At 31.0% G+C, this 72,089-nt stretch overlaps 2 protein-coding genes across 2 annotated transcripts; both read left to right on the forward strand.

Moving 5' to 3' along the window:
* The first annotated feature begins 4,365 nt into the window (after positions 1–4,365).
* Positions 4,366–33,653, forward strand: LOC117925976 (diacylglycerol kinase 5-like). The gene is made up of 4 exons (XM_034845070.1): positions 4,366–4,456; positions 23,311–23,398; positions 23,539–23,655; positions 33,441–33,653. Exons 1-4 carry the CDS (start codon positions 4,428–4,430, stop codon positions 33,651–33,653), a joined length of 447 nt encoding a protein of 148 aa, XP_034700961.1. The 5' UTR covers positions 4,366–4,427.
* Positions 33,654–52,474: 18,821 nt separating this feature from the next.
* LOC117925977 lies at positions 52,475–53,701 on the forward strand. The gene has a single exon (XM_034845071.1). It carries the CDS (start codon positions 52,475–52,477, stop codon positions 53,699–53,701), a length of 1,227 nt encoding a protein of 408 aa, XP_034700962.1.
* The last annotated feature ends 18,388 nt before the right edge of the window (positions 53,702–72,089 follow it).

Genomic DNA, 72,089 nt, shown 5'->3' on the forward strand with positions numbered 1-72,089 from the left:
AGTAATTTATCATTAAGTTAGGACATTACTAAAATGATTTAAGGAAACTTAGTAATTTGATGAAAATAAATTTCTTTGAAAAAAATTCCAAGATAAGATATTTATCAAATTGGAATTATGTAAATGACAATTTTATGAAAATAGATTTTAGAATTTGAGAGCATATTTCTAATCAAATTAAATTTTCAATAAAATACTCTGATGAAAAATTTAAAAGTTCACATTGCCCTATTACAAAATGTTTCTAATTTATGAAATAAAAATTTTCAAAATTTTTTAGACATAGAAGATAATTTATTCATCATCATAATTACAAAAGCCCTAAAGCTCTTAATCAATTCAAATGATCAAGTAAGAGTAGTTCATAGGCAAGCCTATAGCCTCCAATATTAAGCCCATCAAGGGTATGGACTTTCATCATCATCTTAAAGTCCATCTCAATTCTCGGTCATTGCCAATTTCAACAGTGGTTTGGGCAAAGGAATTAAGGAATGAGGATTTTCTTAAACATAAGACTAGATATTTTAATAGTAAGAGTGGTCAATCCTAAAATTGGAACTCTTCACATGATAATATTGATATTGAGGATCTTTGTTAATTTAGATATAAAATAGTTGAATCACCTAAAGTGGTCCTACTTGCGTAGTCTGAGAGTTGAACTTAAAAGGTATGCTAATATTATCTTAGGATTTTTTCATGTTTATGTTAAAATCTTAGATTTAAGCAATGAAAACAATATCAAATTTTCAAAAATGATTTTTTAGGGTTAAAGTATTAACCTTTAGGTTTAGATGTTCTTAAACCTTAAATTCCAAGTATTGAAGATGACCTTGAAGTTGCTGGCAATCTCACAAACCCACGAGCTTCTACCTAATGACTCAACCTTGTTTTTAGCACACTTTGAGTGGAGAGGAAAGGAGTGTGGAGGTTATGACTCTCTTTCTCTCTGGATGGTGGAAGACAAAAGGTTATGGAAACCTAACCTCTATGGGGTATTTATAAAGTTCCGAACTAAGCTTAGGTGACTTGAGCACACATGGGCTTAGGTCACTTAATTTAGCCTAAATTGGGTCCTAATTAATTAACCAACCAATAAGGCCTACTAACTAATTAATTAGCCTAATCCAAAGACCTTGTTCATTTACCCCTATGCAACCATGCGTAATTACCAAAACGCCTTTATTCACAAAAGTGAACCTAGAGTCAATCCAACCCTCATAACCCATGCCAACAAGGTATATGAGCTCAGAGCGGGGACCATTGGGACCTATAGGAGTATTGGCTCACTTATAATTCAATTCTAAAGTTGATTCAACATCCCACTATAAAGAATCAACTAAACTCCAGTATCCTATGTAATTAACAACAAGACTATGTACTCAGGTTCGTGACCTACTATCCATTGTGTTTAGTCTCCCCATGAACTAGTGTCCATAGTTTAACAAGGTGAAAGCTATCAGCCTTTCAAGACTACGTTTACTATTCTTGAGTTATAGATCCTCATATTGTGTGTTCAATTGACATATCTTAGCTCTCAAAGAGCTTATGTCAAGTTCCACTTAAGGAACTACTATGACCATAGTTTCCGTGAAAACACCTCCTTTTGATCACCCAAGGGGACACATTGTCTCAATCCCATGAGATATCATGGTGCCTCCATTGAGAATACCTATTGCTACCGGTTTCCAACAACAGTGGCCCAATCCATAAGGAATACAACAAATTGGGTTTTACAAGCATTTTGTGATATGGAACTCCATCCGACACCGCCAATTGGTGTGATGCCTTTGGCAACACAAGTTAACATTTCAATTTCTCTTAGATGGGTAATACAATAATTATCATTTTTTTTCATAAAAGTTGGTAGCCTCATCTTATTTATATTACATAAAGAGATAAAAGAGATGGTTTTTTTTTTTTTTTTTTTTTTTTTTTTTTTTTTTTTTTAACGCATAATTTAACTGCTTGACAGGGAAATCAAATTTTTGATACAGATTCTAAGCCTTTTTTTTTCTTGACTAAATTAAGGGATGCTGAAGAGACATCGATAGACAGGTAATAAGTTTGAATGTTACTAACATAATGCATAATATATATAAGCCTTACCAATTGCCTCACCATAGTCCTATACATTTGAGCTTCAAGCTTCAATGTGATTAACAATTAACAAATAGCATTACTCCCTTGGCTGAGCACTTGGTACATATTCAAATTATATTATGGGATAGAACCAATCTATTCCCCTAATTATGATTCAATTATTCTTAATCCACCACTCATGGTCTTAGAAAAGAAAAGAAAAAAAAAGACTAAAAAAAAGCCTTCCATTGGTTACTATTATGTAAAAAGATATGCCTTCTTAATTCCTTCCATTGTGGTTGGTGACATGCTCCATATGCGGGCCCAAAGGGATTACTATTTAAACCTTGACGACCCAGTTGCTTGATCTTCGATAACATCTATCTATCTCCGCATTAATGTGGTTAGATATTTGCTACATTAACCAAATTTTAGTTGGTTCTAAGCTCAGAAAATTATAGTTCTTTGCACTCGAGCTGCAATTAATCTATTAGTCTATTGAATTCTTAGCTAGAAATGGAAGTTTAGTTTGTAACTTAATTTCAAGTCCTAATTAATTGCAACTTAGGAACAAATAAACCTTTTAAAGTCAATAAAATAATGAATATTTCTACTTGAACAAAACCTTAGGCAATTCGCTTCATTTATATATATAATTGTTTGTTTTTGACTAAATAATTCCATATTAATCATCCTTCAAATTGGAGGACCATTTTGGTGCAACTTTTGGGCTGCCCAAAAGCTCTTTTTGATTGTTGAAGTGCTCTATAGTGTTCTCTATTGCACTCAAACTCCAAAACACTTTCAAGTACAAGATTTTGGAATTGAAAAGTTCTTTCTAGTGGGAGCTGGTGTAGGATACTTTTGTGGTTTTTAATGAGCTAAGTTTATTTTATTTATTAAATACTACTCTCTTATTTAGATAGATCACTTCACTATAAGTTACTAAAATTTATAGTCGTATACATTATAAATGCTTTTGCCTTGATATGAAATTGTGGATTTGTCTAGAAATTTCTTAACCAAAGAGCATTAAAATCATGTAAAGAGTGTGCTAATGTTCTTTTTTTTTTTTTTTTTTTTTTTTCATTTGATGCAATGTAAAAAGCATATTGGCTTTCTTTTAATTAACTCAAACACTAATCTAGTACTAACTAGAACCATCTTAAAAGGAAATCTGAACTCTTTATCATCTTGATCAAATTCTATCAAGTTTATCTTTTATCTACTTTGATACACACTTTAATAAACATATGTGAATCAAATCCTTACTATATATCATAACTTCCATTGTGCGCTACACTCCTAAAATATCACTGTTACCCTTGTGCATCATAGTCTTGTCATGTGCCATGATCCCGTCATGTGCTATGGATTTAAATCATTCAAACACTTCATCATTTCTACCTTTGAAGATGGAATAAGTGTGCAGGAGAAGCTATGCTTATCTTGGATAACGAAAACACATTTCTTGTATCACATTTTGATGAGAGAACAACTAACTCTACCTTCAACTAAAATCCCTTTGTAATCTTCTTTTCTATTTTGTTCTCTTTGCTTCTTCTAGAATTCTCAATTTGAGCTTTGACACCAATTTGTCATACTAGTGAAAGCTTTAGTGCTGATATATTAGTGTTAGAATATAAAGATAAAATAAACAACACACAAAGGAATAAAAGGTTTTAGCATAGTTTAAAAATAATTCCTATATATACTAATAAAAGAAATCATTCTACTATATTATATAGAATATTACAGATCTTGAACCTTTGTTCCTTATATACCAATGTTAAGTCCTAAAAAATCTCATATTTCTTTATTTCTTATATCTACATCTTGAACTTTGAGTCTTCATTTCATTAGGTGTCTTCTACTCTTTCTCATATCTCTATCTAGCATGTAGACAAACCCATTTCATCTTATTTCTTTTTTCCCCCTTATGACCTAGAATATTTATAGAGACGTTCCAAATAACTTTCCTTATCCTATAAAAAAAAACTATAATATTGTAATAACATAGCAACATAGGAGATCTTCTCTATAATATTCTTCATAGAAGTGAGTATATATTAATTAGAAATTTGAGTTACTTTCCAACACTGACTAATGTATACATTTCATAATAGAAGATTACCGTTATTACGCATTCTTAAATAATTGATATTTGATTAGTCTGAGTACTTTGTTTTATGGTAATTAAGAATTCACATTCTTGTTCTAATTATTGTTGGAAGTTTCCAAGGGCCAAATTTAAATGATTTTAGTTTGAATCTATTCGAGTTGGAATTTTGTAATGAGGACATCAATTCCAGATTGTCTTGAGATACCAAAGACTCTTCGCGTTCAACATGTTTCTGAAGACGACTTATTGCTCATGGTAACGTTTTGTCATATAACATTTTTTTAATTTACAAGAGAACAAATATTTTGCTCGCAAATTGAGAACTTTGCTTTTGCATAAATCATTAATGCATTAGTTTTTTACAATGCATATGTTTTGGGATCATGATTGTTTTTGTAGTTGTATCAATATTTTATAGTAAATTTATTAATTTATAGCATAAACTTTGTCATTTCCATATTCAAGTTTCTATAATCAAAGTAAAAAAGCCAAGTAAAAATGTGCTTGGACCATCAATCAATGGAGTTAAAGTCACATTAAAAAGTTTAATATATATTATAGTATTTGTCTCCACAATTAATATAAAAATCAATTAGCACAATGCACTTACTAAATATTCATACTTTTACGAATATGTCAAAAATTTAATCATGAGTACCAAGGTTCTTCAATTCCACTTACTTCTTCATTATGCATTTTTTTAAGAAAGGATATCTTTTGTCAATGTTTTTGTTTTGATCATGGAACATCATATTTTTTGCCAATGTAGATGCTAATTTATGGTCCATTTGGATCTCAATTGGTTTTTCTTATAGCATGTTAAGCTTTTTTTTTTTTTTTTTTTTTTATTAAAATTTTGTCAAATTACCTAACAAACACATTGATTGATGTCAAATATTGTTGGGACAGTAAAGTAGAAATCAAATTCTGTGTGATATTTGCATCAATTGTATTGTCCAATCAGTCAAATTTGTGCTACCTTGCATATGCTCTAAGTTTCTTACATTTTTTCTCTATTTTTTCTCTATTTTTTAATGTCTTGCAACTATTTTGAGTGAATAAGTGCATGTAAGGGAGCTTAGTCAAAGTATTGAAATGGAGTGAGAAGAGTACAAGGACATGAAATAGGAAGGGGAAGGAAGGAGGGAGGAGGGTGGAGGGAGGAGGGAGGGGGGAGGGGGGAGGGGAAAAGGAAAGGAAGAATGCACAATGCCATTTTCCATTTTGGGATGATGACCCATGGTGCCCAAATTTGCAACCTCCCCTTTGCTTATTACCACTTTGGGTGCAATGCTTTCCTAAGGGTGACACCATCTCTATTCAAATAATTGTTTATTCTTGGACACATTTTTTTTTTTTTTTGGAATTTTTATCCTATCTTTTAGATCTTTAGGATTAAAATTCATCAACATCTCTCCACGTTAAGGCAACCTTGGAATGGTATAAATATCCCATTTTGCAGTTGGAGAGGGGTTTGTCTTAAGGTCGCTTTGATATATTTTTAGGGTTTAGATTTCTTCATGTTTTAGTTTAGATTAGTGTAGACCCCTTTTGATGTAATCTTGATTTGGATGTTTTCCTCTATCTCGCACTTCCGTGCTTAGATAATTTTTGGTAAAAATTAAGTATTTCATATTTTTATTTTCTTCGTGTAAAGCACATGGTCACAGGATATTTAGTAAGAATACTATATTGAAAATATCTATCAAAATACTATTCCATGATCTTGACCCGTTACTACTTGAAGTTATACAAAGCTTTTGTACAATTCAAAACTTTATTTTTGTTTCCTTTTACTTTATAACCCATGATTTGTTTCATATATAATTTTTCTTTATGACATTCATTTAAAAAATTGATTTTGATCACACTTTTAGTAAAATTTCCATGTATTTTAAGCTATGAAAGAAATTATAATCTTATGGTTTCTATAGATTGTAACTAAAGAAAATTATGACATCATGATCAAAGATTAAAATATCATAAATTATGAAAATATCAATAGTTAAATTTTATAGAAATATTAGGAAATATAAAAAAATTGAACAAAAAATTGGAAAAAAATATTTTTAAGACAAAAAATTATGAAAATTACATAAATATGAAAAAAAAATGGTAAAATAGATAATAATAATACACATTGAAGTTGGTTTAATACATACATACATACATACATACATATATATATATATATATATATATATATATATATATATATATATATATATATATATATATGTGTGTGTGTGTGTGTGTGTGTGTGTGTGTGTGTGTGTGTGTGTGTGTGTGTTTCTCTTGATTTTAATTTAGAATTTCACATGGTATCAAAGCTTTCTCTGGTTTCTTTGTATGCTTGATGAAAATTTGAGTGCTACCTATCCTTATTTGAAGTTTTTTGTGGTGTTTTGATTTCTTGAGTTTCATTGTTGATTTATTTATTATTCGTTTTGTCTCCATTCATCACTACTATTATGTTTGAAATATTGAACCATACTCCTACTACCAGAGTTCTATTAAGGCGACATTCAAAGCGCTGCTAAGCTAAACCACGAGGGAATTATAGAACTTCCAAGCTACTTAGCACCTTATTGAGAAGAATTATCTTCAATATTCTTAGTTAGTGTGAACCTCCCTAAAGGGTAAAGGAAAATTGAACCATTTAATTGGCATAAGACTAAAACCTGGAAATCTAAAATTTTAGGGTTGGGATGAAAAGGATTCTATGATCATGTCTTGGTTATGGAATTCAATGTCCCCTAAAATTAGTGGAACATGTATGTTTTTTACAACAACTAGGGAGGTTTACAAAGCCATTCGACAAACCTATTCAAAGATATGAGATTCTACTCAAAATTTCAAATCAATGTGAAGATTTCAAGTATAAAATAAGGAACTAGATTTGTAATTAAACTTGCCAATATTATGAAGAATTTGTGATAGGAAATTGACTACTACCATAACATTCAAATTAAATGCCGTGAAGATGCAATAGTGCCAAAAAAAAATTATAGAAAAAGAATGAATTTTTGAATTTCTTGCTAGGCCCAATTTATAGTTTAACCAAGTATGGGTCTAAGTTCTAGGAAAAGAGGAGCCTCTAGCCATGAATGAAATCATCTCCATCATTTGTGCTAAAGAAAATCAGAGAGGTGTGATGCTTGAACCGTATTTTATTCATGGTTTTTCCATGGTTGCTATAATGCCAAACAAATTCAACTTAAATCTTGTTAGAGAAACTGGGCGTCTTGATAAGTTGAAAATTCTCAATCGTGAAGGACTTTAGTGTACTTACTACTAGAAGCCCTAAAACACCAAAGAGAAGTGTAGGAAACTTAATGGAAAACCTTAAAACTTGGATTAGAATAGGGAAAATAAAGCATGAAAAAAACACAATCAAGAAATTATGGCAAATTTTGAAGGAGGCCCTCAAGAAAAACATAGTTTCAATAGTGAAGAATTGGGAGAACTAAACAAAGAAAAGATAGAAAGGCTAAGATATTTTTTGGTACTCTGAATAAATAATTATGTGTTCTTTGGCACAAACAAGTAAGTCTTCTATTTCTCATACTTTAAGGCAATCTTTTATTTCTCATACTTCAAGGGCCTCATATTTGTCCTTCATTAGCTCTTGGGTAATTGAATCAGGAGACATAGACTACATGATCTAATCTTTTCCTAATGGCACAATACTTGAATTAAACCAGTTTTAAAAAGAAATGAATTGGATCCTTCTACTAACATTAGTCTAGAAACTATTGTTATAAAACTATTGCAAGTTTACTCAACAAGAAGAACAATTATCATTGGACCCATGTATACTCAAGAGTCTGAACTAAGGCTAGGTAATAGCTCTATCTCTCCTAGTACTTCAAATGTTGACAATGATCTTGATTTAACCATTACCATTAAGAACATCTGTTGTCATTATTTATGTCTTTTGATAACTTCTTCCACTCCCACAAAAATGTTCTCACTCATTTGTACACCATCATCACTCCACAAAACCTTTTCGAGGCACTAAATAATGAGAACTAGAGACAAGGCATGAGGGTTAAGATGGAGACCTTAGAGAAAAATAGAACATGGGAAATAGCAGAGGTGTCTAAGAGGAAGAAACCATTTGGGTGTAAATGGGTATATAGAATCAAGTATAACTAGAAAGATATAAGGCTAGGTTAGTAATAAAAGGCTAACACAAACCTATGAGGTTGATTACTGAGCAACCTTTGCTCTCATAGCTATTATGAATATCATAAGGATGTTATTATCATTAGTAGCTAATTTTGGTTGGAGCTTACAACAATTTGATGTAAAAAAAAAAAAGTATTTTTGCATGAGGACTTAGAAGAAGACATCTATATGGAAATTTCTCTAGAATTTTGCAAAAGTCTTGGTGGAACCAATGCTTGAAAATTAAAGAAATCCTTGTATGACTTAGAACAATCTCTAAGAACATGGTTTAGGAGATTTTCTAAAGTGATGTTTGCCATGAAATACAAACGAAGTCAAGGTGATCATACTTTGTTCATTAAACATTTGACTTTAAAGAGAGTGATAACTTTGTCGGTGTATATGGATGATATTATTATGATTAGTAATGATCCAGAGAAAATGAGGCTCTTTGATAGTATTTAACTAGAGAATTTGAGATTAAAGAACTTGTTAGATTAAAGTATTTCCTAAGAGTCAATGTGGCTCATTCCAAGGAGGGTATCTTTATTTCACAACCAAAATATGTTATTGATCTTCTTAAAGAAACCAAGAAACTTGGATGCAAGCTAGTGGACAACCCCAAACCATAAATTAGCAGAGGCCTTGGAGGATAGGATTGTAGATTGTGCCATGTATTAATGACAAGTGGGCAAATTAATTTACTCAACACATATTAGACTAGACATTGCATATGTTTTGAGCATTGTTAGTCAATTTATGCACAATCCCAAATACACTCATCTTTAAGCTATTTATTGAATCATGTACTACCTTAAATGAATATTCGATAAAGGTTGTTATTGAAACAAGCTATGAAGTTGTACCTGAAAGCTTACATGGATTCAGATTATGTTGTATTAATTTTAAATAGAAGATCAACCTTAGGGGACTATACTTTTCTTAAGGGATATCTTGATACTAGGCAAAGTAAAAAACAACTAGAGGTCACAAGATCTAGTGTTGAGGTGGAGTTTCAAGTAATGGCTCATGGAATTTGTGAACTATTATGGCCTAATATTATTTTAGATGATCTTAAAATCAAGTAGAGACACCTTATGAGACTTTACTGTGATAACAAGTTTGCATTCAACATTACTCATAATCTGGTATAGTATGATCAAATAAAACATGTGGAAGTAGATTGACATTTCATAAAGAATAAGCTTGATAGTGGTCTTATTTGCATTCTAGGTATTGAGACACGTGGCTAACTTGTATATGTTGTAACTAAAGATTGGCTAATACCACATTATAAGGAATTATAGGCAAGTTGGGAATAAAGAATCTCCATTCACCAACTTGAGGGGAAGTTTTGCAAGTTTGGGTCTTATAATTTAGGATTTTTCTCTTTTTAGGACCCTTTTTATACAATTGTAAATTAGTTAGGACTTTTTCTCCTTTTAGGACTTCTCTTGTACAATTATAAATTAGTTAGGGCTTTTCTCCTTTTAAAACATTTCATGTACAACTATAAATTAGTTAGTAGGAGATTTGAAATTGATTTGAATTACTATGTATAGAAGGAATTTTCCTATAATAGAGAAGGATAAATGTGTGTGTATATGTATATATATGACAATAATATATGGAACTTGCCAATATATTTTATACTAAAATAGTAAACTATATAAAACATGATGTTATAAGTGTAATAATGTTTTATTAAAAAAAAAATATTTGTAGTTATATCATAAATTTATATTTAGTTTATATTGAATTATTTTTAATATCATGTATTTTATATTTTTAATAATGGATAATGAGTTCAATGAAATTTGAAAATTGTATAGGTATAATTATATACATAATTACAAAAAATGTAATAAGGCTAGTCTATCTTTTGAGCTAGATGCTTGCCATTCTTGCCCTTTGAATTCTTACCAAACATGGCACTAAGGAATTCATGCCAAACATGGAGCACAAACGGTGAGAACACGACACACAATGAGCTAATTTCATGTGCAGTAGTGAGTTATTTGAAGAATTTCCAAAATATCAAGAAATAGGAAAAAAATAAATCATGAAAAATGATGAAAAAGTAAAAAAAAAAAAAAAAAAAGGTCCATTGGATGACATTTCTCCACTAATTTGTTAAAGCTGTCTGATGCATGATTTGTAATTTTTTAATCAATTATCATATGAATATTTTGTTATTATTTGTAACCTTTAGCCACTAATATTGCTTTGTAATGGTTTTAACTCCCATATATCATTTGTTGATAGCATCTCTCCATCTCTTTGTTTTTCATTCCTTCTTCAAACCTTATTGATTGGTCATAATAAGAAAATAGATAAAAAAAAAACAATAGATTTTTTATTTATTTCTTTTTACCTCAAAACATTTTTATAGGCTCTTGTAATATTATGCACTTTTATTTGTACTTTTCAATAAAGACGATGGAGATGAGTCTTCATAAGTGGATGGTGGTGATAGAAGAGGAGTAATGATCTCTTACAACTCTTTATTCGCTTGTCTTCTTCTTAAAAAAAAGGAAGAAATTCATAGTCATCTTCTTTGACATACGAATCCCACATTTCATCAAACTTGCAATCTCTACTAGTCTTGTAATATTTAGAGTATGAGTCATACAAATAAAAATAAAGTTCACTCTTGATATCTAACTTTTACTAGTTTCTTTCGGCACATGGGCACATTCAATACTTTAAAAAGAATTCTCAAGCGAGAAACACAATATTCTTTCACTAAGACAATCCTATGTTATGTAGACTACATGTAATCAACCTCTTTGGTTTAAAATTCATTAGATATTTTCTTATATTTTATCATACTTCAAGTCATGTCAATAATAGATTTATTTTTTCTTACTCTTTATCATGCTTCAACTCATGTCAGGAATAGATCTATCTATTTCATTTTATTGTGAAGAAATGATACACTACTTTAAAGGTTATAGGTTAGTAAAGATACCAAGTTTAATGAAACATAAATTAGGCTTTTGAAGAAGATAACTATGAATTTTTTCTATTATTTGAATGAAAAGATTAGATGAATAAAGCATTGCAAGAGCTCTCTACTCTATCTCTATCACGACCACAATTTTCTTAGGAAGACCTATGCTTTTAGTAGATTTTACAACAAGGTTTTTACATGAATAAATGAAACCAACTTAGTTGTTGAAACTCTTAGTCCTTGAACCAAAAATAAAAAGAACTAATAGCTTGTATAGTAGTTAGCTTGTCTCCATAGGGACTTCTACTTGAGAGTAGCAAAGATAAAGAGCAAGAGGTATGAATGTAGTTTAGGAGCTCAAATAGAATTGCTTCTCTTGAAGTCATGGGATAAAACATGAAATTTAAAAACAAAAAACTAATAGAAAACAGACTTTAAGAGTGGAGATCCATTGAAATCACCATTTCTATCTATAATTCTCTTACAAGGCACTAGATTAGTGTTTGTGACTCTAAGTCTAAGCCAAGGGTTTATACCAAGAAGTACATATTTAAGAGGAATGGGAACCATCTTAAAAAGGCTTAACTCACTCTAGTTGCTCTTGTTTAGGTCCTTGCAACTAGATGCTTTTGTTGGGTTTCATTTCAACTTGGTAGGTTTGTGCTCTACTCAAGGAAATCAATACTATGATCCCTTAGGCATTCTCCTAAGGCTTCTTAACTTGTAACCCTCACAACCATGACAACATACACTTGTTTTGCATGGTTACTCCTTTTGGTCATTATAACCACTACAAAAGGCTAGCTTTACTTGAGTCTTACACAAATCAAACCACTAGAGATTTGAACTGGGATATGGAAAAATCTTGGCTTTACTTACCCCTTGAAGTGTAAAACTAGCTAAGTGTGATGAAAATTAAATGAAAAGCAAGAACTATATAGGCATCCTTTACTCTTAGTTATACTGAGTTCCTTAGGTTGGATTGTGGGCAAACTTCATTATTCTAGATTTAACTCATTGCTTTAATGTTCCAACATTTTTTTCAACATAAAGGAATAGAAACATTCTCATATCCTTGTTACTTAGCCTATGAATCCCATACTAGTCTGTCTAAGGAATTGAGTGATAAAGCACCCCTGAGGACCTACAACTAAGCTTCAAGTGGTGGAAATGGATTTATCAAGTTTTTTGCTTCTCTAAATCCTCATATGGGATGCAAGTGGCATTAGATCTTTTTATTAATCTTCATCTCCTTTCTGCAATATATCAGTCTTTTCCTCAATTTGCCACAACTTCCCTTCCTTGGGAACTCTAGTATTTTAACACTAATGGATGTAGTGAGCAGTGTGTGAGAATGATTTAAGGAAAAATTCTCAATGGGAATACTTTTTTTTTTTTTGTTTCTCCAAGTACCTTGAGATTCTTTACTATCTATCTAAATGCCTCTTTTTGTTTCTCCAAGGACCTTGAGATTCTTTATTGTCTATCTAAAGGCATCTAATTAGTCATTTGAGCAAATAAGTCCATAAGTGGAATTAAAGCAAGAAGGTTAAAGCTTAACTTGCTTTACTTAATCTAATTATTTCCCAAAATTAAACTAAAAGAAATAAAAGATATGAGGTAAAAAGTTATTCCTACTAAGGACCTTTGAAAAACTCAATTGATTTGACACTCCAAGCTCCCTAAGGTATTTCTCTACTATTTCTTCTTTTCATTGTTACACATTTGAATTCTTCATTGAGTAAGAATCATCAACAAATTCAATATCTCCATTTTAGTTTAGATTCTATTATATGTTAATATTGACCATGATTTATGCAATAAGAGTTGGAAATGAGGTTAAGATATATATATATATAATAATGTTGTAAGTCTTTTCTGCTTAGATGTTCCTCTAATTGAACACTATGTTGGGTTGTTATGATATTACGACTAGCATGGTGACTGGTTCAACCACCTTGGCTTTCATAGATTGGCTTGGTCATTCATCTGCAGCTCGCTTTCTTCTCTACCTTGTGCTTGACACTTAGTTATCACCATTTTCAAAGTTGCATGCTATGCTCTTGTGTATTCTTTGGGGTGCATACAATGGTAGTAAAAATTCTTCCACCATCTTGTCTAGTGAATATCCCTGAAGTGCGCCATCATTGTTCTTCAAGGTGCGCCAATTGGTGAAGATGACTAGAAGCATGCATAGGATGTTGGAGAAGATGGTGTGCAAAGGTGGTAGTTGGAGGAGTTCCAAGTGTGAAGAAGGATGCAAGGTTGGTTTTAATGAGAGTGAGTTGCTTAGTTGGAGGAAAGTGGTGCATAATTTAAGTGAGTTGGGGTGCATAAGTTAAGTGAGTTGGAGGTAGTGCATAATTTAAATGAACTTGGAGATGTGAAACTTGAGTCATCTAAGTGATGAACAATTTACCTAACATATTTGAGAGGTGTGTGGCCTCAGTTTGACGCGCCTCTTAAATGCGTCAACTACTTTAGATAGCTCTTCTCCAATTCTTAAGTTTTCTTACTCTTTAAGCTTCATTCAAGTCCTCCCAAAAAATTCTAACACACTTTAAAATACCTTAAAGACCTACATAATTCTCACAAAAACATCAAATATAAAAGACTAAGGTATTAAAAACAAAAGTAAGTAGTGGATCAATTATAAGTCCCTCGAACATACTAAAATAAGCCTTTTAGAGCCATTAGAGTGTTGAGTTTGAGTTCTAATCACATATCTCTATCATTTTCTTTGAAAAGTTCAAATGAAATGAGACAATGCTATAAAACTTACAAGAACATTTCGAGGTAACAAAAAATCCAAATAATTAATCTAATTCTTTTTATCTATTCTTTTATTGTTATCAACAAATAGGATTTGAAGAATCCACAAAAATAAAGAAAAATAGAGAAATATTATCTATTATGACATTTAATTTAATATTTTTCATACCTTGCCCTCTCATTTCATTTTCCATTGCTCCATATTTTGTCCTTCTATAGAATTACAATATTGACTTTTTTCATTGTTGAATGAATTGTAATTATGTGTTCCACATTTTCCATGTCTACCATCAAGATTACTTTGACTTATTTCATTACCATAAAGTAAGATTGATTTGAAGGAGTTGCTCCAATTTTCTTTCTTCTTTCATTTTAATATTATTCATGGACTTGTAAAGATCCCATGAGTTGATCAATGGTCATGGGATCATGATTTTTGGACTTCTGAATAATGATAACAACATAATAACTTCTTGGATTAAAAGATGAAAGGATCTTTTCAATCACTTGAATACCATTCAAACTTTCAATATTTCTTTTAATTGATCCAAAATTACTAATACTCTTGAAAAAGTAATTGGAAATTGACTTAGATTTCTTCATTTGTAAAACTTCAAAATTCTCCTCAAAAAGTATAAAGCTAAAACTTTTCTTATCCTTTTAACTTTTTTAAGAGGTTTCCATTATCTCCAATGCATCCTTCACGGCCTCACATATTTCTTGAGTAAGGATTAAATTTTATCATTTATTGTAAAAATTATTGTCATTTATTGTCACAAGTTTTTGGATTAATTGTCGATCAATGGCTAAAAAAGTTTTAGCCATTGGTATTTTTTTTACGTGTCACAACATCAATAGTGCCCTAAATATAAAAATCCCTCTTGTATGGAAGCACCTTACTGTGGGCAACTTTGCCTTGTTATAATATTTATGACTTAATATATAATATCTATTTGTGATATATCAATGATATTTCTCATTTGAGTGATTATTGAAAATATAAAAACTTAAATACAAAATAAACACAAATATATATTACCAATTTTATCATACATATATTATATTTTCAATAAATAATTTATATGTTATTATTACTTGTTTGATGATTTCTTGGAATTTTTAAATATTTTTTTGAGTCTTAATTAATTCCTTCCTATTGAGATTTTTTTTATTACTGTCAATATTATCTTCCTTTAAAAAAAAATCCAACCATTAATATTTCATTAATTCCTGAATTTTGATCCTTGATTTTAAGAACCAAGCAAAGCCTTCATTTTGTTTATTCAGTTCTTGATTTTTTTTTTCTTTAGTTGAGACTTCAAATGGAAAAATACCTATGCAACATCTTTGCCTTTTATTCATATATATATATATATTGTGTGGTGTTGTGGTGTGTGTGTGTGTGTGTGTAGAATCAAATTTCTAAAATTCTATGATGTGCCTATTATACAAAGTCTATGGTCTTTCATAACTAAATATTCCTAAGTGTTTGATAGCATTTAACTTTCTAATATTACAACACAAGTTTTAAATTTGACTCCATTATTAATAAAATACATTAAATCTATTATGGCTAAACAATCACATTTAATTCCAATAGCCTATGCTATGGATAGATATATTATAATTACTAATATTGACATTTTTTTTAAAGTAATTCCATTAAACTAGTAAATTGGATCAAAACATTGACTTTTTTTTTTTAGCAAATATATTAGGGACACTATAAGATTATCCATGCTTATCATGAGTAGCTTGATAATGGAATAAGGAAATTAACATCAAATGTGGACTTTATTTGTGGATTGCAAACTTATTGGTACATTTGTTGATCAATTATGAGATTATATAGGGATTAGATACCAATTCAAGCAAGAAGACAATAATGATTGGTTAATGAATTGATTGATATACTTCAAACTCTAGTACTCACTATGACTTTCATGTAGTTTTTCATGCATACTTTAGAGGGAATTAATTCTAACATAATTTAAGTTTGCCTAAATATTAATTGGTTAGTCTTTAGGGTTATAGACATGAAAATTCCTACATAAGTAGATTGGGAAAAAGTTGTAGTGCATAGCAAAATTACATTAAAATATCACACCTTTAGAGAAGTGGCCCATTTAAGAGTGGAGGCATATCCTAGAATCTATAAGGTGCGCAAAATAAAACCATAGTTAGTAGTGATGAAATGCTGACATAGTTAATCAATATATTGGAGCTATATATAGAAATTCTTTAAAGACCAAATTGTCATGCCAATAATTAGGCATGACCTAACCAAGTTGCTTCTACAAAGGTTCTTCTTCGCTACACTCTGTGCACAACAAAACTATCTTATATTTTCCATTCAACTTGTTTAGCTTACCTCAACAATTGATAAGGTTTTATGAACTTCTCTAAAATACTACTTTAAGGTTAAAGAAAATTTATTTTAGTAGATGAAACACAGATTTAGTGAGCGAAGACATTTATGCTACTCTCTGCTATTTCTTATGGTACTTTTACTATAAAATATATTTGTGTGTCATAGGTACATACTCTTATTTTCATAGTAATCATATAAGTACAAATAGTTTATCGAGCATTATTTTGAGCAAACACCCATAAAGGTGGAACATATATTTCAATGGGTGAAGACACTTTCTCCTACTTTTTGCTATCTACCATTGTGCTTCAAAATATATCTACATATCATACATGTGTACTCCTATTTTTATAGTAGTCACATTAGTATAAATAGTTGATTGGGCATCATTTTCAGTTGACTTATGAGGGTTTAAACTTGCTCCACCTCTTTTAATTAAATAAGTTTAGATATACAAATTATGTATATGGGAGAGAGATTGTGATCTATATCATATTAGTTAAGTAAAAAATGTATAGTTCACATTTTCTTTACTAGCTACATGGTAGCATTTTCTTTTATTGGTAAACTTTTTTTTCCTTTGTCTATTTTTTCCTGGTGGGACTCCAACCTATAATCATTTGGCTTTGCTAAGTGAGCAACTCTCCTAAAACATCCATAAGATTTAATTTCTTCTAAGACAATCTTAAATTTAGAAGAATTAATTAATTAATTAATAATTCATTATTTGAATTAATGCTTGAAGTGGATAAGACTTTTAACTTATTAATTGTACTTTATGATGATATCTTACCAGGAAGGTGACAAAGATCTTTGTGGGAGATTTTGGAACTATCTTATAATAGGTAATGGATTTAGCTTGCTTGTACTTTTTTTTTCATAAATATTATGCAATTCATTATAATATGAATGTTCTTAGGAAACATAAGTTGAAAGAAACAAATCTATACTCAAGAAACCTAAACCCTAAATATGAAGAGTTTCCAATTTTTATATCTCTTTAAAATCAAGGCTTTTGTAATTCAAAATGTAATTGAAACTTTAAAAAATAACAAACCATTTGAATGCCCCTCTTATCTATTTGAACTTCCACTAAGTACATTATCCAATTTCACAAGTTTCAAGCTATTTTCAATTGCCTTTTCAACACTTTTGCATATAATTACCATTTAAAAAAACTTTACCATACCAAAAATACATCATTTCCTCAAATTTGATGACTTTTTACCTTCCTAAACTCAGTTCTATGGTACCTCAAAGTTTTTTTAGTTGTTAAGACCTATAAAGATAAGTTCATCGTAATTAATAAGAAATGGAAGAAAATTGTCAATTTACATCTCGTAGGATCTCCTTCCCCAAGATATGCTTTGCAATACCCTAATCCTTCATGTCAATTGTCTTTGATAATTCCCTTTTTAGTTTCCAAATCATATCTGCATCTTGTCCTACAATCATCATATCATCAACTTATAATAAGAGAATGATGAATTTATCGTCAAGGAATCTCCTAACATATACACATGGATCTGCAACTGTTCTCTTGTACTCTGACTCATCATGAAAGAATCAAATTTATTGTACCATTGTTATGGTGCTTGTTTTAATCCACATAAGCTTTTCTTTAACCTATAAACCATGTTCTCCTGCCTTTTAACCTTGAAGCTTTCTGCTTGCTCCATAAAGATCTCCTCATCAAGATCACCATGCAAAAATGTAGTATTTACGTCTAGTTGCTCCAATTGGAGATTCATACTTGCTGCTAATCCCAGTATAACTCAAATTGAACACATTTTCACAACAGATGAAAATATTTCATCAAAATTAATACCTTGCTTTTGACCGAATCCTTTTACCACTAATCGAGCCTTGTACTTTAACAACTTCTCGTTGTCTTTCTTTGGTTTGAACACCTATTTGTTCTTGAGTGCTTTCCTCCCCTTTGGTAGTTCTGTAAACTTGTATGTATGGTTCTTCCACAAGGAATTCATCTTTTCTTGCATGAATTTTATCCAATAGTCTTTGTCTTTGTGAGATTGCACTTCCTAGAAGCTTTTAGGTTCTCCCTCATCGGTAATTAAAATATACTTAGAATTGGGATACCTTGTAGATGATTGAAGTTCTCCGATAGTTTATCTTAATTGAGGTTCTTTTTCTGGTGGAAGGGTTTGCTCCCCTGGTTAGCACCTCTTGTATTATTGTTGTCTACATTTTTCTCATCCCCAATGGTTGGTTTTTCCATTTTTGTTCCTTGTTCTGATCATTACATCTCTGTTTCATTTGTAGTACCCTCTAATGAAGTCTTCCCTGGTGTTAAATTTGCAACACCTTCATATGTGAGTTTTGCACTACCCATGTTTTTCTCCATATCTTCAATGGTCTCATGTTTGTGAAACACATTGTCCTTACTTTTGACTATCTTTTACTTTTCTAAATCCCATAGCTTGTAGTAGAATTTCTCATCCCTATATCCAACGAAAATACAAGGAATTGTTTTATCATCAAGCTTTGATCTTTGCTCCCTAGGTACATGTAAAAATGCTTTGCATCCAAACACCTTCAAGTGAGAGTATGAAACATCATTTCCAGTCCAAACTCTCTCAGGAATATCAAAGTCCAAAGGAGCTTATGGTTATCTATTAATTAGGTAAATAGCGGTGTTGACAGCTTCACCCAAAAATAACTTAGGAAGTTTAGCTATTTTCAAAATACACTAGACTTTTTCCATAATAGTTCGATTCATCTGTTCAACAACGCTATTGTCCTGTGGCATACCAAGAACCATCTCCTCATGCCTGATTCCATGCTTTGAGCAATATTCTTTAAATTCTTTAAAGATGTACTATCCACCATTATCTATTTGAAGAAGCTTTAGTGGATTTCTCGTCTCTCTCTACCATGGCATGAAATTGTTGAAAATACTGGAATACCTGATTTTTTTGTACACTTTAGGTATACCCACGTTTTCCGTGAAGCGTCATCAATAAAACTAACAAAGTATTTGTTACCTCCCAATGAGTCTATTTCCATGGGTTCACAAACATTAGAATACATTAATTCCAATTTCTTCAATTTTTGATTGGAATTCTTCTGGAATGAAACTCTGTGATGCTTTCCAAATATACAATAGTCATAGGGGTTTGATTGCCTTTGGCCATAGGAATGAGGGACTGTTTGGCCAAAAGTTGTAACCCTTTCTCACTCATATGCACCAGCTGTTTTGGCCATAAATCTGGAGAAGCATCATCTTCAATTGCATTTAGTTGACTTCCACACACTTTCACGTGTGTTTTGTACAACAAGCAACATAATTTGCCTCGCACCACCACCAAAGATCCTTTGGTGAGTTTCAAATTTTTTTTTACCAATAAAGTGGCTATATCCATCATTATCTAGCATACATATAGAAATTAGGTTCAAACGTAGACATAGAAAGTGTCACACATCTTTTAATGTTAATGTGTACCTCGTACTTGTTTGTGTGCAGATGTCGCCAATCTCCATGATCTGAGAAACACGAGTGTTTCTCATTTTCACAACATCAAAGTCTCTCACTTTGTATATGGAAAAATATTTTATTTTTAAGATAGTGGTATGATGCCGCTAAGCCACTATCCACTCGTCATCTTGATCTGCTACATGAAAACAATCTTCTTGGTTATAGAGTAAGGTCACCTTGTTGTCACTGGTAGAGGTGGTAGTAGTGGTATTCCTATAGTCTACCTGTTTTTAGTTCTTGTCTATTCCCTGTTTTAGAAATTTACATTTCCTTTTCATGTAGCCTATTTTACCACAATGATAACATTTTATCTTCTCTTTAGACTTTGATCTACCTCTTGATTTTTTTTGCCCATAACATCCTTTGCTTCTACTTCCACCCTTGTTCTCCGTGACAAGGGCATGTGTGTCATTGCCCATCAAATCCTTCTTTTGAATTTCCTCATTGAATATGCTATTTCTAACCATACCTAATGTGACTTTTCCTTCTAGGGCTAAATTTCCCATAGTACCACCAAAGTATTCTAGCTGTCAGGTAATGAATTGAGTAGCAAGCATGCCTGGGTCTCATCATCAAGAGAAAGGCATGCAATAGGTAATTGAGTGATCAAACCTTCAAAATAATTCAAATGTTCAACAAATGATCATCCCTTCTTTAGCTTTAAATTTATCAGCTTTTGCATTAATAAAATTTTTGTTTGTGCGTTTTTTGTCTCATACATGCTCTCCAAATTCTTCCAAAGAGTTTGGGGATCCGTCTCTTTGGCAACATGGTTGTAAAGACTAATATCCACCCATTAGCAAATAACACCCAATGTTTTCTTCTTTAATTTCATTCTATCTGCGTCTGGCATTTCACTTGGCTTAGCATTATCTCCCTCAATATGATCATATAAATCGAGGAAATCCTCCATCGTGGATTTCCAAAATGAGTAATTTGTAGTTGTAAATTTAATCATGGTACCCAAATAATTTTCGGCCATGATTCTACCCAAACTTGAACTTCCTAATCACGCTCTAATACCAGTTGTTGGGAATGAGTGTGACCTATTAAACATTACAACAAGTAATATTTGAGTGGCTTTGCCAATCCACCATAATTGTCAACCTTTAGAAATTTAAGTAAGCAGTTGGGTGGCTATGTCAACCTTCAGAAATTTAAATTAGTAAATGGGTGGCAGTGCCAATCCACAGAAAATAAAAGTGACAAAGAAAAAGGAACACCTAATTTACGTGCTAAAACCCTCATAATGAGGGAAACCTCCACTGGGCAAAGATGAGAAAAGAATTCACTATGTGATAAAATTGGTACAAAATATTACTCAAGTATTATCCTTACTTGAGTTTAACACACCCCAGGATATGCTCGTAATCCTCAAAATTTTATCACTTAGTGCTCTCTTTGTCTCACTTTTCTACACAACTGTCAATGGTTGGAATTTTTTGTCTCACCAAATGATCACTAGAAGTTTGTTATTTATATGCAATAATTGAAGGCCAAAGATTGCTTCCATTAGTTGAAATATAGGTAGGCTCTTATTGGAAGAAAAAATGCAAGATTTTATTAGTGTAAAAATGGGGATTTGGCAATGGCAGCATGGAGGAAATAAAAACCAAAATAAAATTTGGTTTCTTAAGATGGAAAATTAAATGGCTACCTACCGTCTTCGTAATAAGGATGGACCCTACCAATTATCTTCACTTTTAGTTGATTCTATAGACTCATTATCATTAGACTCAAAATCACTCTAACTCATTTGCAATGTTTTCTTTTTCTTTTTAGGTATAGGGAAATCTAAATGAAAGTGCCCTTTACCTCTATAGTTAAAAAACTCAACTTGAGATAATTTTATTGAGTACTTTTTATTTATTTTTATTTTCTTAGAGAAAGATTTTTTTTTTCTTTCTTTGGGCCATCTCATGTGTTTGTCTCATTTTGTATTCTCATGTACAATGATAGTGAATGCGAAACCAAAATCATCTTTAAATAATATTGAAATCCATTTATTATTACATCATGTCATTTTTTAAGGGATTTATCCTAATAGGAGGCAAGTAAATATGTCATCATGATTAAAGTTCTATATGAAGAAATATGTTATCAATCCTCTTAAAAGGAGATAAGAATGTTATACTATCATAAAGCTATTGATGCCTCCATTAATATAAAGATAGTGATGACTTCCAGATTGATACCAAACATATTAGAGGCTTCTAAGGAAAGTTTATTAGCATTTTGCATAGTAGGCTCACACATTGCTTATACTCAGGAGGGTTAGCCAATTTATATATGCACATGGAAGGAGATCTATGGATGATATATACTTGATTGTGAATGAAAAGTTTAACCAATTATAAAGACTAATGAGAAGTTAGATATGCACATATGTGTGTATACATATATACAAAATGTGGAGTTGTCAATAACAAGGATAATTTTGGATATGGTACTTTTGTTGAGAGAGACTAAGTTGCTTAAAAGAGAAATTTAATTAGGTTTCCCTTAATCCCAAGTAGATTATATATATATATATATATATATATATATATATATATATATATATATATATATATATATAAAACACTCATAAAGTATGTAAGACATTTTTTTTGAGAATATTTTGTGGTGGAAGAGCTTCTCAACTAAAAAGTATGATGTTTTTGTGGTATTGAGTTTGTCTTACACATAATATAATCTAGAATGGTTGAAATAAGCATATATATATATACTAATAATTTGTGACCTCATCTAGAATAAGTTAAAACTTGATTTGATTTGGTTTTCATTTTTTCACGTTAGAATCAACTTATTGGTGTCTTAGTAAAAAAGGCAAGAAATTTTTATAGAAAAGCGTAGATAAATTAGTGGAGCTTAATGAAGATTTGACAACAATTATTAAAAATCAGCTAAAAGACTAAAGTTGAGTGAGGATAAGGAAGACCAAAGTTATTTATAGAAAAGCAAGACCTAAAATTGTTTAATTCATCAATAAAATTTTAACTCAAAAACTAAAATGGATTATGACCATCCTTAAGAAAATCCACACAACAAAGTTGATCTCATTGTGGATCATTTTTCATGGTCAATAATAAAAGCAAATGATGAAATGATTTTCAAATGCTTTTTGTTGTATACTAATTCTTCAATACATCAATACTAGATAGCCTCCTTAACATGAATAAGAAATATATTTTCAGGTTTATATATTTTACAACAACATTCATTGAAAATGTCATTCTCCTTGACATGACCATAAAAAATTTAATTATATTATATCTTGTTAGCATTTAGTTCTCGTTTGAATGAACATTAATAATATTTCTAATTGTTTTTTTTTTCATTTGTAGCATAAGATCAATTGTTTGTCTTAACATGCCTAGTTTCCCTGGTGGACTAGACCCTTGGGGCAAACCAAATTTTAGGAGAAAAAAAGAGGTAAGCTTTTGAATGTTTTGTTTTACATCAAAAGAGATGAAAAATAGAAAGTTATATATATATAGTTTCATTCAAGCTAACTTTATCTTTCTTTGTTTAACAGTTTTATTAAAAAATTCTAATGGGATTGTAATTTGTAGAGAAACTTTACATCATCTTTTGTGGATGATGGACTTCTTGAGATTATAGGATTTAGAGATTCATGGCATGCGGAAAAGTTTCTTCCTTTGAATTGCCATGGGACTCGTCTTGCACAGGTTAGTTCTATGCATGTATATTTTCCTCAATCAAACCAAGCTTAAAACATGTTTAAACATTGATCATATAATTTTTGTTACAACTATATGTTATGCTAAATGTTGATAAGTATTTGAAGTTTTAGTTTTGATTTACAATAGTGGTAGTGATGATGAAACCAACATGTTAATAATATCCATCTTCAAATGTCCAAGTATTGACTAACTTCTACTTTTTGTTGTTGTTCTTCTTGTTTACTTCTCAATTTAGGTACACCAAATTCGCTTTGAGCTTTGCAAAGGGATAGCTAAGCATATTTACATGAGTTTTGATGGGACGAAATGGAAACAACATACCCCTATTGATGATGACAACTACATGATCGAAATCTCTTATTCATCTAAAACTAGAATGCTTGCAACTTCAACTTTAAAATGCAAACACAAAGCTAGAAGTCCTACATCTATTGAATATTCTCAATAGGGTTGAAATCTTCATTGAGGATTTCCTAATAAACCTTTATATGTGGATAACATGATAAAATCTTTATATGTATATATATACAAACAAAAAGATTTGATGGAGGATATTGATGAAATCATATTTCACAAATTTATAAACTATAAACCCATTTAGGTTTCTTTATATAAACTTCTTTGTTATGGTATTGATTTAGATATTCGATTGTACAACCTTATGATGGATATTTTAGTGATTACATAAAAATCGAAGCAATTACCAAAATGAGAGAAACTCTGATAGTCAAGGTGAAACTACTATTGTACAAATTTATAGAAAGGCCAACTTCATAACCATATGATTGACAAATTAAATTATAAGAAATCTTGAATATGGGAGAACTCTACATAACCAAGATGTTATTCACATAACCATTTGTCATTGACTTCGATTTCTTATATTCAATTTCATTTGTCACATAACCAAAGCAATTACTAAGTTTGAAAATCCATTTCACATCATTGATTTTATATTCTTTTGTAATATCAATCACTTTTCATAAGCCATTTTAATAAGGTTTTATATAAAATTGTAGATTTGGTTACTAAGTTCAAGTTTTTATTATTGAATTTCATGCATTTAATTTGGTAGATTATCAATTGTGGAGATAGAGTCCTTCAAAGTATGACATGACATATTTATTAGTTTTTAGATTCACTTTACTGTCTTACTTTACATTATGGTTTATTTTATCATTCAAGACTACATGATTGTAATATATATAACTTGGGTGTATTAGGAGTTGCACAAAAGATTGAAGTTATGAATTCTTTGTATTTTGACGAGTGGCTTATAGCTAGTTCATGGACATAGGTAATTCATTTAAGGTTATAGCACACTACTTCCTAATAAGAGAGATGACTTACCTTTATCATTAGATAGGTTTTCCATGTTGAGTGCACTAGTGTGTATGATTACACATTAGATAAGATCTATGGTGAATTGTGACATTGACTATCATGTGATCATGATTTCATCATGCTACTATATCATATAGTCTCTAGACCATCACAAAATATTGTGCTAGTGTTAAGGTATTTATATTCCCTAAGGATTAGGTCACTATTAATTAGTAGGTAGCAATAGGTATTCTTAAGACATGTACCATGATATCTCATAGATTTTATTTTAGATAGTGTGTCCTCTTAGGTTATCTTAAAGACTTGTTAGCCTAAAATTTGGGACCATAGTAATTCCTTTAGTAGAGCTTGACTCATACTCTTTGTGAGATATATTATGTCAATTTGATCATATAATAGGAGGATTTGAAACTCAAGGATGGTAGACGTAATCTTAAGAATGTAATAGCTTTCACTATGTTAGATTATGGACCCTAGTTCAAACTCGAATAGATAAAGGTCACAAACTTGAGAAATTTATTAAATTGGATTTAATCAATTTTCATCTTAGTGTAATGTCATAGGTTATGAAAGTTTTAAAGTTTTATGGAGAATTGATCATTTATGTGCATAAGGACATTTTGATAAAAGTGAAAGATTTCTTAAGAATTGTAATTAATTATTTTAAGTTTTTCTAGATTGAATTAATTAATTAAGTAGAGTTCATTAAGGGATGGATTAAGACCTAAGCCCAAGTTGGGTCAAAGTCACTTGAGCTCACAAGAGAGTATATATAAACCCCTTGGGTTTTAAGGTTAGACTCTAACTTTCATACTAGTGGTCTTTCAAAAAACCCAACCCTCCTCTCTCGATCTCTCTTTCGCTCTCACTCATTCTCTCACTCAAACACTCCTTTGAACAACGACCAATACTATCTTGTTTTCTAGATTTTAAGGGTTTTTGTTTTTACTAACCGTAATTTTTGTTATAAGGGTATCTTGGTAAATTTGGATTTTAAAATCCCAAGAAATCTTACCAAGTATGTGATAGGATCCCTAAGGCTGAGGAAAATTATTTGAATTTTCTTTTTTATATTTTTTATGCCTAATATGTATATTTTTCCTATCATATATGTCTTGCAAAAAAAAAAAAAAACAAACTTAGTAATCTGATGGAAATAAGTTTTTGAGAAAATTGGAGTCCAAAAAGATATCACTTATTAAATTTATGAATACTATATATTAAGGAAATAAATTTTTTAAAATAAAATTTAAATAAAAAAAGCAAATTTTTCTTTTTTAAGATTATTCTCAAGGATTTTAAATATTTTTATTAAAGTTTTCCTTATTGGATAAAACGTTGTCTGGATTTTTATTTTTTATTTTCAAATTTTAGAAATTTTCTTATTGCACTAATCCTCAATTAAAAAAAAAATTGAAACTTTGTTTAAAATGCATAATTTATCTTTAAGAATATTATTAGAATTTATAGTTATAATCATTTTAATGAAATAAATTGGTATGAAAATTAGATTCCAAATGTAACAGTATTTATTAAATTGAAAAGGTATAGAAATAAGGAAAGTATGTTTTATGAGGAATTTTTAATCGTGAGAGCTAAAGTTTATTTTTTTATTATTCTTAATGATTTTCAAATTTCTTAAAATATTTTTTTTAGAATCTTCCAAAATTACATATTTCCTTATCGAAGATGCTCTCAAATTTTCATAAATTGAAGTTTCTTATTATATTAGAGTTCCCAATTTGGAGAATAAATATTTTGGAAAATTTCAGACGAAGTAATTTATCATTAAAGGACATTACTAAAATGATTTAAGGAAACTTAGTAATTTGATGAAAATAAATTTCTTTGAAAAAATTTCCAAGATAAGATATTTATCAAATTGGAATTATGTAAATGACAATTTTATGAAAATAGATTTTAGAATTTGAGAGCATATTTCTTATCAAATTAAATTTTCAATAAAACACTCTGATGAAAATTTTAAAAGTTCACATTGCCCTATTACAAAATGTTTCTAATTTATGAAATAAAAATTTTCGAAATTTTTTAGACATAGAAGATAATTTATTCATCATCGTAATTACAAAAGCCTTAAAGCTCTTAATCAATTCAAATGATCAAGTAAGAGTAGTTCATAGGCAAGCCTATAACCTCCAATATTAAGCCCATCAAGGGTATGGACTTTCAACATCATCTTAAAGTCCATCTCAATTCTCGGTCATTGCCAATTTCAACAGTGGTTTGGGCAAAGGAATTAAGGAATGAGGATTTTCTTAAACATAAGACTAGATATTTTAATAGTAAGAGTGGTCAATCCTAAAATTGGAACTCTTCACATGATAATATTGATATTAAGGATCTTTATTAATTTAGATATAAAATAGTTGAATCACCTAAAGTGGTCCTACTTGCGTAGTCTGAGAGTTGAACTTAAAAAGTATGCTAATATTGTCTTAGGAATTTTTCATGTTTATGTTAAAATCTTATATTTAAGCAATGAAAACAATATCAAATTTTCAAAAATGATTTTTTAGGGTTAAAGTACTAACCTTTAGGTTTAGATGTTCCTAAACCTTAAATTCCAAGTATTGAAGATGACCTTGAAGTTGTTGGCAATCTCATAAACCCACGAGCTTCTACCTAATGACTCAACCTTGTTTTTAGCACACTTTGAGTGGAGAGGAAAGGAAGGTGGAGGTTATGACTCTCTTTCTCTCTGGATGGTGGAAGACAAAAGGTTATGGAAACCTAACCTCTATGGGGTATTTATAAAGTTCCGAACTAGGCTTAGGTGGCTTGAGCACACATAGGCTTAGGTCACTTAATTTAGCCTAAATTGGGTCCTAATTAATTAACCAACCCAATAAGGCCTACTAACTAATTAATTAGCCTAATCCAAAGACCTTGTTCATTTACCCCTATGCAACCATGAATAATTACCAAAACGCCTTTATTAACAAAAGTGAACCTAGAGTCAATCCAACCCTCATAACCCATGCCAACAAGGTATATGAGCTCAGAACGAGGACCATTGGGACCTATAGGAGTATTGGCTCCCTTATAATTCAATTCTAAATTTGATTCAACATCCTACTATAAAGAATCAACTAAACTCCAGTATCTTATGTAATTAACAACAAAACTATGTACTCAGGTTCATGACCTACTATCCATTGTGTTTAGTCTCCCCATGAACTAGCGTCCATAGTTTAACAAGGTGAAAGCTATCAGCCTTTCAAGACTACCTTTATATTCTTAAGTTATAGATCCTCATATTGTGTGTTCAATTGACATATCTTAGCTCTCAAAGAGCTTATGTCAAGTTCCACTTAAGGAACTACTATGACCATAGTTTTCGTGAAAACACCTCATTTTGATCACTCAAGGGGACACATTGTCTCAATCCCATGAGATATCATGGTGCCTCCATTGAGAATACCTATTGCTACCGGTTTCCAACAACAGTGGCCCAATCCATAAGGAATATATGATTAGCTTACGATCTCATTTGTAGGTCAAAACTACTGCTAACTTTAACACAAGTTTAATATTCTCTCAAGATTGAGAGATGACACAATGAGGCAACTTAGTGAGGTCAAGACTACTTGATAGCCTTAAGTCATGACTTACCATAGATCCAATCCAATGTGTAACCATACACACTAGTACACTCACCATGGGAAATCTATTCCAATAGCCAAGACCAATCATCCCTCCAATTAGGAGGTGGTGCACTATAGCCTCTAATGGATTTCCTAGACTTATGAACCAATTGTGAAAAAGTCATCTATTTGCAAGGAACCTATAACTTGGATCTTCCATGCAACTCCTACTGCACCCAAATCACGTACAATGCAAAAGATGTAGGCAAGAATGCTTATAAAGTGTAATACATGGAATAAGGATAGATAAAAGTGAAACTAGAATATTAATAAATAAATAATGAATTCCAAATTTTGTTACATCATGTCATGCTTTTAAGGGCTCTATCCTAATAGTTTAAGGCAAAGAGGTTAATCTGAGATGCTCTCTACCTACTAAATAATTTAAAATGACTTTTCAAAAGAAACAAGGACTACTCAAGAAATTAATCTTGCTCAAGTGGTTTTGAGTTCGCTCAACTGGTTTGAAGTCTGCTTAAGCAGTCATGAGCATCTTATTGAGTTTAGAAACAAAATTTGGATGAATTTCACTCAAACTCTAATTTGGAAACTTAAGATATTGAAATTGTTTAGGCTTTTGCTTATAAATACCTCCCTGATAACTCATTAAAGGTTAGAGATTTTGCTTTAGTTGAGAGGGTTTCATTAAGAAGATCTTTTTAAAGATCCTAAAGAGAAACCCTAACATGCCATTTCATTCTTGATATCTCATTCAAAGATTTGATCTTTGATTATTAGGTTGAAGATTATCATCCCTTCGAAGTGGCTGAAGGATCTACTAAGGAGCAATAGGAAGTTACTGCATCGCATACATGAATCGAGTTGTAGGTTCTGTAGAGTAAGTCTTTAGGGTAAAGTGGTCAAGTAAATATGTGTAACTTGATTTCAAATAGTGGATTTAGATTAGTAGGTCTTAAACCTCATGATTTTTTATGTCCATTGTTGGGGTTTTCCACGTAAAAATCTTTTCTCATTGAATATCTTTATATTCCTACTTATATTCTGATTGATTATATTGAATTCCTTTTATTGATTTGTTAGGTTGTTATTGAGATTAGAGTGGTCATTTTGGTAACTATTATCATCCCTAACATCTCCTGGCATATATTTTGAACGTTAATAATTATATTATTTTATCATTTGACATTTCTAAAAGGTAAAAATCAGTTTTTTATATATCTAAAGATTTTAGGTATAACTCATTTAATTATTTGGGATACCCCTAATATCTATTAGGCTAAAAGAATTTGGTATAATATATAAATATTTATTTAAATTTTTTAATCACCCCATTTACCTTATCTGGGTATTCCCTATTAAACTTTCGGTAGTTTTTCAATACCATTTTTTTAAAAATAATTGAGAAGGAAAATTATCTAATAAATTAACTAACTTGAAGTATTTAATAAACTAATATGCAATACATTAACTAATAAAACTAATTAACTTGAGGAACTACACACTATCAACCAATATATTTTTAAAGAATTAATTAATAAAGAAAACTTGGCAAACTTGCATAAAATAAATTAACAAACATGAAATATTGAATAAACTAACATGTTAGGTTAACTGAAAAATAAATTAAATAATTTGATAGTTTACAAACTATAAATCAAGGTATCAAAAACTAACCTCATTACTTATCGATTATGAAATATCTACTATTTTCTAAAACCTAAATATCATAAAACAAAAATAATCAAATTTAACAAATGAAAATTTTCAAGGCACATGAACTAAATTACAACAATCAAGAAATACTTCATTATTTTCTATAATCTAAATATCATAAAATAGCAAATTCAAAGGCACTTAAACATAAGAAGCTAGAACACAGGCTTATACTAAAACTACAGAACTAAAACATGGGATTTTTGAAAGTATAAAATTAACATAACAAACTACTAAATTCATAAAACTAAACATTGGATTTTGAAAGCATAAAATTATCTCGACAAACTAATGGAAACTAAGCCTAAAAATTTTTACTAATCTCTAATTAATAAACTAACAAACAGTATATAAAACAATATTAACAAAGGAACCTAAATATAGAAAACTAAGAAAACAAGCTAACCTGAGTTTATAAAACTACAACATGGGGTTGCAAAAGCATAAAACAACACAAATTAAAGGGAACTAACCTACATAGCTCAAGAACATATATGCTAATCAATAATCCAATAGCAATTATTTATAAGTGCATCAAATAACAATCAAAATAACCTAGACATGATAAACTAAATAATGCAAGATAACCTAAACTAATTAAAACTAAACATGGGATTTTATGATTTAAAATAAACTAAAGGAGACTCACATAAAGGACTAAAAAATATACATACAAATTCTTAAAGCAATATTTATAACATATAAGTACATCAAATAACTCAATCAAAATAAACCTAGGCATGATAAACTAAGTAATACAAGTTAACCTAAAATAATTAATACTAAACATGGGATTTTATAAACATGTAATTAATAAAATAAACTAAAGGACACTTGCCTAAGTAATTCAAAGATATACAAATATACTAATCAATAAAACAATAATTATTATTTATAAGCACATCAATTAACACAATCAAAGCAACCTAAGCATGATAAATTAAACAATACAAGTTGACCTAAAATAATTAATACTAAGCATGGCATTTTGTAATAACTAAAAATTTCTAAGGGAATGAGGCTAAGATCAATAAAGGGGTAGATGTTAAAACTATCAAACATAAATTAAATATCATGGGATCTCAAGATAATAACTAAAATTCCTAAGGCAAATAGGCCAAAAAAATCGATAAAAAGGAAGATGTTAAAACTATCAAACTTTTACAATTTTTTTTTTAATGGCATGGGAAATGAACTAATACAACAAACCTAAAACAAATTAAATACCATCATCAACCTTTGCAAGATAAATTTTTTAATAGCATGGAGACCATCCTAATGACATGAAACTAAGCATGACAAAAACAAGTAAATACTAAATCTATTAAACTTTGTAAGATGAAAAATTGGATAAAGTATTCTAATAACTATAAACTATGAACAATGAATAAATAAACAAGAAAATAAAATAATATTAAAACTAATCAAACTTTATAAGATAAAGATTTAAATAGCATGGCTAAAAACAAGAAGATTAGATTATAGGATTGTAAATTGTTCAAAGTGAGACTTTTAAATGCATGGAAGACAATCTATGCATGAAATTCAAAATGAAGCAATCATGATTTCTATGTCTAGCCTTGATTCCAAAAATCCAACAATCAAAACAAATAAAGATCTAAGAAGAAAAAATCCCAACAAGAACAATGTGTCACCCCATCTTAGGATTGGTGTCACATGCATGTGTGCCTCTAAAATATAAGATGACGTTAAGAAATTATCTAGAATAAATAATGTACAAGTGATGAGTATTCATGAATCTCTAACCTATTTCAACCATGAAAATGAAGAAACATCTTACAACATAAGAAAATTGAACAAAAATAAAATAAAATTACAAGGAAAAAGAAATGCATTTGGCATTTTCTTGAAGGATGGGCATTGGTCAAACCTTTCATCTAGAGTTGCTTTTCTTTTAAATTTAGGCTTGAAGAATGTAAAATGTTCAAAGAATAGGTAATTGTTAGTGAATATTAGATAAACTAGTGGAGCTTAATGAAGATTTGGGAACAAGTATTAGAGATTTGCTAAAATACTAAAGTTGAGTGAGGATAAGGAAGGTAAAAGTAATTTAAAAGCAAGATCTATAATTGTTTAATTCATTAATAAAATTTTGAATCAAAAACTAAAATAGATTGTGAACATCCTTAGAATATCCAGACAACAAATTTGATCCATTTGTGGATCATTTTTCATGCTTAATAATAAAAGCAAATGATGAAGTGATTTTCAAATGCTTTTTGTTATTTACTAATTCTTTAATACATCAATACTAGACAGCCTCCTTAACATTAATAACAAATATATTTTCAGCTTTATATTTTTTTCATTTAACAACAATGGTCATTGAAAATACCATCCTCCTTGACATGACCATACAAAATTTAATTACATTATATCTTGCAAGGCTATTTTTTCTAACTTCTAGTTTTTGTAATTGATCTATTGTTAGCATTTAGTTCTCAGATAAATGAACATCAATAATATTTTTAATTACTTCTTTCTTATTTGTAGCTTAAGGTCAATCGTTTGTCTGAACATACCTAGCTTCCCTAGTGAACTAACCCTTGGGGCAAGCCAAATTTTAGGAGAAAAAACAAGGTGAGCTTTTGAAAGTCTTGTTTTACATCAAAAGAGATGAACAATGGAAACGTTTTTTTTTTTTTTTTTTTTCAGTTTCATGCAACTAACTTTATCTTTCTTTGTTTAACTGTTTTATTGAAAATTCTAATGGGGTTGTAATTTGCAGAGAAACTTTACATCATCTTTTATAGATAATGAAACTTCTTGGGGTTGTAATTTTTCTTCCTTTGAATGTCCATGGGACTCATCTTGCATAGATCAGTTCTATGCATATATATTTTCCTTAATCAAACTAAGCCTAAAACATGTCTAAATTGATCATATAATTTTTGTTACAATTATATGTTATGCTAAATATAAAAAGTATTTGAAGTTTTAGTTTTGATATATAATAGTGGTAGTGATGATGAAACTAACATGTTAATAAGACGCATCTTCAAATATCAAGTATAAACTAGCTTCTATTTTTTCTTCTTCCTCTTCTTTGTTTACTTCTCAATTCAGGCACACCAAATTCGCTTTGAGACTCACAAAGGGATAACTAAGCATATTTACATGAATTTTGATGGGACAAGATGGAAACAACCTATCCTTATTGATGATAACAACTACTTGATTGAAATCTCTTATTCATGTAAAACCAAAATGCTTGCAATGCTTCAGAAAGCAAACACAAAGCTAAGTCCTACTCTAATTGAATCTTCTCAACAAGGTTGAAATCTTTATTGAGGTTTTCATGCTAAACCTTTATATGAGGATAACATGATAAAAACTTTATATGCATATATATATAAAGCCAAAAATATTTGATGGGTGAATATTGATGAAATTATGTTTCACTTACATTTATAACCTATAAACCCATTTAGGTTTCTTTATATAAACTTCTTTGTTATGGTATTGATTTAGAAATGTCGATTATACAACCTTATGATGGATATTTTAATGATTTCATAAAAATCAATGCAATTACCAACATGAGAGAAACTCTAATAGTTAAGATGAAGTTACTATTGTACCAATTTAAAGAAACGCCAACTTCAGAACCATATGATTGACAAAGTAAACTACAAGAAATCTTGAATATGAGAGAACTCTACATAACCACAACGTTCTTCACATAACTGTCATTGACTTTGACTTTTGATATTTGATTTCATTTTTCACATAACTAAAGCACTTACTAACTGTGAACACCCATTTCCCATCATTAGTTTTATGTTTTTTTCATAAGCCATTTTGACAAGGTTTTATGTAAAATTGTAGATATGGTTACAAAGTTCAAGTTTCTATTATTGAATTTCATGCATCTAATTTGGTAGGTCATCAATTGTTAGGATAGAGCCCTTGAAAGAATGACATGATGTATTTATGAGTTTTTAGATCCACTTTACTATCTCACTTTTACATTATGGTTTATTTTAGCATTTAGGATTGCATCATTTGTAATATACATAATTTAGGTGCATTAAGAATTGCATAGAAAATTGAAGTCATGGTTCCTTGTATTTTGATGAGTAATTAGCCCCTAGTTCATAGACTTAAGCAATTCATTTAAGGTTGTAATGCACTACCTTCTAATTAGAGAGATGACGACTTGTCTTTGTCATTAGATAGGTTTCCCATATTGAGTGCACTAGTGTGTATGGTTACACATTGGACAAGATGTATGGTGCATTGTGACGTTGGCTATCGAGTAATCATGATTTCACCAAGCTAATATGCTACGTAATCTCTCAACTATGATAGAATATTGAGATAGTGTTAAGACCTTTATATTCCCTATGGATTGGGTCACTATTGATCAGGGTAGGTATGTCCTCTTAATTATCTTAAGGACTTTTTTGAAATACGCTTAGAAAAAAAAAATATATATATATATATATATATATATATATATTACTATTTAATGTTTTATTTTCTCTTCTCCACATTTTTTGAGCAATGAAGTGATAATTTTTTGATAGTCTCATGCTTTCTTTTCTTTTTCTATGCCTTTTTAAGCGACAAATTGAATTTTGATTACAACTTCTCGGTTCCTTTCATTTGCCCATGTTTTCTCAGCAACCAAATGGGAATTTTCATTGCAATTTCCTGATTTCTTTTCTGGTACCATGTATTTTCAGCAAACAAGTGGAAATTTTGATTAAAATTTTTCCTTTTTTCCCATGCTGCAAATAAGTGGGAATTTTATCACAGGTTCTAGGTATTTCTTTTAGTCCAAAGTTCTTTCATCTTTGATTGCAGATTTTATTAGACCTTGGAATCAATGTGGTTGGTTCATTTCCTACCTGATTGTGGGACATTCAGGTTTGCTTGGTCTTGAAAATTTGAATGGTGGACATGTTTGTTTCTGGATTGGTTTCTATTGTTAAATTTCTTGTTTCTTGAAACTTTTATATATAAATTTTAGGGTTTTAAGGCTATCTTTGATTCTAGCAAAATACCAAGGTTATGTTTGGTTCCTGGAAAGTTTGAGGGAAAATTTAAGGAGAAGAAAATCGAGAGGAAAAGTGGAAGGAAAGAACTAAAAGAAAATAAAACATAGGTTCAAAGTCAATAAATTATTTTTATATGTTTCTTTAAATTTATTTTACTTATTTTTCTCTATTATATAAAGATTAAATAATTTTAAAATGTACAAATTTTTAACTAATTTTAATTATATTTTATTTTCTTTCATATTTCCCATAGTGAAATCAATAATGAGAAAACTATTTTTCTTAGCATTTTTTTTCTTTCCTCCATACTTTCTAGGATCCAAATGTAACCCAAGTAAATTGATAAAAAAAAATGATTTTCTCGTGTTTGATTTTTTTATTAATTTTAATTCTATTTTCATTTTCTTTCACTTTTTTTTTCTTTTTTTTTCCTCTTTATTTTCTTTCCCTCTCATTTCCTTCAAATTTTCCAATAACCAAACATAAGGTAACTTAAATTGCACCAATTTCAGGATATGTTTTTGAAAAAGTTGTTAAAAGTGTGTTACCTATTGCTTGTTTGGATACACTTCATATTTTCTAATTTTAAAAAATAATAATAATAACTTAACTCTTATATAAAAATTATAATCTTACCTTATATTCTTCAAAATTATCTTAAAAAATTTTTAAATTTGAGGTAGTAAAATTTTTTTAATATCTCAAATGGTTTAAACGGTTTTTTAAGTTATCATCTTTTTAAGGCAAGTCTCGAAGAGTTCTTATACATGAAAATTACTACCATTTTCTATTTTTTTTAAAAAAATAAACAAGGTGTGTATACAAACAAGCACTAATTATGTTTTGTGTCATTTTTCATTTTCTCTATTTCTGAAAACAAATTGTTGTCACTTCAGCCACTAAACGGTCCTTAATTTCTTGCAGAATATCGATAAATTTATAATTGCTTGATCTTTTTTGGTTTGCCAAATTAGTAGTGTGAGCATTTCTTGCTTGATCTATCTCAATGTACAAAAAAATTTAATATTTTATTAACACATGATTCTTTTAAATTTCTCTTAGTGTTCTTTATCTTTCACAGAGAGCCCAAAATAAGTTGATTAAGTCACTTTTCTCACTTTCCCGGGATATCCCCAGTGTGTTTGATTCTAGGGAAGTATTAAAGAATGAAAAAAACATTAAAGAAAATGATTTTCTCGTATTTGGTTTTATTGTAATGGAAAATGCAAAAGAAAATCAAATATAAAATAGTTGGAAACTCGTATGTAAATTCTTTTTTCTTTATATAAAAAAGTTAAAATAAGTGAAATGAGTTTGGAATAATATAAAAAAATAATTTATTGATTTAAAATTTTATTTTCTCACTTTTTCTTTCATTTTTCTTCTATATTTTTTTCCCTCACATTTTCTCTTAAATCTTTTGGGAACCAACCATAACCTCTCAATTTATTGTCTCCAGCTATGCCCCAAACTTTGCTGTTATAAGATTTAGCTGCATCTTGCTTCTCTAAATCGTTCTTTTGATTCAGAGGAAGTGATGACTGATGGTTTAGTGAACCATCTTCAACATTGTTGGATGATGTTACCTGGTTTCTGGGGCAGTTCTGTAAAGGTCTTGGATGAGTTGTCTAATTTACATTGATATTCATTTGGACGGGGAATTGAATATGTTGTTTGCAATTGGATTTGATTTGAAAAGTGGTAACAGTATTAAATAATGTTGTTTGGCTGATTTAGTTACCTGAACTTGGTATATGTAAAAAATTGATCCTTTTAATTTCCTTGTGCCTTAGTTTGCCTATCAAAAGAACCAAAAATAAAAAATCTATAAAATTGCCTAAAAGGAAAGGAAATCCTGGGGGGGTTGGTCTGTCAAACCAACGGTTCCCATAATAGGTAGCGCAAGATAGAGTACCTCTAGTTGGGGCATCGTTCACCCTACCTGGCTCCTCAGATTTGGAGAAATTTACACTTTCAATATTAAAAATGTTTTGCATCGTTCACCCTATTTATTTATTTGGATAAGCTATGTTGCATGGTTGTAAGTATGATTGTCAGATACCGGTATGTGTCTAAGTGTTCGATCCTTCACCAATTTTAGGATATGAGGACTCGACTAAAAGATCCAGAAAGGAGCACTATTATAGGATACGACATAATAAAAGAAAAATCAATTAAGAATAAATATGAAGTGAAGATATTATTTTTAAAAGCTGCGATATTTTCCTTCTAATTTCTTTTTTTTTCCTCTTATCCTTCATTTTTTTTTCAATAATTCACTTTTCAATTAACTCTTCTTTTTCTCTAATATGATTATTAGCAATAAAGTTGAAAGAATAAAATGATATCAATGAAAAAAAATCAGTCACATCTAAAGTAAAATAGGAGTATCCAACAAGGATACTACACCCACATTCATGTCATTTCGTGTCAATACGGCTATTTTTGGTGAAATTGAAGGATCCACTTTTCATAATGGATACGATGCTCTTATGTAGTTATTAGATAATTTATTCCTTTTTTTTCGGAAGTCTCTAAATTTTAGTAGGAGATGGGTTTGACAACTGGGCTTATGGAAAGTTTTCTATCTTCTTCTTTTGCTTTTCTTATTTATTTATTTATTTTATGGTAAGTTGTCCATCCTTGATGCAAATGGAGAGCACGTTTCCCAGGCGGAGATTACTCCTTAAATATTGGTAGATGGGGACTTATTCAGCTGCTAGAATTCTTATCCAATCTTATCTATTTACTTCAAAATTTTGTTGCTAAGTTATTAGTTCTTTCCTAATTTATTTCCGAGACTCTATTACTAGCAATCCTTTCCTAGTTTATCTCCTGATTTATAGCACATGTAATCCTTTAAATATGGTAGTCATAGAAAAGAAAGGCAATCGTTGAATTTTGGAAGGAATTTTTATTGAATTTTAGAATGAAGAGATTTCATTAACAGAGAGACTCTGTTTATATTTTATTCCCTCTTGAACGTCAACGTGAGGTTGGCTCTTGAGGCTTGCACCATTTTTGGTATCAGAGCAGGGTTCTTTTCCTCGAAGAACTCAGTGTTTCATGCCTATAACTCGCAGTGGTAATTCTTACAATATGGCAAATAACCAAAACCCAAACACTGATCTACCCCATTTACAAACACAGATCACCGAACTCACATCTGTTCTGGAACAGATCAATCAAAGGCTGGATACAAGGAAGGAACGCCGAACTCGAGATGAGTTTGGACCTCACAATAGGAGGGTGCATAGGCCTCCTCTAGACGATGAAGTAGATGGAAACGAAGAAAATGAAGAGAATGAAGAATACAGGGTGAGGAACAGGGGATTTGGTGATCATGAAGCTCGCTTTGGGCGGAATGGTTGTGAATTTCCCAGGGGATGAGCAGGACGCGGCTTCGACCGTCACCCTCTTGATGAACTAGCCAAGGGAATGAAGGTAGATGTCCTAGATTTTTTTGGAAAGCTGGACCCCAATGGTTTTGAAGATTGGTTGACGACTATTGAGGATTATTTTGATTGGTTCTCTGTTTTCGAGGATAGAAAAGTTCGTTATGTCCGTATGAAATTAAAAGGACATGCACGAGCTTGGTGGGGTAGTGTGGAAGAACAACTACGTCGTACTCAACGTGCGCCAATGTCTAATTGGGGAGAAATGAAGGAGCAGCTGAAAGAGAAATATTTGCCTATTGACTACGAACAAATCATGTTTGAAGAGATGCTGCAACTGAGGCAAGGGTCATTGACTGTCGACCAGTGTACAGACCGTTTTCATGAATTGACCGTTCGCAGCAAGGTGGTGGAAAATGAGCAACAAACACTAGCTCATTACCGCACGGGCTTACGTAATGAGCTGCGAAAAGAAATGCTGATAGCACAACTCCTAAGCGTTGACGAAGCTTATCAATTGGCCTTACGAGTTGAAAAACAACTGGGATTCTTTAACGGAAGACGCATGTCATCTACAGATCCCAGGCAGGAACGTGCACCAACACAACCATACCAGAAACCACTTCTGCCCATTGACCAAGGTAGACACGCCATGGTGGGTGACTAAAGAGGAAAAACCAAACTTACAGGCGACGGACCACAATGCTACAAGTGCAAGGGGTTTGGACATTTCGATGTAGTATGTCCTACGAGAGAAAAAATTTGGCTTTTGTGTGTGAAAAAGAACTTAAAATTCTTGATGCAGTTGAGGGAGTTGAGGAAGAGGAATATGAAGAAAGTGACAGTGAAGATGTAGAGCACTTGGGAGCAACTGCTCTACCCAGTTGTGTGATCCACCAAGTTTTGACTGGTACTAAGAAGAAGATCCAAGGTGGTGATTCTGATTGGAGACGCACCAACATTTTTCATACTCGTATGAAGCATGGTGGTCGTGCGTTAAATGTTATCATTGATAATGGGAGTGGAATGAATGTAATCTCTAGTGATGCGGTGGAACGTTTGGGTTTGACAGTTGAAAAACACCCTAGCCCTTATCGAGTAAGTTGGGTTAATGAAGATAACCCCATCCTGGTAAAGCATTGGTGAAGTTTGCATTGGGAAGAAACTATACGGATGAAGCCTGGTGTGATGTGGTCCCTATGACCGTGTGTCACTTATTATTGGGTCGGCCCTGGCTCTATGACAGAAAGGTGTTGTATGACGGGTATGCAAATTCTTACTCTTTTAAATTTAATGGCAAGAAATTCGTTTTAGACCCTTTGCAGATTTCTAAGTTTGACACACAACCAAAACAAAAGAAAAAAGAGGTTGTTCCAATGCTAACCATTCGACAGTTTACTCGAGCTCTAAAAGGAGAACAACTAGCGCTGTTGGTAGTAAACCGAGAGGCTAAGCAAGATGATGGCATTATCCCCAACGAATTTATGAAGATGCTAGAGAAGTTCCAGGAAATCATGCCTGATGAGATTCCGAAACAGCTACCACCGTTGCGAGAGGTATAACATGCCATTGATCTAATCCCAGGTTCTTCTCTACCGAATATACCACATTACAGTATGAGTCCCACGGAAAATGAAGAACTGAATCGACAAGTTCAGCAGCTGCTTGACAGTGGATTCATCTGAGAAAGTCTTAGCCCTTGTGCCGTACCAGTTTTACTTACACCCAAGAAAGGCAATACTTGGAGGAAGTGCGTCGATAGTTGAGCGATTATTTTGAAGTGCCAATTTCCTATTCCTCGGCTTGACGACATCCTAGATCTATTGAGTGGAGCATCCATCTTTACAAAAATTGATCTTTGTAGCGAGTATCATCAAATTCGAATTCGTCCCGGAGATGAGTGGAAGATGGCATTCAAAACAAAAATGGCTTATTTGAGTGGTTGGTCATGCCTTTCGGACTAACCAACGCACCAAGCACATTCATGGGTGTTATGACGCAAGCACTCAAACCTTTCTTAGGAAAATTCGTAGTTGTCTATTTTGATGACATTTTGATTTTCAGCCATTGTTTGCAGGATCATTTAGACCATGTGCAGCAAGTCCTAGAGACACTAAAAAGAGAACAACTCAATGTAAACCGTGGCAAGTGTTCTTTTATGAAGAAGTGGGTGTATTTTCTAGGGTTCATTATTTCAGACCAAGGGGTTGAAGCCGATCCTACCAAGGTTCAAGCAATTAAAAGCTGGCCTGCTCCTCACAATTTTTTTGAAGTGCGCAGCTTTCATGGGTTGGCGACATTTTATTGGCGTTTTATACGAAACTTCAGTACCATCATGGCCCCCATCACCGAGTGTTTGAAGTCAAAAAAATTTGTGTGGACTACCGCTGCCAATAACGTATTCACTGAGATTAAAACAAAGATGGGAGAAGCTCCCGTTCTGAAGCTCCCGGATTTTTCCAAAATATTTGAAGTTGCATGTGACGCATCGCATGTAGGTATAATAACTACATGTATGTCAGAAAGGCTACTAAATGCATTTCAGAAACCATGAGAAAGTAGTTGAGGCTAGCATTATAAAAAGGGAAGAACCTACTTATTAAAAGAATTTATTTTATAATTTTCAAGAAGAAATATATTATGTGATTATCCAGAACTTTCTGGATAAAGCTTATTATGCAAAAGGGTTTTTCCTAGATTTTTCCTTAAGAAACCTTGGCTTTGAAGTTGTTTGGAGTAACATGGTTGTAGTCTACTTGGATAGTAGCTATAATAACTTCATTATAAAAGTTGATAACAATAAGGTTAAAGCAATTAGAAGTTGGACTCATTTTGTAGACCCTTCATCAAGAATAAGAAAATAAAGAAATATATTCTCTAATGTATCTGTGTATCGTTTATCCCTACGAGATACTAAATGAAATAGAACGATCTTAGAAGGGATATAATGAAATTCTTTGATTGGTTCTTCCCATAGGCATAGGAATGATCCATTTTATTTGACTGATCGGTCCAACAAATAATAAGAAATATAAAAAATTCTAAATAATAAATAGTGTTTTTATTTGAAACGCCTTATGATCTTCAACTAATTATGCGCTTCAATATAATTACTAGGAGTAAGTGTTATATCTTGTTTCCAATACTCAGCGGCTTGTTGTTTCATACTGTACAATTCCTTTGTTTGTGGGATTCTTTTCCCACAAGAGGTAATGAAAAGAATTATAGAATGGATTGCTACCTATGCCTAGATAGCGGATAAATGGAAATTTTATTGATAAAACCTTTTCAATTGTACCCAATATCTTATTACGAATAATTCCAACTACTTCAGGAGAAAACGAGGCATTTACCTATTACAGAGATGGTGCGATTTGACTTTTTTTTTTATTTACCGCTCTCAGTCTTAGGAGAAAGACACATGATTCAGGATAGAAAGAAAAGACACTATTGAAATAAATCTACCCTCATTATATAAATGCTTCCTCAAGAATTTCACCACCATAATTGCTCCTATAATTGATTGCATGAAGAAAAAGAGGTTTCAATGGTCAGAACAAGTTAAAGAAAGTTTTTAAAAGGTTAAAGAGATGCTCAACCCAACCCTTGTATTCGTGCTACCAGATTTTAAAAAGCTCTTTGAAGTAGAGTGCGATGCTTCCAAAATTAGGATTGGAGTTGTTGTAAGTCAAGAAGGCAAGCCTGTGTCATTCTTGAGCAAAATTGAATGATACAAGGAGATACAACACTTTCGATAAAGAATTTTTATGCTATCATTCAGGCTCTTAAGCATTGGGAGCATTACTCAATACATCAAGAATTTATTTTACATGTAGATCATGAGCATCTCAACAACCAACAAAAGTTAAGCAAGAGGCATGCCTATTGGGTTTCTTACTTACAACGATTCTCATTTGTAATGAAACACAAAGTTTGGAGCAAGTAACAAAGTGGCAGGTGCACTTAGTCAAAGAAGTTTGTTGTTATTTAGCATGTCTATTACTATTAAGGGTTTTGATTCCTTCAAATATCTTTACCCAGGTGACCTTTCTTTGGTTCAATTTGGAAAGATTATACTAATGGGCAGCCAAGAAAGTATTTGTTGCATGATGACTTCCTATTCAAAGGAAATAAAAAAATTTCCAGATTGCCCCTCAAGGGAAAAGATTATTCAAGACATGCATGATGGAGGCGTAGGTGGATATTTTATGCAAGGTAAGACATATGCTATGATTGAACAAAAGTTCTTTTGGCCAAAAATGAGGAGGGATGTTTACAAACTTGTTAAAAGGTTTCAAACATGCAAGGAATCAAAAGGAAAAGTTTAAAATAGAGGTTTGTACACTCCCCTGCTAATTCCTGTAGTTCTAAGGGACTTTGTGGTGGGGCTGCCTTGAAGTTAATGGGAATGGATTCCATCTTTGAGGCGGTTGATAGATTTTTAAAACTGGCTTTTCCCTTTTGTTGCAAGAAGACTATGGCTGCATCAAATATAGCAATTCGTTGCTTCTGAGAGATTGTTCAATTGCATGGAGTTCCTAAATCAATCACATTAGATTGAGACTCCAAGTTTCTCTCTCATTTTTGGAGAACTTTATAGAAAAAGCTTGGAACTAGGTTGCAATACAGTACTTCCTATCATCCTCAAATAGATGGACAAATTAAGGTTGTCAATCGAAGTTTGGGAGATTTATTGAGGTGCTCAATTGGAGAAAATCTTAAGCATTGGGAAGCTTTGGTTGCACAAACCGAATTTGCCTATAACTATGTAGAGAATCGAACCACAAGAAAAAGTGCTTTTGAAGTTATTTATGGGCAGCAACCAATGGATCTCTATGTTTTAGCTCCATTACAAGAAATGGGAAGAGATAGCTTAAAGGGCAAAAATATGGCTAACTTAGTGAAAAAAACAGCATGAAGAAATCAGATTGAAGATGGAGGAGTCAAATAAAAAGTAAAAAAAAATATGCAGATTAGAAGAGGCATAGCCTAAGCTTTCAAGAAGGTGACATGGTAATGGTGCACCAACGCAAGGAAAGATTTCCAATTGGCGTTTATTCCCAACCTGCCATCTTATTTACAACCTCTCAATGCTATCCTTGTCCTTCCGGGATTAGCCAAACGAGGTCCGGGTTACCTTAGCAGCTGTTGCTCCCATTTCTGCTATCATTCCTGCTTCATTCTGACCTATCCTAACAAGCCCATCTAAGAGCCTATTTTTCTACCAGCAATTCTCTTCTCCTGAACAGCCTTCTAATTTAATTGCAAAGACCGCTAGGCAGTCAACACAGCATGCAAAAGAAAGATGGGATCCCACCGAATCATCAAGAAGATTGGGAAGAATGCTTATGCGGTTGATTTGTCAAAACATATGGGAATATATTCAACATTCTACACTTCAAGTTTATATTTGCACACTCATGAGAAAGTAAAAGAGGTCTCCAACAACACCAAACTTGAGGACGAGTTTCTTCTAAGGAGGAGAGAATGATAGAGTCCTTAATAGAGAATTGATAACAAGTTGGAATAGTCTAAGGTTATCATGGGAAAAGTTTTTATTAAATTAGAAGTCAAAAGGTCAGTTATTTTTTATTTTTTTAGTTTTACTAGAACTATAGAATACGAACACATAAAGGCTACTAATTGTATATTGGAAACCATCAAAAAGTAGTTGAGGCTAAAATTATAAAGGGGAAGAACCTACTTATTGTAAGGATTTTTTTATGATTTCCTAGAAGAAATATACTAGGTGATTATCCAGAACTTTCTGGTTTCATCTCATTGCAAAAAATTTTTCCTTAAGAAATCTTGGCTCGGATAGTGTTTGGAGTAACTTGGATGGTAGCTACATAACTTTTCAGTTTTCATCAATAATAAAAGGTTAAAGAAGCAGCAGCTTGGTTAGATATTTATACTCTTTCTAATTTTCCAAAAACTATTCAACCTATGTAGCATGGAGCAACTAATTATGGAACAAGGAGAATAATTTCAGAAAGTCCTCCCTCATCCAATTTTTTTGAAGCCTACCTCATCTTCTTGTGCTGCCATAGACTAGAATTGAATAGCTAACCAAAGTCCGTCAAAACTCCCCTAATTCCTGGTCATCTTCTTGATTGAAAACCTTTCCTACATGAAACATGATCTGAAAATTCGCATTTCACATGATGATAAACATTTTCAGAATCAATTTGAAAGATCATCACTTCTCCTGGTTGGACTTTTCATCTACCATTTTTTCTGGTTGCAATTATAATTGCATCCAAGATCAGTATCCCATCCACAAGCGCCCTGGAAGGGAAAATGTTATCCTGTAAGACAAATCAAAAACCATCATGGGAGCACCTTGAGAATAATCATGTGGAGGCTTGTTACCAAACTAATGTGCCTGAAATCTACAATCCTGTTTGTGGAGGCTTTCTAAAACCAACCATTATGAAACATGGAGAATAATTTCAGAAAGTCCTCCCTCATAGTCAGCTGACATTTCTAAAAGAAACTGAATGAAAACTCATCAGGGTATGGAGCTTTATTCTTTTCCATACTAGAAATAGTCTCATTTATTTCTTCCTCTTAAAAGTGTCACTCTTACTAGCCTGATCTTTTATAAGAAATTGAGGACTCATCAGGACTTGGTGCCTTATTCTTTTTATACTAAAAGCAGTTTCCTTTATTACTTCATCTTAAAAACGTCAATCTTACTTGCTTGCTCTTTCATAAAAAATGGGGGACAATCCAACCTTCAATCATTTCCTGTTCCTCAACTGACCCGAAATAAAGGTGACCAAACAATCCTAAGACCTCCTTGACATTGTTAACCTGATTATCCATAATTGACCAGTTCTAGAAATTAGTAACTTTTTCTTCTTAGGTTCCAGATTGTAATTCTGTTCCAGACTTTTAGCTTCTTGTTAAGACACTGCAACTTTTACATTGTTAACCTTATTATCCATAATTGACAAGTTCTAGAAATTAGTAACTTCTTCTTTCCCCTACCATAGGCCACTTCATGGAAAAATTTAATGTTAAAGAGTCTCCTTAACTCACTCAACTCTAATCTATTGTCTCCAAAATACTTCTTTCTTCAACAAAATATCCTCTGGCTCCAATTTCTTAGTGGCTTTTAGAGTTTCCAATTCTTTACACAAACCAACTGTACTTTGCTAAGCATCCACATTAATAATATCCCCAAAAATGGACTCACACTTTTTCTTCTTAGGTCTCAGATTGTAACTCTGGTCCAGACTTTCAGCTTGTTGTTAAGACACTGCAACTTTTACCTGAACCTTAGGCCTCCCAATCAATGATCTGGGATCCTTTCAACCGTTCATTAATTAATTTTTGTAAACGATGGGTGCATCCGTGTCTATCTTGATGGGATAATAGTCAGAGACTGGACAGAGAGGTCCTTCTGAAGGCACTGGGAAGCGGGTTCTTTGTTATGAGAAAGACATGAATCAAGTCAATCACTTACAATGGTTGCCTATAAATTTGAGTGAGTGAAATTGGCATTCTTGGGAGGAGGATCAACGAGCAAATAATGCCTGATCACTCTGTTGAAGCCCCACATACTTGAACCAGTTCTAGTTTCCCATGATTTCTTTACCCCACTTCTAACGACATTAAATTTGCTCCCTACACTCTAAGTGGGATAAGTTAAACCAAATGGTCTTCCAATTCCACCCAAAAATCCTTCCAAGTTCTTAAAAATATTTTCTTATAAATTGAAGAAATCAAGACCCCTTTCTCCTTTTACAGACAGACTAACTGCTATAAAAAAGGAACCAGCCACAGTTTACTAAATTGGGAAGGCCTTAAAATCTCAAATGATCAAAACCCCCCCTGAAGCTTCATATGTAGGAAAATATGCCCATTCTCTATTTCTAGACGACCCAACACTCTTTTTCCTGAAAAAGGAACCAAATGTAGACTCTATCTGCAAACAAAATCCCTAATGACTCAACTTTTTCCTTCTACAATCGTTGTGTTGTGCTTGATAATACCATCAAATGGCTCGACTCTGGTGAATTCAAAGCAAAAATAGTGCTGCTACTAGTGAGAAATTTGTTGAAGAAAACCAAATGAGATGGATAGCCTTTGGTGCAATTTCTGCAATAAAGCCAGGCGCACTAGAGAAACTTGCAAGAAAATTCATAGGAAGCCCAGTTTGGTTGAAATGAAAGTGATGGAAGAAGAAGTCAATCTGGTCAGAAACCTGCTCAAGCACATCTCATGAATTCAGAAGAGAATTCTTAATTAGAAAAGGGAAACAAGACAAAGGAAGACTCAACAAGATATAGACAAGCCCAAAAACTTCCTTGCACAGTTGGAGAAACCTGGTGCCTCGTGTTCTTTGGCCTAGGCAAGTGAATTTTCTTAGGCTCTTATCATCTCAAGGGGCCCCACAGAGGATCCAACAAACTCCCCAGATTTTTTCAACATTTCAGTCCCTATCCAGTAAATCAGAAATTACAATTGCAATGGAATGCTTGCTACGGCTGCAAGCTGGGGAACAGTCCCTTTAACCCATTCCCTATCTCTAATATCTATTGCATGTTCCTAAACTTCTTGTCCATTCATCAAATTACTAATGATCTAAATTTTTGTCATCTTTTTCCAACTCCTTGTCTCTTACGGGATTTCCCTATAGGGAGGACAATTGGTCATGCTAGGAGAAAAGGAGGGCTCTACTTACTTGAAACCAAAAATAGCAATGATATTTCACCCTTCTTTCCTATTTGTTTAGGAAAATTCCATCCCAAGAAGAGATTGGGTATGGCACTTAAGATTAGGCCATCCTTTTCAATACATTATGAGGTGTTTGAGTATGCTAAGCATCATCATGTACCTTTTCCATTTAGCAATAAAAAGGTTTCTATTCTTTTTACTTTGATTTATAATGATGTGTAGAGATGTCCTCAAATTCTTAATATTTCAGGCTCAAGGTAGTTTTTCTCTTCTATTGATGATACCACAAAGGTCAAGTGAGTTTATCTCATGAAAAATAAGTCTTATGCCACTACCATTTTAGCACTCTTCGATACAATTTCATGCTAGGAGAAGGGGATACCTCCAAAACTAATAGATCCTACCCCCAATCTTCATACATTGATACACCCCAATAAATAAAGTGGCCGAGGGGAAAAACAGTCACTTAATAGAACAAGCAAGAGGCTTATTATTCCAAATACACATTCCTAAATCCCAGTGGGGAAAGACAGTGTAGTCTACAGCTCATCTCATCAATTGACTGCCTTTATCAGATCTTGACTATAAGAATCCTATTAGTCTTCTATCACAGTTTTTTCCTCACTTTGTTGGGTTTGGTAACCCGTCCCTTAAGTAGAAACTCAAACAAGAAAACTGCCAGTTACCCAAGGCTGTGATACCATGTTAAGAAAACAATTTGACGCAAAAGCTTAAGGTATTACATCATGGGTTGAAAATATGACTAACAGTAATAGGAGCAGTGCAGGTCGGGCATTCTGGAAAAACTGGGATCCCTAGTTCTTTCCAAGCAAATTTACTGACATTGCCTCAATTCAAGATTGGACTAAGAAAGATTATGCCTATTTAGCGCATCCTAATCTTACCAGAACCTGAACTTAGGATGAGGCAAAATTTTCAAACCAACCAGTGAATTTGTTGTGTCCGTATAATAAACAGGGTTTAGGTCAGAAAAAGCTGTTTGTTGCTACAAGCCACCCAGTAGTACTAGAGCAGACTTCCCTTTCTACCGCTTCTGGCTTTTTACCATTTCATGGACCAACGAATTATCTTTATCACTATGAAGACCTAGTAAAAAATATAGTAAATTTGGTTTTGGGAACAAGTGAATTGGATGAAGAAGGATTTAGTAAGGAAATTGGAATTGTGGGGATTGGGGGTTACGGTGAGACCCTTGTGGCCCCAATCAGTTTTCGACCAAAGTCCTGTGGGGATTGTGGGAATTTGGATCAACTTAGAAGCGATACAGAAAGGAGAAATAGATTTTAAGAAGATTCTCAAGGCTATGCTGAAGCAGTGTGATGGTGGGCAAAGAGATAGTGTGGAGGTGGAGGAGCTATTGGAGGCCCTCTGCAAAGCATTGTGGAGTAAGAGTTATTTATTAGTGTTTGATGGAATTTGGGATATCAACCTGGACTGGTACTTCAGGTTAAAGGAGAGACTCCAGTGGTGTAACAAATCAAATCACAGTAGACTCATCATCATTACAACCAGACTCCATGGTGTGGCTAAGAGGATGGTTGGGCCCAGTAATTTATATCGTATGCAGCCCTTTTCCAATGAGGTTATTTGGTACCTCATTAGGATGAACAATACTGGGACGAGTCGATGGCCGCTTCCAACGGGGCATCCCACTATGGTGAAAATGAAGGATGAAATGATATACCATTCTCATGGTCTCCCGTTAGCTGCAACAACGTTCTACTCTATTATGCGGAACCGAGTCTATGGAGGGGAGGGGGAGTAAGTTTCTATGCTTTCAGCTTGATTTTTACGTATATTTTATATACCACCTTTCTAATTTAATATTTTTTATGATGGTCACATGATTTTTAAGTAGGTTGCTATTTTCATATTTTCACATTTTTCATATACTAATCACATTGTTGGTATATATATATTTAAGATTTTTTGAGATTTAAATAAGAACTTGTTTACAATATAATGTATTGATTAAAACTCTAGATTTTATATATAAATAAGCAATCAATTACCAAATAACGTATTAAAGGAATGGGTTAAATTATGTGTAAATGATGCAATTATCTCTTTCTTTCTTTAAAAATAATAATAATACAAAATATATAAAAATAAAAAATAAAAAAAGAAATATCATATTTTAGATTATTTTATTTTTCAAAAGTGATTTCATTAGAGTCTATTAATTTATAATTTTAATTAATTTCATTTTATTTTTGTAACTGTTTTTATTTAGTTAGTTTTTTTTTGAGTTTGTTTTTTGATTTTTGAGAATTTATTGAAGCCCGGTGGGTTTTTATTTATTTATTTATTTTTTTTAAAAAAAAAAAACTATTGTTCAGATTTTATGGAGACTATAAAATTTAAATAGGAAAAAAAATTATAAGATTGAGGGCAAGTATTTTTGAATTTTTTTCATGTAGAAAATAGAGTAAGAGGAGATGAATAAGCTAAGAAGGAGATTGACACTTTCCTTAACCAGTTTTTTTTTTTTTTTTTTAAATTTATTTTATTAATCAATGATTTATATTGAATGTTAAAATCCAATTATTTATATTAAAATATAGAATTTTCCTTCATTAGCATTCACAATGACGACATATATTTTTAGTTAATTATGAACATTATTATTCTTGAAGATGACTTAGAAGTGTATGGGTTTACAAAAGAAGTAATTAGAAATGTCAAAATAACTATTTTGATACATTTTTTCAGTATTTATCTATAATTTTTTTTTTTTTTTAAGTATCCTCTCAATAAAAAATATTTGATTATTAACATACGATATTTTTTTTTAAACTATCTTTTAAAATTTTTTTATTTCATTTTTCCTAAAATTTCTAAGAATTGTGTTTACATACATAACAAAAAGAATTTTTGCCTCTTTTGTTGAATTTTGTTTTGAATTACTTCAATTTATAAATAATATTTTAAAAGTATTGAATTTGAAAATTTACTCATTTATAGTTGAACGGTTGAATTGTGATTGAATAAATGATATTATGAATATATAATTTATATTTTATTGAATTAAAAATATGTTTTTTAGAAATTTAAAATACATGTAAAAAATTAAAATCAATAATATTCATTTTCTCATAGTTTATATAAATGTATTAATATTTTAATTTTATTGAAATAAAATATACTTAATATTGAAATATTAAAAATGGAAGATATATATGGCGTATTATTTAATAAATTTTTGAAAAGGCGAGTATATTTTTTAGAAGAGTACAAGGACATGAAATAGGAAGGGGAAGGAAGGAGGGAGGAGGAAGGGGGGAGGGGGGAAGGGGAAAGGGAGGAGGAGAGAATGCACAATGCCATTTTCCATTTTGGGATGATGACCCATGGTGCCCAAATTTGCAACCTCCCCTTTGCTTATTGCTACTTTGGGTGCGATGCTTTCCTAAGGGTGACACCATCTCTATTAAAATAATTGTTTATGCTTGGACACATTTTTTTTTTGGAAATTTTCTCCTATCTTTTAGATCTTTGGGATTAAAATTGCTCAACATCTCTCCACGTTAAGGCAACCTTGGAATGGTATAAATATCCCATTTTGCAGTTGGAGAGGGGTTTGTCTTAAGGTCTCTTTGATATATTTTTAGGGTTTAGATTTCTTCATGTTTTAGTTTAGATTAGTGTAGATCCCTTTTGATGTAATCTTGATTTGTATGTTTTCCTCTATCTCGCACTTTTGTGCTTAGATAATTTTTGGTAAAAATTAAGTATTTCATATTTTTATTTTCTTTGTGTAAAGCACATGGTCACAAGATATTTAGTAAGAATACTATATTGAAAATATCTATCAAAATACTATTCCATGATCTTGACCCGTTACTACTTGAAGTTATACAAAGCTTTTGTACAATTCAAAACTTTATTTTTGTTTCCTTTTACTTTATAACCCATGATTTGTTTCATATATAATTTTTCTTTATGACATTCATTTAAAAAATTGATTTTGATCACACTTTTAGTAAAATTTCCATGTATTTTAAGCTATGAAAGAAATTATAATCTTATGGTTTCTATAGATTGTAACTAAAGAAAATTATGACATCATGATCAAGGATTAAAATATCATAAATTATGAAAATATCAATAGTTGAGTTTTATAGAAATATTAGGAAATATAAAAAAATTGAACAAAAATTTGGAAAAAAATCTTTTTAAGACAAAAAATTATGAAAATTACATAAATATGAAAAAAAAGGTAAAATAGATAATAATAATACACATTGAAGTTGGTTTAACATATATATATATATATATATATATATATATATATATATATATATATATATGTGTGTGTGTGTGTGTGTGTGTGTGTGTGTGTGTGTGTGTGTGTGTGTTTCTCTTGATTTTAATTTAGAATTTCACATGGTATCAAAGCTTTCTCTGGTTTCTTTGTATGCTTGGTGAAAACTTTGAGTGCTACCTATCCTTATTTGAAGTTTTTTGTGGTGTTTTGATTTCTTGAGTTTCATTGTTGATTTATTTATTATTCGTTTTGTCTCCATTCATCACTACTATTGCGTTTGAAATATTGAACCACACTCCTACTACCAGAGTTCTATTAAGGCGATATTCAAAGCGCTGCTAAGCTAAACCACGAGGGAATTGTAGAACTTCCAAGCTACTTAGCACCTTATTGAGAAGAATTATCTTCAATATTCTTAGTTAGTGTGAACCTCCCTAAAGGGTAAAGGAAAATTGAACCATTTAATTGGCATAGGACTAAAACCTAGAAATCTAAAATTTTAGAGTTGGGATGAAAAGGATTCTATGATCATGTCTTGGTTATGGAATTCAGTGTCCCCTAAAAAAGGATTCTACTTAGCACCTTTTCTTTTTCTTTCTTTCTACTTCGGATTCTTGTCCGTTTCCTTAAACCACAAGAAATTCTCTTCATTTGAACAAGAAAAGCCTTAACGCCGATGTAAGCAATAATTAATTGTGAGAGTTGGGAGATTAGGATTTTACAGCCAAAATGTCAGCAGATATTCTTCAGTTTTTGAAGAACAAATTCATGGATGAATTGGAAGAAGCAGAGGAGGAACACCCTCCACCTCATGACATCCCCCTCCATTCTTATTTTCTACAAATTCGAGAGCTTCTGAAAGCTAAAAGCATCAAGCCGTCGACAGGAGTGAAGGATTGTCTTTACGACCTCAGCATTGCATTGACCGACTGCGTGCTCTTCCTGGAGAAGCGCAAAATGAAAATCAACAAGGATTCCTCACAAGGGCAAGAGCAAGAGCAAGAGCAAGGGCAAGGGCAAGAGCAAGGGCAAAGGCAAAACCACTACTCTCTGCCTGAGCTGTGGTTTCTGTGCAAAACAAAAAGGAAGCTGATTCACATCAAGAAAAAGTTGCGTGTTGCTACACACCACCCAGTAGTACCAGAGCAGACTTCCCTTTCTGCCGTCACGGATGTAGCCACAACTTCTTCTTCTTCTGGCTCTTTATCATTTGATGGACCAACGATAGACGATCTCTATTTATTTCGAGACCAAGTCGAAAATATAGCAAATTTGGTTGTGGGTAGAAGAGATTTGGATGAAAAAGGATTTAGTAAGGAAATTGGAATTGTGGGGATTGGGGGTTGCGGTAAGACCCTTATGGCCCGAACAGCTTTCGACAACAGCGATGACGTCGATTCTTACGATTACGAATCCAGAATTTGGATCAACTTACAAGCGATACAGAAAGGAGAAATAGATTTTAAGAAGATTCTCAAGGCTATGCTGAAGCAGTGTGATGATGGGCAAAGAGATTTTGTGGATGGTAGTGTGGAGGTGGAGGAGGAGGAGCTATTGGAGGCCCTCTGCAAAGCATTGTGGAGTAAGAGTTATTTATTAGTGTTTGATGGAATTTGGGATATCAACCTGGACTGGTACTTCAGGTTAAAGGAGAGACTCCAGTGGTGTAACAAATCAAATCAGAGTAGAAGGCGCAGACTCATCATCATTACAACCAGACTCGATGGTGTGGCTAAGAGGATGGTTGGGCCCAATAACTTATATCGTATACAGCCCTTTTCCGATGAGGATATTTGGCTCAACATTGAGACTTTTACAGATACATTTGGGTTTCCGCTTGATCATCCCATTGTGTTGAAAACGAAGGATGAAATAATATACCACTGTCATGGTCTCCCGTTAACTGCAACAACGCTCCACACTATCATGGTGAACCGAATCTATAGAGGGGAGTAAGTTTCTATGCTTTCATCTTGATTTTTACATGTGCATGCCTCTGCTTTGATAGTATATAATTAATCATGTACATGCTACTTATTTCACGTATTGTTCATTCATAATATCATTGTTTATTATTTTTACATCATAAGCTTTAGAAAGAAATAACTCGCTCCCTGCAAAATTAGATGAGGTTTTTTAAACAATATATAAAATTGAAAAAAAAAAAAGAAAAAAAATATTTGATAGTGGGACAAATAATAGGAATTTGGTTGGAATGCATTGCATAAATTTAAAAATTTTACAACCCTTTCTTAATTCATTTATCTATTGTTATTTTGAACATATTTTATCAGTGCAATTTGATAACTTGACAAAATAATATAAAGATATAAAAATGAATTAAATATATATTGTCTAACACTTATTAAAATTTAATATATTCTATTTTATTATTTAGAGACTACAAATATTTACATAATGTTTTATTAATTTTCTTTATTTTGTATTTTATATTTTATCTTTTTTATTTTATATACCACCTTTCTAATTTAATATTTTGGTTATATTTTCTTTTTATCATGGTCACATGATTTTTAACTAGGTTTTTATTTTCATATTTTAGTATTTTTGTAACATTTTTCATACCCTAATAATATTTTTCATATCTTAATCATATTCTTCGTGTTTACATTATAATTTTCATACATTATTACTACGGTCACATTCTTCTTAATCTAGTCAAATTAGATATATATCTGTGTCACGTTTTTTATACTATAGAAGTATAAAAAAGATATATCATATTTTAGATTATTTTATTTTTCAAAAGTGATTTTATTAGAGTCTATTAATTTATAATTTTAATTAATTTCATTTTATTTTTGTAACTGGTTTTATTTAGTTAGTATTTTTTTGAGTTTGTTCTTTCATTTTTGAGAAATTATTGTAGCGTGTGTGGGTGTTTTTTTTATTTGTTTTTTTTTCTTTTACTTTTGTTCAGATTTTATGGAAACTATAAAATGAGCAAGCTAAATTTCTTTTATTTTAAAATATTATCCTTATTTTATTTTAAACTTTTTTTTTCTAAGTGTTTTGAATGGAAAAATCATATTCACAAGGCAGAAAGCACTCTTGTCTAATTTTTTAATATCTTTTTTGAATTACATGTTTTTTTCTCTTTCATATTGCTTTTACTCTTTTTTGAAAGGTTTTTATACTTTTGTAACTTCTTTTTTTTTTTTTTTTCATTTCTTAGAAATGTTAAAATAATTATTTTGATACATTTTTTTTCAGTATTTATGTATAATTTTTTTTAAAAAAAAAAAATTATGCTCTCAATAAAAAAGAAATATTTGATTATTCACACTAGTATTTTTAAAAAAAAAATTATCTTTTAAACTTTTTTTATTTGATTTTTCCTAAAGTTTCTAAGAATTGTGTTCACATACATAACAAAAAGAATTTTGCCTCTTTTTTTTTAATTTTGTTTTGAATTACTTAAATTTATATATAATGTTTTGAAAGTATTGAATTGAAAAAGTTATCGGTTTACGATTTAATAGTTGAACCAATAGTTGAAGATTGAATAGATAATATTATAAATATATAATTTATATTTTATTAAATTAAAAATATTTTTTAGAAATTTAAAATATATATAAAAAATTAAAATCAATAATATTTATTTTTCATATTTTTATATATATGTATTAATATTTTTTTATTTTATTAAATAAAATATACATGATATTTAAATGTGAAAATATATATTAAAAATGGAATATATATATATATATATATATATATATATATATATATATATATATATATATATATATATATATAGAAAACCTCTTTCAACTATAACACCTTTAGTGGCCTATAGGAGGATTAATGGGATGGAAAAGGGGTTTAATCTTAATATATATTTTATATTTTTTGTTAATGATTTTCAAGGGTTTATTTGAATCACCCTCTTAAGTTTAGTATAAATACATAAGATCATTGTTGATTTCATATTTCAAAATTCTTTTTATAAAATTTTCTCTTTAGAAAATAAATTTATTGTTTAGAAATTTTTTAAACATATACATAAAATCTTTCAATCTAAAATTCCTCTAAAAGAGAAATTTTATAAAAGAAATTTTATAGGGGTATTAAGTTTTAAACCATTAATGACTAAGAGCTTGTTTTGTAGTGATTTTAGGAAACGCTTTTAATATTTTTAATACTTAAAATTTTTTTTCATTCAAGTATTAAAAATGCTTTATAGAATAACTCCCAAATGCACTCTATAAATGTATTTACACCAACCCTTAGGACATGTGAAGAAAAGTAACCCTAAGTTTAAAATTATTGTGTACTAACTTGTGATCACTATACATACGACATTCTCCACATACTAATTAAAAAAACAACCTTAAACACATGTTTAAAATGTTGGAATTGTGATGAGAAATCTATTCAATTTTCCATTCATTAATAGGTTTGAATTCCTTTTCAAATGAGGAATAGGAATAGGAATAGAAAAATCCATTTATTCTAAAACCCATGCTGATTAAGATTTCAATTCCTGTCTTTCACATCTCTATTCACTTCATGTCTATTCCAATTCCTATTTTCATATACTAAATGCGTTTTAAGTGTGGCAGTTTCAAGCACATAGCTGAGTTCATGGGAGATGGCAAAGTAGTAGTTTATGTAATGATCAACCCCAAAGATGATGCCAATCAGGGGAACGATTTTCTTGCATCCAATCGTAGCATATTTTTAAAACAATTGGTTAGATTTTAAAGCACCCTCAAGATTCATTAGAGGATTTGTTTTAGTGGTGCTTTGAATAACTTTACTTTTCAGGTTTGTGACATTTCAGAGGTTGTTCCTCAATTGCCATTAGATGACATTCAAAAGGCTATCGAAGTGGTAAGTTGAGTAGTTGTGATCTTTGAATATTACAAATCTTTAACCTTTGTTCCTTATATACCAATGTTAAGTCCTAAAAAATCTCATATTTCTTTATTCCTTATATCCACATCTTGAACCTTGAGCCTTCATTTCATTAGGTGTCTTCTATTCTTTCTCATATCTTTATCTAGCATGTAGACAAACCCATTTCATCTTATTTCTTTTTCCCTCTTATGACCTAGAATATTTATAGAGACGTTCCTAGTAACTTTCCTTATCCACTAAAAAAACTATAATATTGTAATAACATAGCAACATAGAAGATCTTCTATATAATATTCTTCATAGAAGTGAGTATATATTAATTAGAAATTTGAGTTACTTTCCAACATTGACTAATGTATACATTTCATAATAGAAGATTACCATTATTACACATTCTTAAATAATTGATATTTGATTAGTCTGAGTACTTTGTTTTATGGTAATTAAGAATTCACATTCTTGTTCTAATTCTTGTTGGAAGTTTCCAAGGGCCAAATTTAAATGATTTTAGTTTGAATCTATTCCAGTTGGAATTTTGTAATGAGGACATCAATTCCAGATTGTCTTGAGATACCAAATACTCTTCGCGTTCAACATGTTTCTGAAGACGACTTATTGCTCATGGTAACGTTTTGTCATATAGCATTTTTTTAATTTACAAAAGAACAAATATTTTGCTTGCAAATTGAGAACTTTGCTTTTGCACAAATAATTAATGCATTAGTTTTCTACAATGCATATGCTTTGGGATCACGATCGTTTTTGTAGTTGTATCAATATTTTATAGTAAATTTATTAATTTATAGCATAAACTTTGTCATTTCCATATTCAAGTTTCTATAATCGAAGTAAAATGCCAAGTAAAAATATGCTTGGACCATCAATCAATGGAGTTAAAGTAACATTAAAAAGTTTAATATATATTATAATATTTGTCTCCACAACTAATATAAAAATCAATTAGCACAATGGACTTACTAAATATTCATACTTTTACGAATATGTCAAAAATTTAATCGTGAGTACCAAGGTACTTCAATTCCACTTACTTCTTCATTATGCATTTTTTTTAAGAAAGGATATATTTTGTCAATGTTTTTGTTTTGATCATGGAACATCATATTTTTTGCCAATGTAGATGCTAATTTATGGTCCATGTGGATCTCAATTGGTTTTTCTTATAGCATGTTAAGCTTTTTTATTAAAATTTTGTCAAATTACCTTACAAACACATTGATTGATGTCAAATATTGTTGGGACAATAAAGTAGAAATCAAATTCTGTGTGATATTTGCATCAATTGTATTGTCCAATCAGTCAATTTTGTGCTACTTTGCATATGCTCTAACTTTCTTACATTTTTTTTCTCTATTTTTTAATGTCTTGCAACTATTTTGAGTGAATAAGTGCATGTAAAGGAGCTTAGTCAAAGTATTGAAATGGAGTGAGAAGAGTACAAGGACATGAAATAGGAAGAGGAAGGGAGGGGGGAGAGGAGGGGGGGAAGGGGAAAGGGAGGAGGAGAGAATACACAATGCCATTTTCCATTTTGGGATGATGACCCATGGTGCCCAAATTTGCAACCTCCCCTTTGCTTATTGCCACTTTGGGTGCCATGCTTTCCTAAGGGTGGCACCATCTCTATTAAAATAATTGATTATGCTTGGACACTTTTTTTTTTTTTTTTTTGGTATTTTTCTCCTATCCTTTAGATCTTTGGGATTAAAATGCCTCAACATGTCTCCACGTTAAGGCAACCTTGGAATGGTATAAATATCCCATTTTGCAGTTGGAGAGGGGTTTGTCTTAAGGCCTCTTTGATATATTTTTAGGGTTTAGATTTCTTCATGTTTTAGTTTAGATTAGTGTAGACCCCTTTTGATGTAATCTTGATTTGGATGTTTTCCTCTATCTCAGACTTCCGTGCTTAGATAATTTTTGGTAAAAATCAAGTATTTCATATTTTTATTTTCTTTGTGTAGAGCACATGGTCACATGATATTTAGTAACAATACTATATTGAAAATATCTATCAAAATACTATTCCATGATCTTGACCCCTTACTACTTTAAGTTATACAAAGCTTTTTTACAATTCAAAACTTTATTTTTGTTTCCTTTTACTTTATAACCCATGATTTGTTTCATATATAATTTTTCTTTATGGTATTCATTTTAAAAAATTGATTTTGATCACACTTTTAGTAAAACTTCCATGTATTTTAAGCTATGAAAGAAATTATAATCTTATGGTTTCTATAGATGGTAACTAAAGAAAATTATGACATCATGATCAAGGATTAAAATATCATAAATTATGAAAACATCGATAGTTAAATTTTATAGAAATATTAGGAAATATAAAAAAAATTGAACAAAAATTTGGAAAAAAATATGGTAAAATAGATAATAATAATACACATTGAAGCTGGTTTAATAGATACATACATACATACATACATACATACATACATACATACATACATACATACATACATATATATATATATATATATATATATATATATATATATATATATATATATATATATATATATATATTTGTGTTTCTCTTTATTTTAATTTAGAATTTCACATGGTATCAAAGCTTTCTCTGGTTTCTTTGTATGGTTGGTGAAAACTTTGAGTGCTATCTATCCTTATTTGAAGTTTTTTGTGGTGTTTTGATTCCTTGAGTTTCATTGTTGATTTATTTTTTATTCGTTTTGTCTCCATTCATCACTACTATTATGTTTGAAATATTGAACCATACTCCTGCTACCAAAGTTCTAGTAAGGCGACATTCAAAGTGTTGCTAAGCTAAACCAGAAGGGGATTGTAGAACTTCCAAGCTACTTAGCACCTTATTGAGAAGAATTATCTTCAATATTCTTAGTTAGTGTGAACCTCCCTAAAGGGTAAAGGAAAATTGAACCATTTAATTGGCATAGGACTAAAACCTGGAAATCTAAAATTTTAGAGTTTAGATGAAGAGGATTCTACAATCATGTCTTTGTTATGGAATTCAATGTCCCCTAAATTTAGTGGAACATGTATGGTTTTTACAACAACTAGGGAGGTTTACAAAGCCATTCGACAAACCTATTCAAATGTATGAGATTCTACTCAAATTTTCAAATCAAGGTGACTATTTCAACTATAAAATAAGGAACTAGATCTGTAATTAAACTTGCCAATAATATGAAGAATTTGTGATAGGAAATTGACTACTACCATAAAATTCAAATTAAATGCCATGAAGATGCAATAGTGCCAAAAAAAATTATAGAAAAAGAATGAATTTTTTAATTTCTTGCTAGGCTCAATTTATAGTTTGACCAAGTATGGGTCTAAGTTCTAGGAAAAGAGGTGCCTCTAGCCATGAATGAAATCATCTCCATCATTTGTGCTAAATAAAATTAGAGAGGTGTGATGCTTGAACCGTATTTTATTCATGGTTTTTCCATGGCTGCTATAATGCCAAACAAATTCAACTTAAATCTTGTTAGAGAAACTAGGCGTCTTGATAAGTTGAAAATTCTCAATCGTGAAGGACTTTATTGTACTTACTACTAGAAGCCCTAAAACACCAAAGAGAAGTGTAGGAAACTTAATGGAAAACCTTAAAACTTAGATTAGAATAGGGAAAATAAAGCATGGAAAAAACACAATCAAGAAATTATGGCAAATTTTGAAGGAGGCCCTAAAAAAAACATAGTTTCAATAGTGAAGAATTGGGAGAACTAAACAAAGAAGAGATAGAAAGGCTAAGATATTTTTTGGTACTCTGAATAAATAATTATGTGTTCTTTGGCACAAACAAGTCTTCTATTTCTCATACTGTAAGGTAGTATTTTATTTCTCATACTTTAAGGGCCTCATATTTGTCCTTCATTGGCTCTTGGGTAATTGACTCAGGAGACATAGACTACATGATCTAATCTTTTCCTAATGCCACAATGATTGAATTAAACTAGTTTTCAAAAAAAAATGAATTGGATCTTTCTACTAACATTAGTCTAGAAACTATTGTTATAAAACCATTACAAGTTTACTCAACAAGAAGAACAATCACCATTGAACCCATGTATACTCAAGAGTCTGAACTAAGACTAGGTAATAGCTCTATCTCTCCTAGTACTTCAAATGTTGACAATGATCTTGATTTAACCATTACCATTAGGAGCATCTATTGTCATTATTTATGTCATTTGATAATTTCTTCCACTCCCACAAAAATTTTCTCACTCATTTGTACACCATCACCACTCCAAAAAACCTTTTCGAGGCATTAAATAATGAGAATTAGAGACAAGTCATGAGGGTTAAGATGGAGACCTTAGAGAAAAATAGAACATGGAAAATAACAGAGGTGTCTAAGAGGAAGAAACCATTTGGGTGTATATGGGTCTATAGAATCAAGTATAACTAGAAAGATATAAGATTAGGTTAGTAATAAAAGGCTAACACAAACCTATGAGGTTGATTACTGAGCGACCTTTGCTCTCATAGCTATTATAAATATCATAAGGGTGTTATTATCATTGGTAGCTAATTTTGGTTGAAGCTTACAACAATTTGATGTAAAAAAAAATGTATTTTTGCATGAGGACTTAGAAGAAGATATCTATATGGAAATTCCTCTAGGATTTTGCAAAAGTCTTGGTAGAGCCAATGCATGAAAATTAAAGAAAGCTTTATATGACTTAGAACAATCTCTAAGAACATGGTTTAGGAGATTTTCTAAAGTGATGTTTGCAATGAAATACAAACGAAGTCAAGGTGATCATACTTTGTTCATTAAGCATTTGACTTTAAAGGGAGTGATAACTTTGTTGGTGTATGTGGATGATATTATTGTGATTGGTAATGATCCAGAGAAAATAAGGCTCTTTGACAGCATTTAACTAGAGAATTTGAGATTAAAGAACTTGTTAGATTAAAGTATTTCCTAAGAGTCAATGTGGCTCATTCCAAGGAGGGTATCTTTATTTCACAACCAAAATATGTTATTAATCTTCTTAAAGAAACCAAGAAACTTGGATGCAAGCTAGTGGACAACCCCAAACCATAAATTAGCAGAGGCCTTGGAGGATAGGATTGTAGATTGTGCCATGTATTAATGACAAGTTGGCAAATTAATTTACTTAACACATACTAGACTAGACATTGCATATGTTGTGAGCATTGTTAGTCAATTTATGCATAATCCCAAATACACTCATCTTTAAGCTATTTATTGAATCATGTACTACCTTAAATGAACATTCGATAAAGGTTGTTATTCGAACAAGCTATGAAGTTGTGCCTAAAAGCCTACATGGATCCAAATTATGTTGTATTAATTTTAAATAGAAGATCAACCTTAGGGGACTATACTTTTTTTAGGGGATATCTTAATACTTGGCAAAGTAAAAAACAACTAGAGGTCACAAGATCTAGTGTTGAGGCAGAGTTTCAAGTAATGGCTTATGGAATTTGTGAACTATTATGGCTTAAGATTATTTTAGATGATCTTAAAATCAAGTAGAGACACCCTATGAGACTTTACTATGATAACAAGTTTGCATTCAACATTACTCATAATCTGGTATAGTATGATCAAATAAAGCATGTGGAAGTAGATTGACATTTCATAAAGGATAAGCTTGATAGTGGTCTTATTTGCATTCCAGGTATTGAGACACATGGCTAACTTGTATATGTTGTAACTAAAGATTGGCTAATACCACATTTTAAGGAATTATAGGCAAGTTGGGAATAAAGACTCTATTCACCAACTTGAGGGAAAGTGTTGCAAGTTTAGGTCTTATAATTTAGGTTTTTTCTCTTTTTAGGACTCTTTTTATACAATTGTAAATTAGTTAGGACTTTTTCTCCTTTTAGGACTTCTCTTGTACAATTATAAATTAGTTAGGACTTTTCTCCTTTTAAAACACTTCATGTACAACTATAAATTAGTTAGTAGGAAATTTGAAATTGATTTGAATTACTATGTATAGAAGGAATTTTCCTAGAATAGAAAAGAATAAATGTGTGTGTGTGTGTATATATATATATGGCAATAATATATGGAACTTGCCAATATATTTTATATTAAAATAGTAAACTATATAAAACATGATGGTATAAGTGTAATAATGTTTTATTAAAAAAATATTTGTAGTTATATCATAAATTTATATTTATTTTATATTTAATTATTTTTAATATCATGTATTTTATATTTTAATAATTGATAATGAGTTCAATGAAATTTGAAAATTGTATGGATATAATTATACACATAATTACAAAAAATGTAATAAGGTTTTAGCTAGATGCTTGCCATTCTTGCCCTTTGAATTCTTACCAAACATGGCACTAAGGAATTCATGCCAAATATGGAGCACAAACGATGAGAACACGACACACAATGAGCTAATTTCATGCGCAGTAGTGAATTATTTGAAGAATTTCCAAAATATCAAGAAATAGGAAAAAAAAAATCGTGAAAAATGATGAAAAAGTATAAAATAAAAAAAAAGTCCATTGGATGACATTTCTCCACTAATTTGTTAGAGTTGTCTGATGCATGATTTGTAATTTTTTAATCAATTATCATATTAATATTTTGTCCTTATTTGTAACCTTTAGCCACTAATATTGCTTTGTAATGGTTTTAACTCCCATATATCATTTGTTGATAGCATCTCTCCATCTCTTTGTTTTTCATTCCTTCTTCAAACCTTATTGATTGGTCATAATAAGAAAATAGATTAAAAATATATTTATTTATTTATTTATTTTTACCTCAAAACATTTTTATAGGCTTTTGTAATATTATGTACTTTTATTTGTACTTTTCAATAAAGATGATGGAGATGAGTCTTCATAAGTAGATGGTGGTGATAGAAGAGGAGTAATGATCTCTTACAACTCTTTATTCATTTTTCTTCTTCTTAAAAAAAAGGAAGAAATTCATAGTCATCTTCTTTGACATACAAATCCCATATTTCATCAAACTTGCAATCTCTACTAGTCTTGTAATATTTAGAGTATGAGTCATAACAAATAAAAATAAAGTTCACTCTTGATATCTAACTTTTACTAGTTTCTTTTGGCACATGGGCACATTCAATACTTTAAAAAGATTCTCAAGTGTGAGATACACAATATTCTTTCACTAAGACAATCCTATGTTATGTAGACTACATGTAATCAACCTCTTTGGTTTAAAATTCATTAGATATTTTCTTATATTTTACCGTACTTCAAGTCATGTCAATAATAGATTTATTTTTTCTTACTCTTTATCATGCCTCAACTCATGTCAGGAATAGATCTATCTATTTCATTTTATTGTGAAGAAATGATACTCATACTTTAAAGGTTATAAGGTTAGTAAAGATACCAAGTTTAATGAAACATAAAATTAGGCTTTCGAAGAAGATAGCTATGAATTTTTTCTATTCTTTGAATGAAAAGTTCAGATGAATAAAGCATTGCAAGAGCTCTCTACTCTATCTCTATCACGACCACAATTTTCTTAGGAAGACCTATGCTTTTAGTAGATTTTACAACAAGGTTTTTACATGAATAAATGAAATCAACTTAGTTGTTGAAACTCTTAGTCCTTGAACCAAAAATAAAAAGAACTAATAGCTTGTATAGTGGTTAGCTTGTCTCCATAGGGACTTCTACTTGAGAGTAGCAAAGGTAAAGAGCAAGAGGTATGAATGTAGTTTAAGAGCTCAAATAGAATTGCTTCTCTTGAAGTCATGGGATAAAACATGAAATTTAAAAACAAAAAACTAATAGAAAACAGACTTTAAGAGTAAGATCCATTGAAATCAGCACTTCTATCTATAATTCTCTTACAAGGCACTAGATTAGTGTTTGTGACTCCAAGTCTAAGCCAAGGGTTTATACCAAAAAGTACATACTTAAGAGGAATGGGAACCATATTAAAAAGGATTAACTCACTTTAGTTGCTCATGTTTAGGTCCTTGCAACTAGATGCTTTTGTTGGGTTTCATTTCAACTTAGTAGGTTTGTGCTCTACTCAAGGAAATCAATACTATGATCCCTTAGGCATTCTCCTAAGGTTTGTTAACTTGCAGCCCTCACAACCATGACAACATACACTTGCTCTGCATGGTTACTCCTTTTGGTCATTATAACCACTACAAAAGGCTAGCTTTACTTGAGTCTTACACAAATCAAACCACTAGAGATTTGAACTAGGATATGGAAAAATCTTGGCTTTACTTACCCCTTGAAGTGTAAAACTAGCTAAGCATGATGAAAATTAAATGAAAAGCAAGAACTGTATAGGCATCCTTTACTCTAAGTTATACTGAATTCCTTAGATTGGACTATGGGCAAACTTCATTCTTCTATATTTAACTCGTTGCTTTAACATTCCAACATTTTTTTCAACATAAAGGAATACAAACACTCTCATATCCTTTTTACTTAGCCTATGAATCCCATACTAGCCTGTCTAAGGAATTGAGTGATAAAGCACCCCTGAGGACCTACAACTAAGCTTTAAGTGGTGGAAATGGATTTCTCAAGTTTTTTGCTTCGCTAAATCCTCATACAGGATGCAAGTGGCATTAGATCTTTTTATTAATCTTCGTTTCCTTTTTACAATATATCATTATGTTCCTCAGTTTACCACAACTTCCCTTCCTTGGGAACTCTAGTATTTTAATACTAACGGATGTAATGCGCAGTATGTGAGAATGATTTAAGGAAAAATTCTCAATGGGAATACTTTTTTTTTTTTTTGTTTCTCCAAGTACCTTGAGATTCTTTACTATTTATCTAAATGCCTCTTTTTGTTTCTCCAAGGACCTTGAGATTCTTTATTGTCTAGCTAAAGGCATCTAATTAGTCATTTGAGCAAATAAGTCCATAAGTGGAATTAAAGCAAGAAGGTTAAAGCTTAATGTGCTTTACTTAATCTAATTATTTCCCATAAAAGTAAACTAAAAGAAAATAAAAGATATGCAGGTAAAGAAGTTATTCCAACTAAAGACCTTTGAAAAACTCAATTGATTAGACACTCCAAGCTCCCTAAGGTATCTTCCTCTACTCATTTCTTCTTTTCATTGTTACATATTTGAATTCTTCATTGAGTAAGAATCATGAACAAAATTCAATATCTCCCCTTTTTAGTTTTAGATTCTCATTATATGTTAATATTGGTTAATATTGGACCATGATTTATGCAATAAGAGTTGGAAATGAGGTTAAGACATATATATATATATATATATATATATATATATATATATATATATATATATATATATATAATGTTGTAAGTCTTTTCTGCTTAGATGTTCCTCTAATTGAACACTTTGCTGGGTTATTATGATATTACGGTTAGCATGGTGACTAGTTCAACCACCTTGGCTTTCATAGATTGGCAGCTCGCTTTCTTCTCTACCTTATGCTTGACACTTAGTTCTTACCCTTTTCAAAGTTGCATGTTATGCTCTTGTGTATTCTTTGGGGTGCATACAATGGTAGTAAAAATTCTTTCACCATCTTGTCTAGTGAATATCCCTGAAGTGCGCCATCATTGTTCTTCAAGGAGCGCCAATTGGTGAAGATGACTAGAAGGATGCATAAGATGTTGGAGAAGATGGTGTGCAAAGGTGGTAGTTGGAGGAGTTCCAAGTGTGAAGAAGGATGCAAGGTTGGTTTTAATGAAGGTGAGCTACTTAGTTGGAGGAAGGTGGTGCACAATTTAAGTGAGTTGGGGTACATAAGTTAAGTGAGTTGGAGATGGTGCACAATTTAAATGAGCTTGGAGATGTGAAACTTGGGTCATCTAAGTGGTGAACAATTTACCTAACCCATTTGAGAGGTGTGTGGCCTCAGTCTGACGCGCCTCTTAGATGCGTCAACTACTTTAGATAGCTTTTCTCCAATTCTTAAGTTTTCTTACTCTTTAAGCTTCATTCAAGTCCTCCCTAAAAATTCTAACACACTTTAAAATACCTTGAAGACCTACATAATTCTCACAAAAACATCAAATATAAAAGACTAAGGTATTAAAAACAAAAGTAAGTAATGGATCAATTATGAGTCCCTCAAACATACTAAAATAAGCCTTTTAGAGCCATTAGAGTGTTGAGTTTGAGTTCTTATCACATATCTCTATCATTTGCTTTGAAAAGTTCAAATGAAATGAGACAATGCTATAAAACTTACAAGAACATTTCGAGGTAGCAAAAAATCTAAATAATTAATCTAATTCTTTTTATCTATTCTTTTATTGTTATCAACAAATAGGATTTGAAGAATCCATAAAAATAAAGAAAAATAGAGAAATGTTATCTATGTGACATTAAATTTAATATTTTCCATACCTTGCCCTCTCATTTCATTTTCCATTGCTCCATCTTCTGTCCTTCTATAGAATTACAATATTGACTTTTTTCATTGTTGAATGAATTGTAATTATGTGTTCCACATTTTCCATGTCTACCATCAAGCTTACTTTGACTTATTTCATTACCATAAAGTAAGATTGATTTGAAGGAGTTTCTCCAATTTTCTTTCTTCTTTCATTTTAATATTATTCATGGACTTGTAAAGATCCCATGAGTTGATCAATGGTCATGGGATCATGATTTTTGGACTTTTGAATAATGATAACAACATAATAACTTCTTGGATTAAAAGATGGAAGGATCTTTTCAATCACTTGAATACCATTCAAACTTTCAATATTTCTTTTAATTGATCCAAAATTACTAAAACTTTCAATATTTCTTTTAATTGATCCAAAATTACTATTACTCCTGAAAAAGTAATTGGAAATTGACTTAGATTTCTTCATATGTAAAACTTCAAAAATCTCCTCAAAAAGTATAAAGCTAAAACTTTTCTTATCAAAGGTTTCCATTATCTCCAATGCATCCTTCATGGCCTCACATATTTCTTGAGTAAGGATAAAATTTTATCATTTATTGTCAAAAATCATTGTCATTTATTGTCACAAGTTTTTAGATTAATTGTCGATCAATGGCTAAAAAAAGTTTTTAGCCATTGGTGATTCTTTTTTTACGTGTCACGACATCAAAAGTGCCCCTAAAATATAAAAATCCATCTTGTATGGAAGCACCTTACCAGTGGGGCAACTTTGCCCTTGTTATAATATTTATGACTTTAATATATAATATCTATTTGTGATATATCAATGATATTTCTCATTTGAGTGATTATTGATAATATAAAAACTTAAATACAAAATAAACATAAATATATATTACCAATTTTATCATACATATATTATATTTTCAATAAAATAATTTTATATGTTATTATTACTTGTTTGATGATTTCTTGGAATTTTTTTAATATTTTTTTTGAGTCGTAATTAATTTCCTTCCTATTGAGATTTTTTTTTTTTTTTACTGTCAATATTATCTTCCTTTAAAAAAAAAAATCCAACCATTAATATTTCATTAATTCCTAAATTTTGATCCTTGATTTTAAGAACCAAGTAAAGCCTTCATTTTGTTTTTTCAATTCTTGAATTTTTTTTTTCTTTGGTTGAGACTTCAAATGGAAAAATACCTATGCACCATCTTTGCCTTTTATTCATATATGTGTGTGTGTGTGTGTGTAGAATCAAATTTCTAAAATTCTATGATGTGCCTATTATACAAAGTCTATGGTCTTTCATAACTAAATATTCCTAAGTGTTTGATAGCATTTAACTTTCTAATATTACAACACAAGTTTTAAATTATACTCCATTATTAATAAAATAAATTAAATCTATTATGGCTAAACAATCACATTTAATTCCAATAGCCTATGCTATGGATAGATATACTATAATTACTAATATTGACATTTTTTTTAAGTAATTCCATTAAACTAGTAAATTGGATCAAAACATTGACTTTTTTTTTAGCAAATATATTAGGGACACTATAAGATTATCCATGCTTATCATGAGTAGCTTGATAATGGAATAAGCGAAATTAACATTAAATGTGGACTTTATTTGTGGATTGCAAACTTATTGGTACATTTGTTGATCAATTATGAGATTATATAGGGATTAGATACCAATTCAAGCAAAATTCCTACATAAAAGTAGATTGGGAAAATGTTGTAGTGCATAACAAAATTACATTAAAATATCACACCTTTAGAGAAGTGGCCCATTTAAGAGTGGAGGCATATCCTAGAATCTATAAGGTGCGCAAAATAAAACCATAGTTAGTAGTGATGAAATGCTGACATAGTTAATCAATATATTGGAGCTATATATAGAAATTCTTTAAAGACCAAATTGTCATGCCAATAATTAGGCATGACCTAACCAAGTTACTTCTACAAAGGTTCTTCTTCGCTATACTCTGGTGCACAACAAAACTATCTTATATTTTCCATTCAACTTGTTTAGCTTACCTTAACAATTGATAAGGTTTTATGAACTTCTCTAAAATACTACTTTAAGGTTAAAGAAAATTTATTTTAGTAGATGAAACACATATTTAGTGAGCGAAGACATTTATGCTACTCTATGCTATTTTCTATGGTACTTTTACTACAAAATACATTTGCGTGTCATATGTACATACTCTTATTTTCATAGTAATCATATAAGTACAAATGGTTTATCCAGCATTATTTTGAGCAAACACCCATAACGGTGGAACATATATTTCAATGGGTGAAGACACTTTCACCTGCTTTTTGCTACCTACCATTGTGCTTCAAAATTTATCTACATATCATATATGTGTACTCCTATTTTTATAGCAGTCACATTAGTATAAATAGTTGATTGGGCATCATTTTCAGTTGACTTATGAGGGTTTAAACTTGCTCCACCTCTTTTAATTAAATAAGTTTAGATATTACAAATTATGCATATGGGAGAGAGATTGTGATCTATATCATATTAGTTAAGTAAAAAATGTATAGTTCACATTTTCTTTACTAGCTACATGGTAGCATTTTCTTTTATTGGTAACCTTTTTTTTTTCCTTTGTCGTTTTTTTCCTGGTGGGACTCCAACCTATAATCATTTGGCTTTGCTAAGTGAGCAACTCTCCTAAAACATCCATAAGATTTAATTTCTTCTAAGACAATCTTAAATTTAGAAGAATTAATTAATGAATGAATAATTCATTATTTGAATTAACGCTTGAAGTGGATAAGACCTTTTAACTTATTAATTTGCACTTCTTATGATGATATCTTACCAGGAAGGTGACAAAGATCTTTGTGGGAGATTTTGGAACTATCTTATAATAGGTAATGGGTTCAGCTTGCTTGTACTTTTTTTTTTCATAAATATTGTGCAATTCATTATAATATAAATTTTCTTAGGAAACATAAGTTGAAAGAAACAAATCTATACTCAAGAAACCTAAACCCTAAATATGAAGAGTTTCCAATTTTTATAACTCTTTAAAATCAAGGCTTTTGTAATTCAAAAGTAATTTGAAACTTTAAAAAATAACAAACCATTTGAATGCCCCTCTTATGTGTTTGAACTTCCACTAAGTACATTCTCCAATTTCACAAGTTTCAAACTATTTTCAATTGCCTTTTCAACACTTTTGCATATAATTACCATTAAAAAAACTTTACCATACCAAAAATACATTATTTCCTCAAAGTTGATGACTTTTTACCTTCCTAAACTCAATTCTATGGTACCTCAAAGTTTTGTTAGTTGTTAAGACCTATAGAGATAAGTTCATCATAATTAATAAGAAATGGAAGGAAATTGTCAATTTATATCTCATAGGATCTCCATCCCCAAGATATGCTTTGCAATACCCAAATCCTTCATGTCAATTGTCTTTGATATTCCCTTTTTAGTTTTCGAATCATATCTACATCTAGTCCTACAATCAACATATCATCAACATATAATAAGAGAATGATGAATTTATCATCAAGGAATCTTCGAACATATACACATGGATCTGCAACTGTTCACTTGTACTCCTGACTCATCATGAAAGAATCAAATTTCCTATACCATTGTTATGGTGCTTGTTTTAGTCCACATAGGCTTTTCTTTAACATATAGACCATGTTCTCCTACCTTTTAACCTTGAAGCTTTCTAGTTACTCCATAAAGATTTCTTCATCAAGATCACCATGCAAAAATGTAGTATTTATGTCGAGTTGTTCCAATTGGAGATTCATACTTGCTTCTAATCCCAATATAACTCAAATTGAACACATTTTCACAACAGATGAAAATATTTCATCAAAGTTAATACCTTGATTTTGACCGAATCCTTTTACCACTAATCGAGAGCCTTGTACTTTAACAACTTCTCGTTGTCTTTCTTTAGTTTGAACACCCATTTGTTCTTGAGTGCTTTCCTCCCCTTTGGTAGTTCTGTAAACTTGTATGTATGGTTCTTCCACAAGGAATTCATCTTTTCTTGCGTGAATTTTATCCAACAGTCTTTATCTTTGTGAGACTACACTTCCTGGAAGCTTTCAAGTTCTCTCTTATCAGTAATTAAAATATACTTAGAATTGAGATACCTTTGATCGAAGTTCTCCGGTAGTTTGTCTCAATTGAGGTCCTTCTTCTAGTGGAGGGGTTTGCTCCCCTAGTTAGCACCTCTTGTATTATTATCATCTACGTTTTTCTCATCCCTAATGGTTGGTTTTTCCATTTTTGTTCCTTGTTCTGATCCTTACATCTCTATTTCATTTGTGGTACCCTCTAATGAAGTCTGTCCTAGTGTTAAATTTACAACACCTTCATATGTGAGTTTTGCACTACCCACGTTTTTCTCCATATCTTCAATGGTCTCATGTTTGTGAAACACGATGTCCTTACTTTTTTTACTATCTTCTACTTTTCTAAATCCCACAACCTGTAGTTGAATTCCTCATCCCTATATCCAACGAAAATACAAGGAATTGTTTTATCATCAAGCTTTGATCTTTGCTCCCTAGGTACATGCAAAAATGCTTTGCATCCAAACACCTTCAAGTGAGAGTATGAAACATCATTTCCAGTCCAAACTCTCTCAGGAATATCAAAGTCCAAAGGAGCTGATGGTGATCTATTAATTAGGTAAATAGCGGTGTTGATAGCTTCACCCACAAATAACTTAGGAAGTTTAGCTATTTTCAAAATACACCAGACTTTTTCCATAATAGTTCGATCCATCCATTCAGCAACGCTGTTGTGTTGTGGCATACCAAGAATCGTCTCCTTGTGCCTGATCCCATGCTTTGAGCAATATTCTTTCAATTCTTTGAAGATGTACTCTCCACCATTATTTGTTCGAAGAAGCTTTAGTGGATTTCCTGTCTCTCTCTACCATGGCATGAAATTGTTGAAAATACTGGAATACCTGATTTTTTTGTACGCATCAGGTATACCCACGTTTTCCGTGAAGCATCATCAATAAAAATAACAAAGTATTTGTTACCGCCCAACAAGTCTATT

This window comes from Vitis riparia, chromosome 12 (genome assembly GCF_004353265.1).
Source record: "Vitis riparia cultivar Riparia Gloire de Montpellier isolate 1030 chromosome 12, EGFV_Vit.rip_1.0, whole genome shotgun sequence".
NCBI lineage: Eukaryota > Viridiplantae > Streptophyta > Magnoliopsida > Vitales > Vitaceae > Vitis > Vitis riparia.

Excerpts from the sequence above, each read along its gene's own strand:
- LOC117925976 (XM_034845070.1), top strand. The coding sequence starts at position 4,428 with ATGTTTCTGAAGACGACTTATTGCTCATG. Across the intron at positions 4,457-23,310 it reads AAGACGACTTATTGCTCATG|CATAAGATCAATTGTTTGTC; the intron begins GTAACGTTTTGT and ends TTTCATTTGTAG. Across the intron at positions 23,399-23,538 it reads ATTTTAGGAGAAAAAAAGAG|AGAAACTTTACATCATCTTT; the intron begins GTAAGCTTTTGA and ends TGTAATTTGTAG.
- LOC117925977 (XM_034845071.1), top strand. The coding sequence starts at position 52,475 with ATGTCAGCAGATATTCTTCAGTTTTTGAAGAACAAATTCATGGATGAA.